The sequence below is a fragment of the Pyrus communis genome, chromosome 6, assembly GCF_963583255.1.
Source record: "Pyrus communis chromosome 6, drPyrComm1.1, whole genome shotgun sequence".
NCBI classification, from domain to species: Eukaryota; Viridiplantae; Streptophyta; class Magnoliopsida; order Rosales; family Rosaceae; genus Pyrus; species Pyrus communis.
This window is the reverse complement of record NC_084808.1, coordinates 20,010,490-20,082,578: the sequence shown is the minus strand read 5'-3', so window position 1 is coordinate 20,082,578 and position 72,089 is coordinate 20,010,490. Positions and strand designations below refer to the sequence as shown.

The window sequence follows — 72,089 nt, the reverse complement described above, 5'->3', positions numbered from 1 at the left end:
AACCCTGTTACCAGGATCAAACTTCAGAGCAGTCCTAAGATCTTCTGCCCCAAGTCTGTACTTTTCCATACTTTCGTACAAGAGCGCACGCTGTACCAGAACAGATACATTTGCTTCATCTTTATCAAGAACCTGCACAGGATTGAACATATCTATGAACTCTTTTCTACACAGAAAAAAAGGAGATGGAACACTTCATTTCATTAGAATTTAAACCAATGAAGAGCCTTGACGGGCAGAAAGAGCAATTGTAAAAAATAAATTTGTAAGCCGTGTCGAGCAGAAACATACATCTATGTACAGTGATGCACTCAAAATAGCTAGAGAAGAGGAAAAATGCTATTTTGGTTTGAAAACCCTACATGCATCTACGAAACAGATGAACATGGGTGAGGGGTGGGGGTGCCATCCACAAGGCCAAAGCAGCAACATCGGACTTTTAGCTGGTCTCTAAGCAGGGATACAATGGAAACTTAATACGCTAATGATCCCTTTTCTTTTTATCTTACGAAAGGAATTCAAGTAATATCTACCCCCTAACCCCATCTCATGCCAAACTGGGATAAGGCTATCAGTATTGCACTAACATTCCTTTTACTATGACATTTCCATCTAATTCACATGGCTAACAAATCGTGCAGCTATACAATACAATGTCAGGCTAATAGGATTAAAAAAATGATCCAACAATTAAATCCCATGCATTCACAATTTGGAAGATACAAACTGAATTATTGAATGCCAATGAAAATTTTAAAATACCTAAATAGATTTAAGGAAAGCAATAAAGATACCTTTGTGCAGTCTGCCACAGCTTTCTTATACTCCCCTACTTCTTTGTAACATGAAGCCCTGCTTGACAAGACATCTGCAACGCCAGCATTATCAGCTGATTTCTCAAGAAGAATAACAGCCCAAGAAAGCCACTTAATAGCATCGGGATACTGCCCTTGCTTGTAATTATCCATTCCCTTATTCTTTGCTGTTGAGGCTGACACCCCAGCAGGAGGAGGTGGAAGACCCTCAAGCTCAGTTGTCGAACCACCGTCATCATGTCCTCCCCCAAACTCTGTCCCCCAACCATCAACTTCAGAGGATTGCTGCATTCCAACACCATTATTTGCTGTTGCAGCACCTCCAGCCGAACCTGAAGATGGGGTAAACAACACGCCGAAGGGATCATTGCTAGCAGACTGAGCAGGGGTTGGCTTCATCGAAACCCCAAAATCCCCAAAGCCAGAATCCGAATCTGATCCCATAAAACTGCTATCTGGGAAGGCACTCGAGGCGAATGTAGTATTGGTGGTGCTTGGTTTCGGAGCATTCTGAAAATCTCCAAAAGCATCACCAACACTACTTTGATCACTAGTTTTACTCGCTGTGTTAATAGTAGCAGATGGTTTTGATGCCAGATCCACCAAAGAACCAAAAGGGTCTTTCTTAGAGCTCAATCCACCGCCACCAACACTAGCACTGCCCATATTTTGCAGCGAAGGACCTCCAAGATTCGCACTCTTATTACTATTAGCGTTAACACCACTATTAACCTTATTAGCATTGCTATTAAACCCACCAGAGAAACTCCCAAAATTCCCAGAAGCACCATAATTTGCACCACCAATTTTCCCCGAACTATTACTAGCAGCAGTGGTGGTTTTGGGCAACGAATCGGCCACGTTCCCCATGGAAAACGAGCTCTTATTCGAAGCCGGGGTTGCATTCTTCAACGGAACATTGCTATTACTATTGATCTTACCACCCATGGCGGAACTGACCAAATCCCCAAACAAATTTGGGTTTTTATTGACGACGGCGATCGGGGTGGCGGAAACCGCCGGAGCCGCGGAAGTCCAGCTCTTTCCGAAGATATCCCCGACCATGGAAGTCGGGGCGTTGGTCAATCCGGGTCGGGCGCTCTGGGTCGGAGCCGGCTGGTGGGTCCAGGAGGTGGTTCTACTGGCGGTGGGTTGTTGCCAGGTGGGTCGGGATTGGGCGGCGGTGGCGGAGGAGGTGAAAGAAGAGGTCTTGTTCTTCTGGTCGTTGAGCGATTTGGGTCGGCTGGATCCGAGACCCAGATCGAAGTCGAAGTTGGAATTCATGGTAATGGAATTGAAATTGTTTACTATTCTGGATCAAAAGAAACGAGATCCGATTGCGCACCTGAAAGAAGAGAGTTTTCTGAGATCTGCAGATTCCGGAGAGAGCAGTAGCTAGATTGTCATCAAATAACGGAGTGGGGATGGGAACTGCAAATAATATGGTTTTAATATATTTTGGTGCCAATTATTCAGCTTTCTAATTTTGGTGAGTTTTTAACTGCTGAAGCATGAAATGAGGACGCATATTGTTTTGTTCTACCATGGTGGTCGGTTTGAATCCAGGCTATGCTTTTAGCTACTAACTATTTTATACAACAAATTTTGAGTATGTAAATAAATATTTTTAAAATAACTGAATGCGCTTAAAATAAAAGTGTTTTTGAAACTTGAAGCAATAATTAAAATATCGTTATTGGTAAATTATGAATATTCAAATTTATGAAAATATCGACGGATATGTGAATATCGATATTGGTTGCCTTTGATAGAAATAATAGGAATTTACTCAAAAATGTGAAAATTTAAAATGAAACTTTTCCATGAGGATATAGATACGGAGATTGACATGTAAGTTCCCGAAAAATTACATGGATAGGTTCAAATAGTTCCAAAACTATAGAACGCCCTCTTAACTTGTTTGAGGCACTTACTTACAATCTGACGGAACTGGTATACCCGTCTAAGTGATTATTTGATAAGTCAGAGATGAATTATGCCCTCGCGTGTTAAACTATGAAGTCTTATTCTGAATTGCTAGAGTTACAATTTATGTCGTTGACACGAATCTCACTAAGACTCCGGAAGAGTTTGAGAAAATTGCCTTGCACCTGAAGATAGAATCTAAGATGAAAGATCTTAGAAAAACTCGTTTATGCCTTGATCCGAAATTCCATATCTAAAGTTCAACTTTGGGCTTTGTTGTACTTAGCTTATTTTATTAGATAGAACATCTCCTTCGTTGTTGATCTATTGGTAAAGATGCAGCATTGAGCCTACAATTAACCACTGAATTGGTATTAAAGAAGTACCCTGAAGGTACTACGAATTTGGGCAAATCAAATCCCAACGTATCTCGAGCAGATCCAACCCCCCGATCCTCGAAATGATGCTTTCTTTGTTTGTTATGATGACACTGGTTACTTATCAAACCCACACAAAGCAAAATCCCCAAATCGTTATATCTTTACCATTAAGGATATCGCAATATCTTGAAGGTCCACTATATGACCTTAGTTGCGAAATCTTCAAAACGTTCCAAGACTCACCTTACTTCACTATGCCATAAGTGAGACATGGTTAGGAGTTCTTGTTGAGCATATTCGAAGTACTTGATGTTTTCATCCATCGTTGAGTCCCAACGACAATCCATGAAGACTATGCCTTATGTATCCACCCTTCTAATACATGATACATCAACAAAGTCAACGTCAAGACATATTGCGTCTACATCTACATCAGCAAAGCATTAAGAGATTGAAGTCATGCAAGCCGATCCTAGACAATCTTGTCGATCTCTACAGGACGTTACTGCAAAAGTCAACCTTTTAGAAGCTTGTCCGAGGAATTGGTATGCCTAACTATTTATATGCAATGCTTGTAGTTCTCATTTGAAAGTTATGTCAAACTTAGGGGGAGTATCCAGAAGTATACTTACTTGATCTTAATGTACTCTTTTACCTTATGATTAGGAACAGTTTTCCCACTGGGTTTTTGCTACCAACTAGGTTTTAACGAGGCACCCATCCTAGGCTGATCATACCCTTGTGAGCTCTTCTACTTGCGTCCAAAAGACGTATAATTTTGACTTAATTCAACTTCTCACTTTTCTCCTTAAGTTTATGTGTTTTTCTCCCAACTTGGGTTTTACCATAGTGAGGTTTTGTGAGTTTTACCTTTTTATGCATTCTTCCGTTGATATGAGACTCACATTCGCTCATTGTGCCGACGACTTTATCAACTGTACTTGCTTCATCATTGAAGACCTGATACGCCATTTACTTGAGTATTTACATACTTATGGAGGAGTGTTGTAGTCTTATTAGATTAGGAATGTGATTGTGTAAATCCTAGTATATCCTTGAATATCTCTTATATTCCTATTAGGATTTGATTACCTATTAAGAGTTGTAATCCTAAAAGGGTAGGGAATTAATCTTCCCTACTACTATAAATAAAGGCACAATGGGGTGGAATAGAACACACCTCACAATTACACATCTCTATCTTCTCTCTCTCTATGCTGCACCTGCCCTTTCTCTATGGTTTTCATAATTGTTCAGTAAATTATGCCTACAACATATCCTAAATTTTGACGCAGACTTATCCGCCACAGTATTTTTGTTATTATCAAAATAACTTAGTTTTATTAGATGAATCAAATATACTATAAATCATACCAAACTACATCAAGTAAAAGCCACACAAACGAGAGATTTTTCAGTGTGATCGGAACACGAGATGATATACCATATGTCACTATATATATGGTGAGATATGTGAGTTAAAAAGTTAATAACTTAAATATTAAAATTTTCCATCACTTGTATAAAAACACATGGTATACCACTCATATTCCGATTACAATAAAAATTTCTCCACACAAACAACAAAAAAAGGGCCTCATGTCACCCAATTTAAAAAAACTATGTAACAACCTAAAAAGCCCAAATCATGATAACCACTACAAGTGGCAACCATATTAAACTTACCGTGATAACCAAGAAAAGAAATGAGTGGGGATTTAATTAAAAGGAAACTAACGAAAAGTTCTAAATTTTTTTAGTTTTAATGAAAAATGACAAATAAATGTGTAAGTGAATAGCACCAGGAAAGGTAAAAATGTGGTTTTTTCGTTAAAAGTGAACAATACTGGGAGTGTTTTGTTAAAACTCCCTTTAATTAAACGAAAACATACGCAGGGTCTGTAATGATCTAGCTACATAGATCTTGAGTCTTTACATTTATCATTTGTAAATTTATACGTATTTAGATTAATCTTGACCCTTCGATTAATCTGATGTAATTTAATCCTTCCACGTTAGATGTAAATTGAAATCCTCTTCGCACCATAAAGGTCACTCCACATAGGTGCAAAACGTGTAAGCACGGAGACTAAATGCAAGGTCTCGAGATCCCGACTGCACATAATACATTAGGATTTAGTGAGCCTCTTTTAGTTAAAAACTCCTCAAAATATAAGAAAAACAATTTGGTTATTTGGACATATAAAATTGGTTTGCTTGCTGACATATTCTCTAGTTGAGTTAGGCCATAACATGGCAATTAAAACCCACTTATAAAGTATGTCAATAGTTGTATCAATTTTATTCTCTAAATAGCATTACTCTAAATCAAAGGGGCCCTTTTTAATTTTGGTTTTAGGTCTCATTCTGCATTGGACCGATGCTAGTTTGGAATTACACAATTTCACAAGTCAATTACAAAAAGGGAGCAAGAGAGAAACGTAGAGTAAATAACACAACTATTTTATATGCAAGTAATATTACAAGCTGATCAGCAGGATGATCAGATTCTAAGGGACAAATCGGTGGTACATTAATCACCGGCGGCTTTCGCAGGGTCAATCCTTGTTTGATATCCCCACAAGTCCTGCCCATTGGAAATTAAAATAGACAAAAACAGAAAAGACATACGTTATACATATGTGCCGTGCACGATTCACACATATATATAAGATTACTAGGAGAACTTGGTAGGTGCCTTGCCTTGTGTACCAAGATAAGTGAAACTAATTAGGCCTACCATGTTCCTTGGTACGAAATTCAGTGATCACTACTCCGCCGTAGAGGTTGGCCGCCTCGGTGCTAGTGAGAACAGCAGTGCCCTTTTTCATATGAACAGTATTAACAGGCCTTTGCATCATAATCTGGCTCTGGTGATCATGATGACGAGCTTCGTTGTAATTGGCCGTCCTGTGGATGTTGGTTTGTGGATAAAAATGTTGTCCTTGATGAGGAGGAGGTCTTGTACTACACGCATTCACCTTCTGCGGCAAGCTACCATAGTACGGGTCAGCTGCTACGTTCGTGCTATTATGGTAAAGAACGCCGTGGCAGTCCTCGATGATGGCATGGCGTTTGGATGCAATTGGGGTAGCTACCTTACGGTGAAAAAACACTCTCTCGTCTCTCACAGCAAAGCGTTCAGAAACAGCCATTGCTAAGTTATAATAAATGAATCAAGGGGAGCTAGCTAAGCTTGCCTTACCTTGTGGTTTTCTTACTGAAATATGTTAAGAGCCTAGCCACATTATATAGGAATTCGGCAGAGGTTCACAACTCACAAGTAGGCTTTCTGATCACGCTCTTTTGATTCTCTATAATGGTTCCTTTTTCTAGTATTATTGAGACGAATCTATTACAAAAAGTTTTCTAATATGACCCAGCAATTATAATAGAGGCATTTTGATTTTCACATACTTCTTTTAACATTTCATACATTTTTCTTATTTTTCAACCGTTTAATTGAATAAATCAACAAAAACAACTGCTATAATCAAATAGCACTACAAAAAACAAAGGGGCTAAGAACACAAAAGATATGTGCCCTTTTCATTTTCATTGTACACAAATACATATTTGTGCTTTTTAAACTTCGTTGGGCACCAAAATATCTCAAATGTGCCCCTTGAATACAGGGCACATTCGTTGGTGTCCAAAAAGAGCTTCATTTGTGCCTATTAAAATTTGTGTCAATATTAAATAAATACAAGTAATTATACTTTTTTTTATTAATTTACATAGGCACAAGTTGCCTTGTTGTGCCCTTTGATTTAAATTATATAGTTTTATGGACACAATTGTCGTGTCTTACTTCAACAGTCTGGAGAAAAAAATTTATTTTAATATTATTTTTAGGGATTAAGATATTTTCTCATTATTTTAATATTCTTTTTCTATTGAACCTTGGTCCGTGGGACCCACCCACGTGACCCACTCTCTCGGTTCCTCTTCCCGTGTAGTCATCAGACTCAAACACTCCAAAATTTCCCCATCTCTCTCCGCCTTCCCTCATCTCTGTCACACTCAGGCCGTGTTTACATATCTGTAATCGGAATAAAAATGTAGAATTAAATTATGATTACAGAGTACTTTGATGTTTATTAAATATGGAGGAATAAAAAAAGCAGTGGGGCCCACACAAATTTTGGAATTCAATTCCTTGTATTGATGGAATTGGATTTTCTAGATATAGGTGGTAATCCAATTTCTGCTTGTTTGGGCAATCTGAATGACACTTTTATTCCCTTTATGCCCTCACTTACTTTTTTTTATTTCCAAGACTATTCTTTATAAACCCATTAAAGTATATAAAATATTTGATATGGGACAAGGGTATTTTAGTAATCATATTAGTTTATATTCTGATTCTGCTGAATTAGTAAACCGTTTTTATGGAATTCTATTCCGATTCCAGAACATTTAAGTAAACAGCTTCAACACGAATCCGATTCTAACTCCTTCTTAATTCAATTCCTCCTCAATTTAATTTCTTATATTTTCATTACCGTTACGTAAACGCGCCATCAGTCTTTCTCTCAACTCCATCTCTCTCTTTTCGTTCCCTTTCTCTCTTTTGTCAAGTTTTTCTATCAATCATTTTAATATTTTATTTAATTTTCTACTCTTAAATCGTGTGCCTTGATAATGGTTTTGTCATCCCTTTTATATTTTTATTTACTTTTCTTTCTTTCTCCGTACCATCTTTTCCTCTCCCCATTAAAACTCTCACTTTGATCACTCTCACTCTTACCATTTCACTTCTTTTCTCAGAAAACCATTTCATCTTCAACCACTTTAATCACGCCGCCACCACCACCAACTGCTTAACCTCGTCCCTACATGTCTTCCAGACCCTGAGACGAGGACAGAAAGCGCGGTTTGGAACTTAACCCGAGGGCTCATAACCTCTGTTCGAACTCAGAGGTTTTCCGGCGAAATGCCGCCATACACAGCCAAGGTAAGTGTCGGGATCATCTTGTTTCTCTTCCTTTTGATGTCCTGCTGCAATTCCTGAGTCTGCATGCATGATTGGTAGAGTTTTGGTGCAGATCCAACTCGGGAAGCATTTCCCTAGTTTGGCCACGGCTGGGAACCAAAATGGTATATTTCTAATCCTTGTCTTCCCAGCTCCATTTCGACCGCTAGAATGTTGTGTTTGGTTGAGAATTGACCCAAAACGAACACTATTAGAATCTGGGCATTTCCTTTTTTTTTTTTTTTTTTTTTTTTTTTAATTTTGTCTAATTTATGAACAAATTTTTTTGTATTTGCTCCCGCAGGAAACTCAACGTCCTCAATTAAGAGGTTTTTTTTTTTTTTTTTTTGAATTGTTTTTTGTATTTTATGCACGTAAATTCATAAGTTTGAGCTATACTTTGGGAGTACAAGCTTGATGGAACTCTGCTTGTGGGAATGATGAATTAGTTGTGGAGCAACGAAGATGGGATGAACAAAGCTTTCTGAGGAAGATGCAGTTGTGCAGTAATGATTGTTTTGAAGTGTTTTTAAATTTAGGGATAAAACATGTAAACTGTTTGTTTCTAGCTTGTAGGGTGTTTCGCTTTTATTATTGTTATTTTTTAATATTTAATTGATAGGACACAATTACAAAATTTGTGGTAAGATGGGCGGGAAAACCGTCTGATTACCTCGTCAGAACAGAGGCACAAAAAAAACCATTGTTTGTGCTGAACTCTTTGAGTACTAAAAGTCATATTGTGCTCTTTGGTCAAAGGTAACGCCCTTACAGATAGAAGTAAGGTGGCTGCACTATAGTTATTGGTCTATGGACACAGATGTTGGTGCTCTCTGGCCTAAAAGGGCACATATAATTTATTGTGCGCAATGCTCATATTTTTTTTTTGTAGAGAAGTGAGTGAGATACTTAGATCATCCGTTAATATATAGCTAGATATTTCATTAGCGTTTAACATAAGTGCTTTTAGCTAAAGCACTGCTAAGCAAAAACAAAAGTTCTGTCTTACTCTTAAGTTCCAGAAATTTTAGCTGCTAGGTCTTATTGTATGTTATTTGTACCATTATAAATTGACCATCTTACGATCTTCATCCTCACTTATGTATGTGAAACCAATTATCATACTAGAGGTTGGGGACAACAATGTAATTAGCAATGATGGTCTGGTTGGAGAAATACATATATCACACCCTTTACGAATAACATATTTTTACTATATAAATTCAATATAATTGGAACTGTTCAAATTTTTAATCTTCATATGAAGATTATGTTTATGACAAATCATTCGAATTAGATATCGTTTATGCATTCCTTTATTCTATGCATTTGGATGACTAAGCGATCTCCAATTTAATTTTTGTTGAAAAAATCTTCAAATAAAGATTAAGAAATTGAACTATTTGAATTATGAAGTTTATATGAGGAACATATATTATTAAAAAAAAAAAAATGAGATACGTACATTCTCAAAGAATGCAAGTATTATTCCCAATTTTTTATTTCTCTGCTTCCTACTTGAACTTAATACATGCTGTTATCACGAGTTTTTATTTATTTATTTATATTTTTCTGTATATTTCCTCGATTAATTTGAATCAATAAAGATGCATTTGGGATAGAGTTTTGGTGGTATGCAGCAGATTCTACTGCAGAAAGTTATTCGATTCAAGCACATGCGTGAGCATCTCTTAGTACCCGGCACCGACTGTATGGACCGTAATCAATTAGTTTGTGAAGACACCTGCCACCATCAACGAAAAGACAATGATATATTTGCAATGGGTCAATTGGAGAAGGAGCTTTAATGGGTCAATTGCTGATCATGCTCCCTATTTATAAACTACCTGCCAGCTTCGAGGGTGAATAAAGTTTGCAATTAGAAATTGAATCACTCTATATAAATTTAATTTTATCAAGTTTATAATGTCTGACTTTTTACTTTGTCACCTGCTAGTTAGCAGGTATGAGGGTTTATCACAATAAGTATCAATGCAATTAAAAATATGCATGTCTTCAATGATTCAATTGCACATTATAGCCTAATATGACTAATTTGTGAATCAGTGGTCTTCTTTAGTGAACAAAAAAGAAATCCTCAAAATATAGCTGATGTTGTGGTTTATTTTACTGAAGGGAGAGAAGGGGTAAGGCAAAGAGAGAGAAGCAAGTTGAAGAATTGCTTTGATGTGTATTTCCAATACTTGTGCCTTTATTTATAGTAATTTGGATATGATTCCTTACCTTCCAAGTAATGCACTTTTAAAGGGATAAGGTCTTCTAATATTCTAAATACAATGTACTAATGATTTACACAACTACACTACTAGAATTTATGTCAAAACACTCTCCCTTTAGTGTGTAAATACTTAAGTAGATGTCACATCAAATCTTCATGGAAGAATGCATAAGAAGTAAAGCTCACAAAATCTGGCTATGGTAAAACCCAAGGTAGGATCAAACCCATAGTCTAAAGAGAAAGGTGTGAAGTTTCATTAAGTCAGCACATGCTACTCTAGCTAGTTGTCCACCCTTTCCAAGTGTGATTTCTATATTATCTATGGTCGTGCCCAAACTAAATGTCTACAGGGTGCAAGTAGAACACACACAAGGGTATGACTAGCCCATGATAGGTGTCTCGTTAAAATCTCATCTATCAAAAGTCTAATGGGAAAAATGAGGAAAATAGTACATTAAAGTCAAGTGAGTATACTTCTGGATATTCCCCTTGAGTTTGACAAAACTTCCAAATGAGAATTACAAGTATTGCAAATCAGACAATTTACGCATACCAATTCCTTGAACGAGCTTTTAGAGAGTACACTTTGACAGTGAATTCATGAAGCCTAATATGACTACTTTGTGAATCGGTGGGCTTCTTTAGTGAACAAATAAGAAATCCTCAAAATATAGCTGATGTTGTGGTTTATTTTACTGAAGGGAGAGAAAGGGTGATGCAAAGAGAAGGAAGAGAGTTGAGGATTTTGTCAATGCTTGTGCCTTTATTTATAGTAATTTGGATATGATTCCTTACCTTCCAAGTAATGCATTCTTAAAGGGATAAGGTCTTCTAGTATTCTAAATACAATTTACTAATGATTTACACAACCACACTACTAGAATTTATGTCACAACACTCCCATTTCAGTGTGTAAATACGTAAGTAGATGTCGCATCAAATCTTCACGGAAGAATGCATAAGAAGTAAAACTCATAAAATCTAGCTATGGTAAAACCCAAGGTAGGATCAAACCCATAATCTAAAGAGAAAGGTGAGAAATTTCATTAAGTCAGCACTTGCTGCTCTAGCTAATTGTCCACCATTTCCAAGTGTGATTTCTATGTTATGTATGGCCGTGCCCAAACTAAACGTCTTCATGGCACAAGTAGAACACACACAAGGGTATGACTAGCCCATGATAGGTGTTTTGTTAAAATCTCATTAGGTATCAAAAGTCTAATGGGAAAAATGCTCATAATCATAGGAAAAAAAAGTACATTAAAGTCAAGTAAGTATACTTTTGGATACTCTCCCTGAGTTTGAAAAAACTTCCAAATGAGAAATACAAGTATTGCAAATCAGACAATTTACGCATACCAATTCCTTGAACAAGATTTTAGAGAGTAGACTTTGATAGTGAATTCGTGAAAAGGTCAGCAATGTTGTCTTGGAATCGAGTTTGCTTGACTTCAATCTTCTGACAATATTTCTATTGATGTGAGATGAAGAATTTCAGTGCAATGTGGTTTGTGTTGTCTCTTTTGATGTATCCTTTCTTGATTTGGTCGATACATGGGGCGTTGTCATCATAGATCGTTATAGGAACATCAACGACAAAAGAAAGTTTGCAAATACTTCAAATATGTTCAACAACAACTTTGAGCCATATTTATTCACAAGGAGCTTCATGTAGGGTGAGAATTTCAGCATGGTTTGGAGAAGTTGCAACTAAGGTTTGTTTAGTTGCCCTCCAAGATATTGTGGTGTCTCCAACAGTAAAGACATAACCCATTTAAGTGTATGTCTTGTGCGGGTCAGATAAATAACCTACGTCAGCATAACCAATAAGGCAAACATCATTTTGAAGACCAAAGGGGTATAATTTATTCTGAGATGTATAGGGATAGAATAAACCCCAATACGTAGTACCTTTAAGGTAACAAAGAATGTCTTTAACACCATTTCAATGTCTGCACGTAGGTGCATTGATATATTTTACCAAAAGATTGATAGTAAAGGAAATGTCCAGTCTAGTGCACTGAGCCTCAATACAATAAAGCGCCAATTGCACTCAAATATAGAACTCGAAACTCCAAAACCTCTTCCTTATTATCCTTAAGACGAAAAATGTCTCGTTTTGTGTCTAGCCTTCGGACGACTATAGGAGTACTCAAAGGTTTTTACTTTACCCTTATTAAAGCGTCTCAACACCTTCTGGTGTAGTTCGATTGGTGTACTAGAATACCATCAAAACAATTTCTGATCTCCAAGCCAAGACAATATTGAGTTTTTTTTTCTAGATCTTTCATCTCAAATTCCAACTTCCAGTGCGAGGCAATTTTCTTAAGTTTTTCAGAAGTCCAATAAGATTCATGTCATCAACATAAACTACAATTGTTGCAAATCCGATTTAGAACTATTTGATCTAGTCAATGCAATCTGTAGAGTGAACGCCTCAATCTAATCAAGAGGGTGTCACGTGGTCTAGAACTATTTAATCCAGTCAATGTAAGTCATATGGGAAATTTCATATAGATTTATGTATCAAGATCCCCATATAGATATACGGTTACCAAGTCCATAAGCTGCATATTTAATATTTCAGAAATTACCGGATTGATAAGGTAGCAAAACTTTATGACTTCCATTATGGGGGAATGGTACCCAGATAATCAATCACAGGGTGTTGATAGAAGCCTTGCACCACGAGATGTGCCTTACATCAAACTATCTCATTCTTCTCATTATGTTTCCTTACAAAAATTCACTTGTGGCCAACAGGCTTCACATATGAAGGTATAGGAACTATAGGCCTAAACACTTTATGTTTCCTAAGTGAATCAAGTTTAACTTGGATTGCTTGTTTCTAGTTTAAACAATCAGTTCTACGTTGACATTTGTCAATGGAATGTTGTTCAATGTCATCGTTTAGTATGATATTCGTAGTTACTGTGTATGAAAATGCATCGTCGACTATCATTCTGATCGCAAACCTCATCCAAGCTAGCATAATGGAACAAAATCTCACGATTCTTGGGAGGCGAATTCCCCTTTTCAAGGAAGCTTCCATAATCTAGAATAACCTCATGAGTAGGAATGGTTGAGTAGGCGATGAGATTTAAACTAGTTTCACTAAGTTGTATTGTGGGCTTCCTCTTATAGGGTTGTGAATCCTTTGAACCAATAAGTCTGCAATGCTTCAACATAGGAACAGATGATTGGGTAACCACCAGTGTACCAGGCCACGTAACAATTGTGGCCAACCGTCCTTACAAGACGATTTTTCGATGCATGCGTGGCACATCTATTGTTGCAAGTGTGTTTGCAGCTGGTAAATAGGATCTCATCACTTTCACTAGATCAGTAAAAGTATATGGCATGCTTTGAACAAGGCTTTGTAGATCTAAAATATGTTGCACTTTAGTTTCAAACTGTGTAGTGTAGGGATCTAAATGAGACATAGTGGGGTTAATCTACAACAATTCGCAACATTTTTCATGAACATTAACATTCTTCTCTCCCCCTAACGAAAGGAATACTGTCTTATTGAAGTGACTTCGCAAAACGTGCGGTAAAGAGATATGTCAAGGGCTCTAAGTAGCGAATAATAGATGGTGAATCATAATTGACTTAGTTTCCTATTCTTTTCTAGGACCCATTTTGGTATGTAGTGGCAGCGTTATTGGCACATAATTTGTGCACCTAAACATGCATAAGTGCCAGACATCAGGCTCGTACTCAATAACCAACTGTGACGGTGAAAAGATTGGTTGGTAATGGGTCTTAGGCAAACCAATATAGTTACATGCAGAAATTTTGTATAGCCCCAAGTAGATTCCAGAAGCTTGGTGCGCATGACCAAGGTCCAAACGATCAATTGAAGCACTATAAACACTTATGCTAAGCTATATTGGGTGTGAAAATACGCACAAGTTATTCAACTTCAATCACAAAAGACTTGGAAAAATTGTTGAAAGTCTTTGACATAAACTCTTAAACATTATCCAGTCAAATCAACTTAATCGGATAATCAAGGTGGTGAGTCCTACTCTTAATAATTTGTGTCAGGAGTTTAAAAAATGCAACATTGAGTGTGGATAGTAGGCAAACTTGTGACTAACGTGTCGATGCATCAACCAACACCATAAAGTAATGAAATAGTCTTCAAGGTGGTTGCATAGTTTACAAATGTTCCCTTGAATCCGTTGAAGAAAGGTTGAAGAGTCTTTTCAAACTTTGTTTGAAGATGGGCGAGTAATAAACTTACCCAAAGAACAAACTTTGCAAGAAGCGCAACCAGGGATGATATGCTTACTGCGGGTAAACGGATGCCCATGAGTAGTTTTAAGGATATGGTGCATCATCATGATTCCTGGATGTCCTAAGTGATCATGCCAAAATATGTTTTCCAATGCAAACTAAGTAATAGGCTGGGCACGTGATAGGCTTCAAAAGCGCGAATGATTGTGAGACATAATCTATTCGGAAGACGCTCCATCTTCTCATGAATACGTTTCTGGCCATATTTATATGCAAAGGAATTTAGCTTCATTTTCTCCAGTGGTTTCACCATGATAATCACTATCTCAAATATCTTTAAAGCTAAACAACGTTCTTCCTAAAGGGGATTAGTAAAGTGCCTCATTAATGGTTAATTAAGTAAAATTAGACAACATTATATGGGCAGTACCATACCCCCTCAATCAGGTTGGATGGGCCCATAGGTGAATTTTTATGTATGAAGTTAGTTAAATCATGGTGTTCACGCAAGATGGTATGTGTAGTTGCACTATCCACCAAACAACCAACTTTTCAACAAAACATACCTAGAAATAAATTAATTGAATCAGTGACATGTATAAGAAAAAATATGAATTTCATTCATTCAATTAATCATTTAAGAAATAATATCCATAAAAAAATTATCTCAAAATTTTAAATAAACACCAAACAAAAATCCAAAACAAAGGAAATTGTTCAAATACTTAAACAAAAATTAAGGCGGTTTTTCGGCCATTAAGGGATTTGGCCACTAGGGAAACCCAGCCATAAGGTGGCCTATGACTAAAAATTGCTAATCTTCCATCGGTGCAGATGCCCTTTGAAAATCAAAATTTTCCATAGTGGTATCTTCGGGATTATTCACTTGATCAAAGTTAGTCTCTATGCCTTTATGACATAAATGGAACTCAGCAATGGTGGGGGGGTGCCTTGCTTGGTAGCTAGGAAATCATGCTTCGATGTTGGCCTTGGGATCATGGGTTAGGGTTCGGACCCCTTCCACGACCTTGGTGTTTTTTGCGTCCATTTGGGCCTCGAGATGCTTTCGCATATGCTTCAGGCGCAACGCTTACGCTAGTAGGTCTAGCTTGATGATTCTTCATCAAAAGTTTGTTTGCTTTTTAGTAAGTAGTAAGACAAAGATCAATTTTGAGAACTTAGTAAATTTTGGTGCCCTATATTGTTGTTGCAGGACAATATTCATGGCATGAAAATTTGACTAGGTCTTTTCTAGGTGATCATGTTCAGTCAAATTTTCTTTAAAGAACTTGAGGAGTGATCGAATTCGACAAACTTCATAATTGTATTCATTCACAGACTTGAAATCTTGGAAGTGTAAGTGCTGCCAATCGTGTCTTGCTTTAAGTAAGAAAATATCTTTTGATAATCGAAATGCTCTTTCAGAGCGAGCCATAAAGCTTTTGGATCTTCTTCAGCAAGATATTCAGTCTACAGTACATCATGTATAGGTCTTCGAATAAAGATCATTGTGATTGCTTTATCATCTTCACCAACCCGGTTATTCGTTTCAGCTTTAATGGTGGCCCTGAGACTCTTTGCAATGAGGTGGAGCTTCACGTCTTGAACCCACTTCAGGTAGTTACTTCCAAATACTTCCAGAGAGGTAAAGTCAAGTTTGTTAAGGTTCAACATGTTGCTACAATGGAGAGATCAAGATCGTAGTCAGTATTATGGAATAAATGTCCATAGTCAAAAGTAGAACATTTAGATTCTATAGACATGTTTTGGCTTAAATTAAGCTTGAAAAACTTTGAGTTTCATGAAAAACTTCAAGTCTAAAAATAAATTATTGTTTTAATCGCTGAGTTACGAGACAGGCAATGAAAATAGGTAAGTGGACAGAACTTAATTCCCAAATATTGGGCTAAGAAAGGAAAAGTGAAAACCAAATCTCGATAATCAGGGTTCAAGGTTTCATACGGGCCAAACTAAACAGGCACAGAAGAAAGAAAAATGTTTTTTATTTTCACATGCTGGAAACCTAAAGTTTTCTGATGTGTGCGTTTCGACTACAAGTCAAGTTTCGAATCTCGAACCCTCGCAAGATTCTTCTGGAATCTTATGTTTTCATGATGAAAACGTTTCCTCAAAGATTCAATTCACCATAATTACAACAGTGGTATTATAATATAATTGAGAACAATAATTTAAGTAGAATATACAATTAAGTAATCGAGAATTATGGTTCATGCTCAAAGGTGAATGTTTCATGCAATCAGGCTGAAAAAATATCGACAATTCAGAACGTGTTTTCGTAGAACCTGGACTGCGATGAGAAATCTTGTGAACAAGTTTGTATCAGAATATGTTTTAGTTCCTTAGTGCAACTTCATGAGCGTGTGTGACAAACATAGAAGAGAGTCTGCGTTGGACCGACACTCGTTTAGAATTACACATTTTCATTCACAAGTCAAACTACAAATGGGAGAGAGAAATGTAGAGTAAACTACACAACTATTTTATATCCAACTAATAATATTATTACAGGCTGATAAGCACGATGGTCAGATTCTGAGGGACAACTCGGTGGTATACATTAATCACCGGCGACTTTCGCAGGGTCAACCCTTATTGGATGGCCCCGGAAGTCCAGCCTCTTGGAAATAAAATAAAGTAAAACGAAAAATGCATATACATATATAGCGGCTATACATATATATAAGATCACTAGCTAGGAGCTTGATAGATTCACGATTTCCTTGCCTTCTGCACGAAGATGTACAACTGATGAAGCTAATTAGGTCGACCATGCTTCCTCATACCAAATTCAGTAATCACCACTCCGCCGTAGAGCTTGGCCGCCTCGGTGCTAGTGAGAATAGCAGTGCGCTTTTTTCTATGAACATTATTAACAGGCCTTTGCATCGGAGTTTGACTCTGCTGATCGTGATGAGCTTCGTTGTAATTGGCCATCCCGTGAATCTTGGTTTGTGGATAAAAATGTTGTCCTTGATGAAAAGGAGGAGGAAGAGGAGGCCTAGTAGTAGTGGTGATCATCTTCTGCGGCCAGCTACCGTAGTACTCGTCAGCTGCCACGTTCGTGCTATTGTTGTAAAGCACGCCGTGGCAGTCCTCTATGATGGTGTGGTGTTCGGATGCAATCGGGGCGGCTACCTTCCGGTGAACAGCAAAGCGTTCATAAACAGCCATTGCTAACTTACTAACAATGAGTTAATTAAGGGGAGCTATCTAGCTTGGTTTGCTTTGTGCTTGTCTTACCGAAAAAATTAAGAGCCAAGCCACATTATATAGGAGTCCTATAAAGCTTCACAAGTGGGCTTTCTGATCAGGTTCTTGCGATTCTCCATTATCCTTCCTTTTCTAGTAGGAGAATATTATTGAAACGAATCTAATCTAAAATCCTTTCTACTATGACCCAGAAATTATGTTAAAACGTTTACTTGTACTAGTTCTTGAGATTATTCATCAACATAGCTAGATACTACTTCGTTAGCGTTTCAAATATATAACTAAAGGTTGCGTTACTTTTCCTAGTGCATTATTTACAGAATTTAGGTACTAATTCTAACAAAAGTGGTTTTACCTATACCTCTTCTAAGCAAAAACAATAAATTAATCATGCTCCAAGGTATCTTGTACTGTAGAGTTTTTAGTTATTAGATCCTGGTTATTGTATGCTCTTTCTACCATCTAATAGAGGTTGATTTCACCTATTTATGTATGTACAACCGATTAGAGGGGTAATCAATGTAATTAGTAAAGATGGTACACCCAACAAGAAGTTTTATTCCAGTAAGTGGGGTTCGCTAAATGAATCCTAGATCAACGCCATTGCGCTGGGTTTTGCATTAGGTTTTCTATTAGCTCTAAGTACTCCATGCTTTTTTTTTTTTTTTTTTTAAGTTTTTCCAAGTCTTCCTAGGTCTTCCTCTACTCCTTTTACTCTGAGTCTCCGCCTCATAATCGCATTTTGAACCGGAATATTTGTAGGAGAGATGGTACAATCAACAACAATATTAGTTTTCATTCTCTATTTCCTACTCTGACTAATACACGTTGTCGATAATGAGGTTTTTCTTTGTATAGTTCCTAAATCAAATTAAATCGATTAAACATGAATTCGGGTCTTGATAAGCAGTATTCTGATAAGGTTTGGCCAAGAGTTACATTAGTATATATCTACCACAGAATACATAATGTTAGATAATAACATATACAGGTTAGAATTTTTTCCCCTCCATAATTTTGGATAGTTTTGGAACTATGCATTAGATTCTGGTGCAGAAATTTACTGGATTCGAGCGCATGAGCCTCTCATGATACTCGGAACCCTTCTGGGACACTATATCCTTGCACCGACTGTATGGATAATAACCAATTAGTTAATAGAGATAGCTGCCGTTTTGAAAGAAAGGACTGATATATATATTGGTATCGATCGGTATAACACAACAGGTTTTGGATCAATCTTATGAGATTATATTAAACTTTTATCGTTTCTGCAGGGATCTTAATTTCAAAATTATTGAATAATTTGGTTTTCTTTTTCTTGGATTTAAGTTTTTAACTCCTCAAAAAATCTACTCTAGACTGAAAAGCTACATAATGTTACTAGTATGTTATAATATGAGTTGATTGATAGTATCATGTGATCGTCACGCCACACTAAAAGGTTTACTTTGGACAGAAAAAGGTACCAAAATTAAGCAAGTTAACATGGACTATCTAGTACCGAAGAAAGAAATTTAAATTATCAGAAGAAACAAGTTTGGTATGTATGCATGCCTACGATGGCAAATCTTACGTAACCAAATTATTCTTGTCTATCTTCCGATGGACAAGGTCCGCGCTTAATATCTTCTTGGTAAGGTATTCTTGATCATATTTGCCTTACATTACTAGTAGTGGAGGAATCATTTGCCTCTAGCTTGCCATTTTGTAGATATAAAGTTTGTGAAAGCGTTCGATTCCATTTCCTTAAAAATATGGCATATCCTTTTGGCATCTCTTTCGTTTCGTATTTTGGTTTTATTTTTATTAATATGGCCTATAATTAACCTAATGGGAGATGGCGCTTCTTGTTAATGGGGTTCAAAGCCAGACAACACAAGCACCCCTGTTACAAAAAGGTAGAAGGACGTTCCTTAGGGAAAATGGGAAGGTATTAATTCCTTGCATAATGTGAATTGTTATTGGCACTCTAAAAATCTCATTCTACACTCCAAACTTTCTATATTTGGAAAGAAAAATACACTTGTGATGAGTGTAGAATGTGATTTTTGGAGTGCCAATAACACTTCTCTGCATAATTTGGTATATATATTTCACTACGACCACAATACATGATGATTTAGAAAGCTCCCATCTTGAATCTAACTTCGGGAAGGAAGATATAATTAGAGTTCAATAATTTAAGGTATACATTCCCTTTCACTTTTCACTATTTTGGGATTTCTAGTTGTCAAATTTTTTTCCAGATTTTTAACTATTTGAGCATTTTGGTGGCTATCTACAAGAATAAAGGTGATGTATAATATTGTATGAACTATAGGGATATTAAGTTAATGAGCCATACAATGAAGCTCTAGGAGAGGGTAATTGAGCATAAATTGAGACAAGACACACGGGTCAAATAGAATCAATTTGGGTTCATGCCAAGGTGCTCGGCAATGGAGGCAATCTATATCTTATAAAGATCGATGGAATGATATAGAGATATGAAAAAGAATTTGCACATGATTTTTATAGATTTGGAAAAAACGAATGATAGGGTCCCAAGAGAAATTATTTGGAGAATTCTAGAGAAGAAAGGAGTACGAGTAGCATATATCCAAGCAATATGGGATATGTATAGTGGAGCAATGAATGCAGTAAAAACTCATGGAGGACAAACTGAAAGTTTTCCCATAACCATAGGGCACACCAAGGCTCAGCTTTAAGTCCTTACCTTTTTGCACGAGTAACTAACGAGTTAACGAGACGTCTTCAAGATGATATCCCTTGGTGTATGCTTTTCGCAGATGATATAGTGATGACAGATGAAACGTAGAAGGAAGTAAGAAGTGTTGGAAGCTAAAGGTCTTTGCCTAAGTAAGTCAAAGAAAGAGTATATGGAGTGCAAGTTCAGTGGGAATTTGGGTCCAAACAGACAGGGATGAGAATTAAAGATGAGGAAGTATTAAAGAATAAACATTTTTCGTTATCTTGGATCTATCTTGCAAAATAATTGAGAACTAGATGAGCTTTTAACCATAAATCCAAGCTGGATGAATGAAGCGGAAGAGTGTACCGATGTATTGTGTGAGCGTCGTATGCCACTAAAGCTCAAGGAAATTTTTTATAGGATGGCAATAAGCCCAGCGATGCTTTATGGCATGGAATGTCGGGCGGTTAAAAATCAATGTGCAAAAAATGAATGTCACGGAGATGAGAATGCTTTGTTGGATGTGTGTGCACATGAGAAATGATAGGATTAAGAATGAGGATATCCAAGGTAAAGTAGGAGTGGCTGCAATCGAAGATAAGATGAGAGAAAATCGGTTAAGATGGTTTGAACACGTGAACCGAATACCCACAGATGATCCGGTTAGAAGATACGACTATGAGCCAGGTAAAAGGGGTCGATGAAGACTTAGGAAGACTTTAAATGAGACTATCAACAAAATATGGAGTACTTCGAGCTAACGGAAGACTTGGCTCAAAACCGAGCTCAATGGTGTTCTGGGATTCATTGGGTTGGTTGTTGTTGTTGTTGTTGTACTTCAAATCAGTATTTTTTGAGATGATAATCGTTATGTTTTCAGAAAAGACCTAAAATCAAATTTAAAGTTGCCTACCTCAAACCCTAGCGTCGCTAAGAAATCAAATTTGGAACAAAATATAAAGTAAAAAAAAAAAAGAAACTCCAAAAAGACCTCAAAACTTAAAATGTCGTTTTGATGTAACAAATGAGTCTTTCCGTTCTCTTTTGACATGGCGCATTGTGAGCTCAATCGGAGCTCAAAGCTCGTTGGCGATTTTGTTGTTTTTGAACTTACTCCTGTCTCAACCAATTTTCCTACATCACTAGATTACTTGCAGAAGTAGAATCTATTAACAATATGTGGATATTCTCACTTGTACGTAAGACATTGATTATATAATCATATGAGTCTCATTTTCGTAAGAGATGTGGTCAATCCAAAATGCACATACAATAGGCCAAGGTCCTCACCACATTCATAGAAATGAAGTGTTGTCAGGAATGCAACACCACATCATTGGAAAACAACATTGTGAAAAAAGAAAAGGAAAAAGGAATGTGAAACAAACAGTACATTTTGCCCATTGCCTCTGAAGTCTAGAAGATTTTGATTTTATATATAACAAGAGAGAGCACTACGCATAAGGGGCTACGTAGCTTTATATCTACATATTACAAGCGGAATATATAAATCGGTAAGGGCAGATAAATTAAGCTCTATAGCTTAATACATATAGAGCTTTATTGAATTAGCTAGCTACTACTAATTACTCATACCAAACTAATTAAGTACGTAATAATTGGGCTATTGACCGCGATTCCTCAGATATTCTCTTATCTCTATCCCCCCAAATAAGAAGGTTGCATCCTTGCTATTAAGAACGGGTTGATCTGTTATAAAAGGAGGTTGTTTCCCTCCACGAGCTTGCTGATGATGATCTCTAATAAACGGAGGCCTCGTATGACTCATCCCGGCCGCCCGGTTGGCCGGCCATAGTACTTGTCTATCATAGCAAAAGCCTCCACTCCAAGCCTTGCTAGCTCTTCCGGCGTTGCCATGATATAAAATTGCTAAGTTTACAAGAACAAAAGAAAAATACAGACGCACACGTAGGGTATTCAGGTAAATTGGTTTGCCTTTGTTTGCTGGTTAAAAAGTTTGCGGCCAAGCCCCATTGTATAGGGAGTTAAAAAGGTGATCCTTTCATGGAGTGCTTTAATATCTTACAATGGATAATATTTGGATAACGCAATACAAATATCTTTTCTTTGATCCTTTCCAAAAAGGCTTCCCACTTTTGGTGATTCATTTTGAATTAAAGACATTTGGAATTAATCTTTGATTTGGGGGCTTGCTTAGGTTGGAAATCCATGTAATTAATTAGCTAATGTTGCAAATTAGAAAAGTGCCTTATATAGTACAGAGGGCATTATTGATGCATGGTAGGTTCTTTGGTACTAATTAAGAGTTTCATGGCAGGTTGGTCCAAAACACATTAATTAATGAAAGATAGGAATAACGATCAAATGGTGGAACTTGGGACGTGAAGATTTTATCTTTATCTTCCTGAAGAGATTGAAAGGAATCTATATATGGTTTACCACTTATCTCGTTTTCCTTGGGTGGCTTGAGGATATTGGTACACATTTTGCAGAAGTTGTTCTGATTTATGGAAATATGAAGCATTGTTGAAACATATCTAGCTTTCCTTAATTTCTATCCATAATTAAATGATAAATATCACAGCTTTACCCAGTGGCGAAGCCAGGAATTATTGAGGGAAGGGGCGAAATTTCAAAGATTAATTAAATGGTCCCAATAAAACTTAACGAAGGAGAAATTGTTCTTTACAACAAGAGACACAAGAAATACACAACAAAACCAAAAGAAATCATTTTTCCATTTGACTGCCACAGAAAACCAAACATGCTATTCTCAGCAGGCTTCACTGACTAGAGAATATTATTGAGCAAATGAAGAAAGACATATGAGCTGAAAGATTGGTTTGCTACTAGACCAAGACTTGAATAACAAATACATGAATACATTTGAATAATAAACACATGAAACACGATGAACCATACATGCAGCATTCGAAGCTAACTTAATTTATTGACTTACACCAAAAGGGTATAGGTGTCTCCATCCCTTAAGATGTCAACTTCAAGACCCTCGAATGTTCGAGTTTTTTTTGAAATGTGAGCTGAAATTAGAAAATCATCTCCATATAACCTTTTCTAAAAATTGAAAAGATTTCATAAATTCTACGTTTCAGATAATCAATCATGAAAGATAACTCTACAAAATGCACTGCCTATCAACCAAGAGTTGAATGAGTTTCACAGATGGGGAGGTCTTGAGATAAATAAAGCCAAATGTTTAATACCAATCTCAACCACCAATTATAAGGTTAAATGAAAAAAAAATCTCTTTCATAAGTAGGGTGCTTATTTGAGTGTTTGAGTTCAAGACAGAAACCAGTGAAACGAAGACGAGACTAGAGAGAAGGTTAATGGTGGAGATCTAATATCAGGTCTCCAAACAAAACATGCGTTTCATTTATTTCTTTTCCCATCGGTCTAAAACGACCTCGTTTTGGGCTTGGGTGTTAAAAAAAAAAAAAAAAAAAACTAAGCAACTTCATCGTTGCAGGGCAGCGCCCAAACCAGACGAACCCAGATTCCAGCAGAGCAGAAGGGTGAAATTCTTACTCTCAGTGGTGATTTTTGATGAGTGGAGGGGCGGCCACCCCTCTTTGCGCCTCTGTAGCTTTGCCACTGGCCTTACCAAAGCAAATCTATTTGTACTATACTTTACCAATCTCGAAACTATCGAACAACGTTGAACTTTATACTTTTAGGGACCCACTAAAGGATTCGTGTTGAGGTACCCCTATCGAAGCACAAGAGTTTCTCTCCAACCAGGAGGCCAATCATAACACGACACATGTCAACATTAGAATAAAGCTCCTAGAGTTCACATCGACCACGGTCGGAAGCCGGAGACTTTCTTCAACTATAAAAAGAGACTATTCTCCTACCATTAATCCCTAATGCCATTATTACACTTAAACTCGTCATTAGGACCCACTAATAATGATTATGCTTGAACCTATGTATGTGTAAACTCTTCACTATTAATGAAAACTCCTCTACTCTCGTGGACGTAGCCCAACTTAGGATGAACTACGTACATCTTGTGTTTGCTTCCCTATCTCTATATCTTTACATATTATCCTCACTAGTTGACCCAATCAACCTCTGCGAAGGTCACAAACTTAACACTTTACGTTGTTCCAAAGTCTTAGTGATTTTGTGCATCAACAAAATCAATATATAACAAGGGTGCTCAAAGATTTTCAAAGGAAAGACCCTTCATTATGTTAGGGAATACTACCCCGAAAAATTAAACGAGTGAGCATCTCCAGGGATCCAATGGTAGTAATGGTTAGCAAAGTTAGATTTGTCATGCTATGTAGAACAACCTTATCTCCAACAAAAGTAGCAACTGAATTAGCAAATTGAAGATAAATTTTCATCAAAATTATTGTTTAGTAGAGAGTTGAAAAATAGGATAGTATTATTTTAAGGTGAAAAATAGATTTGAAGAGTTGTCGCAATTGAAGATAAGATGAGAGAAAATCGGTTAAATTGGTTTAGACATGTGAACCCAAGATCTACAGATGCTCCGGTTAGAAGATGCGACTTTGAGACTGAGGCTCAAGGAAAAAGGGGTAGAGGAAGACTTGAAAAAAGATTTTAAGAAAATATATGAAGTACTTGGAGCTATCGGAAAACATGGCGTAAAAACCGAACACAATAGCATTTTAGGATTCATACAGCTAAACTCACTTAGTGATAAGGCTTGGTTGTAGTTGTGGTTGAAGAGTGGGTTGAAGCGACAAACTTTTAAAGTAGCATAAAAGTGCCACATAAGTTAACAAAATGACACTCTTATTGGATATTGTCATAGATTGAAATAAATTTCTTTTAGACTTTCATTTCTCATTTTCATTCTCCAATGTTGCACTATGATTTGGACCATTTATTTTTTGGTTATCCTTTAAGGTCATCTTTGTAAAAATGAACTAAATCTTTAAAAAAAAAAATGTTATCTAATGGTTATAAAATCAATAAACGAACCACATTTTTTAGTTAAACATTGAAACTAGGAGTTAGAATTTAGGGATCAAATAGTTAACTGATTTCTAATTTGGTTGATTTCTTGTAAATTAGTTGATCTGAAGGGTGGCTGATAGGATTTTTACCACCTGCAAAAGTAAGGACAAAAATACTTAAAAATACTTGCAAGAGTACAAGCTTATCACAGTATAGCGACTCAAGCAAGGTCTTTTTCCACAAGGATTGGATGAATAATTTGTATTTAGACTAATCCTTAGCTAATTATTTGAAACAAAATTTTGGAAAACGTTGATTTTGGAATTTAAAATAATAAAAACGAATTTTTAAATAAAAACAATTAAAGAAAACGGTTTTGGAAAACAATTTAAACACTAGGGTTTCGCCATCACCACTAACAATCCTATGTAATTTTACAATTACTTATGAATTTCCACGTACATGCTTTGAAGGTTAGGTTTTCCTAATGCATATTTTCTTCGTGATGTTCAAGTGAAAACGTATATCTAATATGCAACCTGTCTGTGATGTTCAGATCAAATATAAACATGCAAGACTCATTAAGCTTTGTAAAAACCCTTTGAAAAACCATGCAACCCTTAAGAGTGTGATGTTTGCCTTAAGTGAACTTACAATTACTAATCACAAGAAACCCTCCTCAATTTTAGGGTGATGTTCCAATAGAAATTGCATCAAATTACTTGTCTAAATACCCTAATGGTTGCGAATCATTAGGACAATTAGATAGTTTAATCGCAGTGATTAATAATTCAAAGCCAACATGCATCCATTCATAAGCAAATTAATAAAATCACATATTCATGGTAAGGCTCGTGGCTTCGCCCTAGCAAAAAGACTAGTTACACATAATCATAATAAAAACTAAAGAAAATATCATTAACTAGAAAAAGGATTGAAAACACCTTATACGTAAAAAGTTTGAAATTCTCCCAAGTAGTCTGTTTGATTACTTTATGCTCATGAGGAAGTTGAATGCCCTACATTGTAAATATAGTTCAAAGTATCAAAATCTTGCCAAAATAATTAATAAATTAATACTAAGATTAGGATAAAATATATAGTAAAATATTGGCTTATCAGTGGCCCAGAAATAGATAGTTATGTTTATCAGAGAACACTTCATTCGTAAAAAGAAATTAAAAGTAGAAAACGAAGTTCAAAATGAGAAAGTTTCTAGCCTCCCCTATAAAATTAAACCACCCACCACCACCAAATTAAAAGGAAAAATATTGGCTTTAATTAATACATAAGAATAATGCTTGTGTTTCCCATGGGGAACCTATTTGTCCATCCACTTATAATTAACGTATATTTACTGTACAAATATCATAATCAAAACCATTCATAAAGATATCATATGTGCAAAAAAAATCATTCAATTTGGACACTGCTTAGCCCTTCATTTTCATCAAACGAATGGACTGTTCATCATAAGGATGCTACTTATTACCGAAACTGTTGATTGGTTTGACACGTATGGATGACTAAACAATCTTCAAATTAAATGATTTTTCCTAGATATGATCTTTAGATGATGATAACAAGAAGGAATAGTTCTGATTATGAGGTTTGTACAGTGAAGATATGTTAATCATAAGTAAAGGGATAAGTATATTCCTCCATGGGAGGAACACAATTCATTTCAACTGAAGTTGTAGGTGGCATTCTTAATTTACTTAGGGGAAATTAATTCTATGTATATCTTTTTTTTTATGCACACCTTTGTTTATTTATGATCTTTGAATTAGATAAAACAAAAGAGAATTAAAGAACAAGAATAAAAAAAATATGATGGCCATTATCTATATGGTATGGTAAATGTTTAGTGTGTGTGTGTGTGTGTGTGTGTGATCCAGGTTTACTGAGAAATTATCCAATGTGGTACTGAAAACACCGCCCAATTGCAAATTAAAATTCCCATCTTCAATTCTTACGTTTGTTGGAAATTTGACAAAGAAGAGAAGAAGAGTTCTCAGTTATATTGATACAAGGGAGAGATTTTTTTTCTCTCTCTTTTTATACCAATTCGATAAGGTTAGCTTGCTTATTGTGCTCAAGTTTAGTTACAAGCCTATAACAGCTTCTATATTCTCCATGCCTCGGAGATCTCTCGAGTCTTGGCTGATCAATGAAAATAAAAAGAGAGAGACATGCATGAGTGTTCGTTATATAAAACTTCAAGATACAAACGATATATATAGAGCTTCTGTATTACAAATAGAGCATTAGAAAACGATATAGACAATATAAAATTTTAAGATACACACGATGTGGAAGTACATATCGAAACGATGAACTAGGGCATAATTTGTACTAGCTAGCTCGCTCTTCCCTTGGCAAACAGCTTTGTAAAGCTAGCAGTGGAAGAGCTAGCCAGATTAATACTTTAACAACAAAGGGACAACTAGCTAGGGCATTTGTTTCCCATACATATATGTGTTCAAGCATGACATTTGACGGGCTAACCAGTCCCATAATAACGCTTGTTATTGATCGGTTTACCGGTAGAAGTACAAGTACCATATACTTCTGTGACGGTTATCCCACCAAAGATTCTCGCTGCCTCATCAGAATTGATGAGCTTGTTATAATTATTAGGCCTCTGAAGGTTCTGTCGAGGTCCATGATTCTCCATGTTGGCTGCAGTCGCCAGTCGTGGGTATCCTTGGTTATCATGGTCACCGGTTGAAAGAGGTGTATTAGGATGACGGGAAGAGACTTGACTCGCCTGTCGTGGGTATCCTTGGTAATCATGATCAGCGGTTGGAAAAGTTGTATCAGGATGATGAGAAGAAATTTGACTCCCCATGTTAGCGAGAAATTCCAAATAATGAACTAGTACAAGTTTTGCTTAATTTGGATTCTGCATAAATGGTTGGGGCCAAGCCCCATTTATATAGGAGAACTCACATATACTAAGCTTATCTAAACTATCTATTAATAAAATCTTTTGCCATTTAAAAAGGATAAAAAGACCATAACTAATTAACAAAAATGAAAATAATAAGAATCAAAATAAAAGTTATGGCAATATAGTAAACTAAACACAAAATAATTTTAGTGTTTTTTCTCTTCCTCACATACATAAAATGGGTGTAGCGGAGATGAGAATGCTTCGTTGGATGTGTGGGTACACTAGAAAAGATAAGATTAGGAATGAGCATATCCGAGGTAAAGTAGGAGTAGCCGAAATTGAAGGAAAGATGAGAGAAAATCAGTTACAATGGTTTGGACATGTGAAACTAAGGCCTATTGACGCTCTGGTTAGAAGATGCGATTATGGGACAGAGATTTCAGGGCCGAAGGGGTAGAGGAAGACCCAGAAGAACTTTGGAAGAGACTCTAAGAAAATAACGGAAGACATGACACATAACCGAGCGCAATGACGTTCTATGATTCATATAGCTGACCCCACTTAGTGGGAAAAGGCTTTGTTGTTGTTGTTTATCTTCCTCATAGTCAGGTAACTATATCACTTGCCCCCATTTTTCCTCCCACCGCCCTCTGTCTTCCATGTTTTAAACTTATAGTGATGAAATAGCTACTAAAAAACAATCATTAAGATATGAACAATTTCTTTAGCGACAAAAAATAGTTTAAATGTCGTCACCAAAAAGCTTTAACGACCAACTACTCAAAAACAATCATTTAAGATATGAACAATTTCTTCAGCGACAAAAAATAGTTTAAATGTTGTCACCAAAAAGCTTTAACGACCATTTTATATTTTCTCTCCTTTTGTAGATTTTATTTTCAAAAGTTTCAATAAACACATGCATAGCATTTGTACAATTGCTAGTATGTTATTAATTAAACAGTAGAAATACTTCTTTACATGAAGATTACAAAATTAAACGAATATGATTTTGGAATTTATACATAAGATCTTCTATACTCCACCGTTAGAGGTCCCCAAAATGATATATATATATATATATATATATATATATATATATATATATATATATATATATATATATATATATCTCTATATAGGGATAGGTCAAGGGATACAGATTTTGACAAACATTTTTACACTCCTTTACAGTCTTTAGATCTCATAACATTCAACAGTCTTGATTAAGAGTTATGTAGAGGATTTTAAACTTTCAATGAGGTATAATTTATAATTAAGAAATTAATAAAAGTTAAAACTAAGAAAAGAATGTAATAATCTTTGTCAAAATCTTTGTCCCTTGATCCTATCCCATATATATATATATATATATATATATATATATATATATATTTATAGGACATGCATGCACATTCATCTTTAAGATAATTCAGTTTAAAAGAACAAAACTGTTATTTTTACCATTATTTGTACCATCTTTTTAATAGACTTACATGTGTTGGTGAGCTCTACTTTTATTAAAGAGGTGGGAAGTGTAGTGTTACTCTTAGAAGAATACTTGATATTTTATATGTAAGGGTTAATACATGAATTTTTCAAAGTGTATTTTTCATGAGTAATTTTTAACATACATTATATGCTAGGTGCCAAACAATGTTTATCAATTCCACAAACCAAGTTGTAGCCAGACATTGTTTATCATTCTCTTCGCAAACAAAATTTTAACGATGTTCAAATTAAGGGAGCTTCTGGACCTATTCAGTGTAGGGGTACTACACTCTGCATATGCTTCGTTCTTCTGCATCTAGCTGCCATTGATTAGGGAGGGGGGTAAGTTAGGAATAAAATGATTTTGATGCCTCAGTGTAACAAATATAAGATCATCAGGACAAGAAGTATGGCGAAAGGTTGAGAATTGGAATTTAGAACCTTTTTCTTCTTTTTTTGGGTCCAGAAGAATAACCAAATATATTAATTAAGGTCCTTATAATTGGTGCCACGCATCTTCTTTGGTCTTTTTTTTTTCGTAAATATTATCAAGGAAAGATACTTAATTACTTCGTCTGATAGTTCATGTGTGATTAATAAGCCAACAATTTAATAATTGAGTTGGTCTCTACCCAATCTAATGCACAAATATGCAGGTTGTTCCAAGTTTCTGTTGGGCCATAAAGAAGGGAATAAAGCTAAAATATGAAGAAAAATCTGTGCAGTTTCCACTTCTTTTGAATATATCAGCATCATCGATCCATCCTAAAATTTTAATTAATATCTCAAAATTCCCCTCAAATATCTGGACTAATTAAATCAGTTAATATAAAACATAATTTCTTAAAACTTAAGCAAAGGGTGGCAATCAGTCAGTTAACGGACCCATGTGAATCAGATTCTCACTGATTAGCAGGGTTCATGAATTGATTTTCATAATCGATTACACCCAACTCCATATACATTGTATCGAACTGTGAACATAAAATCTGATTTTCGTTATCGATCATTCCCTATCAACTGTAGCTATTAGCATTTATTCTTATCCTTGACAAAGAAATATAAAGGGAATTGAATATTTTAAGTAGTTCACTCAATCTTCGTTCAACCGAATGCCAGGCACACGTACAAATTCTTCTCAAACACCAATCAACAATGCGTTTTTATCAACTCAGTATCCCTTCAATGTGGGAATATTTTTGTTCACTGCCCTCAAGTAATGGTAATGCTCGTCACTTTATTATCAATGTTTGACGAGTTTAAATTTTGAGATTTGTGTAGTGGATAGACCAAAATCTCAAAACTTAAACTTATCTAATAATAATAAGTATGTGTGATGAGCATCATTACCAATCTAAGGGGGGTAAGCAAAACAGTACTCCTTCAACGTATGTGAACTAAATCAAATAATGCATGATTTCATTCATTTATGAGTATTCCCAAGGGTCAAACTCCAACTAGTTAGGCTTCAAACTAGGAGCATAAAGGGAGACACTTTAAGAAGTGCAAGAACTGAGAGAGATCATTTGATAAGTGTAGCCACATGGCAGCACATGGCAGCATTACATGTGTATATGCTATGTCAGCTAAAACACATAGATTTGGCTTTAAAGATTAGTTATTTGGATAAGATTTGGAAAGGTTTAGTTAGATTGGATGAGGGGTTTCTTGGTCATCAAGAAAGTTGCCGTATTCCTTTATTTTGGATATTCTTGTAATAGCTCATTTTGAAACGAAAAGCTTGTCTGAGGCTCTTCTTTTTCTCTAAGTTTCTTGCTTCATTTTCTTCATTTTCTCAGATTCTTGATCAATGCTTAGCTTGATTTTCATATTTAATAATTAGACGTAGAGTTGAGAGCAAACTGAAATTTCTTGTAAACCAATACGGTTTCCATGACAAATAGTGAAATATCCAATAAATTATTACCTGAGTGACGTAGGCAAGTAAATTATTGCCTGAGTGACATAGGCAAGTTTGGCCAAACTGCTATTATTCTTTGTGTTTCTGTGTATGTATTTTTTTTTTCTTAATGTTTTTTGTATTTCTTATGGTTTGGTTATTGGAGTCCATTGAAAACAAGATCCATAGGAGGCGTTTGTACGACAATGCACGCATTTACCCCTTCCACCTTGCTAGGATTGGAAATGTTGTTTTCTTCATTGTGCATCTTCTACCTTCAAACTTGAACAAATGTTTTTTTTCTTCTTTTTTTTGAACGAACAATGTTATTTACACTAAGGGGGTGGAGAGTGGGCTAAGTCTCACAATGGGTTAACAATAATGTGGTTTAAATTTTCCTTTGGTGAGAATCGAACCTAAGACGTTTTACTTACAAGTGACAAAAAAATATCACTAAACCGTAGTACTAAGTGGTTAGCCAAAAGTTTAAAGTTTACATTCATTTTTGGCTTAATTGGATTAATAGTCTCCGTGGTGATAAGGTAGTTGGAAGATAGCCCTTGTGGTAAAAAAAAAAAAAAAAAAAAACTAGGATTTAAGCCCATGTAGTAAAGTCTGTTAGGATTTATGCCTAAACTTGAAAATTCCGTCAACTTTCTGTTAATTATTAGCACGTGAGCCAACCCCACGTGTTAACGATTAACGGAGAGGTCCGTTTTAGCCTAATATGTGTATGGAGAGTTCCGTTTTAGCCTAATATGTACGGCTCACGTGCTAATAACTAACAAAAAATTGACGGAATTTTCAATTTTGGGCGTAAATTCTAACAAATTTTATCACAGGGGCTTAAATCCTAGTTTTTTCACCACTTGGCTATCTACCAACTACCCTATCACCACGATGACTATTAATCCATTTAGGCCTTCATTTTTTGCTTCAATAATATGCCTTAAGGCCTCGTTTGGCAGGTCGGACTATATTGACTATTTCAGTCGGATATGATAAATAATCATCGGATAGTACTGACTAAATTAGTCGGACGTTTGGTGCAGTATCGGACTAATTGACGTATTATTTATACTATGTTTGGTATTATATCGGATATGAATTCAAATGTAATTATCAAAAAACCAAAAAAACAAAGAGAGAAATAGAACAGCACCGCCACCATTGGGCTTCTCACCATCGACTACACACCATCATCTCCATGGCTTCTAATCCTTTGAAACCAAAAAATCAAATGAAATCTCTACTAATTTTGAGTTTAATTACCTCACAGCAAAAAAGGGAAACAAAATCACTCAATTTTGTTGGTTACCAATCTTCATATGGAAAAGAAGCATATGCGGAATAACTTGATTATTAAATTATAGCTGTTGAGGATTTCCAAATTTATTGAAAGTTCTAGATTGAGAGGGGAGTGGGGGGAGAGACAGATTATGGTTCGAGAGGATTCCTAAAGAATGGGCATTAAATTTGTTGAAATTTCCAGATCAAGAGGGGAGAGAGAGATTATATATGGTTCAGAGCTTTGAGATTTGAGAACCTAGAAAAAGGTTGTTGGGTTGGAGAAGAAGATGAGGAACCAGACGAAGAATGAAGGTGCCAAGGAGAACAGAGCCGGCGAGAGAAAGAGACGAGGAGAACGACGATGGCAGGGGGCGGCGAGGAAGGCAAAAGAGAACCTAGCTAGTTTGCACAAGATAGAGACGAAAGATAACCGACTTATAATACGCCCATTTTGGACGGTTTTATTAGGCATGTATATGCCATATAAAATAAGTGAATCAAACTAAATTGATCCGATCCAATTTAATATGAGAGGCCCCAAATAAGTGGGTCCGTATTATTAGTTTTATCTAATTTCTTATACAACCTGCCAAACAGTGCCTAAATGTAATGAGTTATCCCACTCAATTTTATTTTTTTCACGAAATGAATCTTGCGATCTGCCCTGGGCTATTTCCTCCAATTGGCGATTGATATGCAATGTGCTATACTGTTTTTCTTTCTTTATCTGTGTGTCCCCTTTTATGTTTCGGATTGGTGCTTGAAATGAAGATGTCGTGTTTTTGCCGGCATTTTGGTGTTACTATCTCTTTAAACATTTATATAAAAAGTAGGTTTTTTAATCATCAGGCTTGATTAATATTTGGGCCTGTGAGTGATAAATGGGTGATGACTTCTCACCGTTTTTTTACAGTAAAAATGATCTTATCTTCTTTTTGGATAATGCTAAGGAGACAAAATTTAAAAAATAAATGATGCGTCACCAATAGTAATGAGCACGTTATTAATGATTAAGTAATAATCCTAATTTAGTCTTCCTAGCATTATCTTTTTATTTTTATTATCGTAATTATGCATGCCTAGTCAACCAAATATTAGCAATTCAGTTAGTCTATGCAACGACTATGCCGCTACTTAGTACTACGGTATAATGGTATTTCTCTTTACTTGTAAGTGAAAGGTCTTAAGTTCGATTCTCACCGAAGGCAAATTTGAACCACATTATTGCTACCACATTATTGCTAGCTTATTGTGATGCTAAGCTCACTTCTCTCCCTTAGTGTAAATAATATTTTTTGTTCCAAAAAAAAAAAAAAAAATACACAACTATGCCAGGTCCATATTCTTTCCAACACACCAATCATCATCTTTTTTTTTTTTTTTTTTTTGGTCCAAAGATAGAAATTTATTGAATTTAAATACGAACGGTTACATGTGCATCTTCTGCTAAAATATTAAAAAGAAACTCCAAACATAACTCATCCCAACCAAATCTCCCGCTAGGACGTGAAGAAAATTAAAAATGTTTACTATAAAATAAATTTACAATATTGAGTAACTCAACTCCTTATAAAAACTCTTACCTTTAGAAGAAAGAAAAAAAAAAAACTGCTTATAAAAACTTACAAGGTTCCTCAATTCTTCTATTTGAGATTAATACTCTCAACATGTCATGAATATGGTCAAGATTTGTTAGTTAGTCCCTCAAACTATTAGCATGATCAAACTAAACTACTACACTTAAATTTCGAGTTTCGTTGGATTTTTTTTCGTTGAGTGATCGCTATATTAAAGCCTATTGCCTTTTGGATGGCAAGGCTATAGTTGGAGAAATTATTAGGTGATACTACGTCTGCTCATGGTACTTCCATTGAAAATCTGTCATCTGTTCATTGTATATTTCCTTATTTGTACAGCTGGACTTGAACCAATTTATACCTTAAAAACAAAAAAAAAAAATGAAAAAAAAAAAAAAAAACAAAGCAAAAGAACCCCCGCCCACCCTGTGGCAGTCCGACAATCTCCCACCATAGTCGACCCCAGCCTTCGACCCAACGGGCTTCCATTACTGCAGTCGCTCCCTTTCTGTTTCTTCTCCTTTCTGCAACTCTGTGTGATAATAGTTTTGTGGTATGCAACTCTCCTTTACATCATACATGCCAGTCTTTGAATTTTTATAAGATTTTATTTGCAAATGATCGATATGCCTCCTATTCTTCAATCTTTAAAATTTTCAAGGACATCAAAATGTATTCCGAATTGAATTTAAAATTTACACAAAAAGAAAAGAAACAATGAGAGAGGGAGGGAGGAGGAGACCAGAAAGGAAGGGAAAGAGAGGGAGGGTGCGGCGGTAGGAGTCAACGCGGGGTAGGGATCTGCTCTACTGAGTCGGGTTGTCGGGGCAGCTGTGGGAGGTCGTTCTTTTATTTCTCCGTTTCCAGACTTTTTTATGTTTAATTTTGTATTCCTAGAAAACATTAAACTGGGTTTTAAATCCAATTGTAAAAATATAGAACAGATGACAGATTTCAATGGCAGTAGCACGAGTGACGTGGTGCTGAAAAATCTAACTGGACTTGTTGACTGCTAAATTAAAGATGTGGTAAACCTTGTTTTGGTTTGTGGTTACATGGATGTTAAAACTTGGTTTCCATTTTTCACTTCTTAAGAGTTCAATATATTTACATTACTCACTAATCCAGAAACTGACTTCTTTATTAAACGAGGAAGAGACATATATTAAAATTAGAAAATACATACACAGTCTGCTAGGGTTTTTGTTCTAGTTTTATCCATAACCGTACATGTATATAAACTAGCTGCTACTTCCCCTGCGCCCAACTTTATTGGAAGAGCTTAATTACCAATGTTTTATACTAGCATCTCACTTTTTCCCTTTATTTTATACAAATGATGCTGCAAAAGGTAAAAATGGATTTGAAATAAGTCCCGTGCTTCTTAATTAGAAATGGTGGTATCCATGTATCTGAACGGCCTTGTACAATTTGAAGCATATGGTCGCATAAGCATATATTGGAAGTAGCTAGTTTAGGTATTCTAGTTATAGTTTGATCCAATAATCTTTCACATTATTTTGATTTATGTTTTCAAAAATCGAGAAGTACAATTGTGCTTCTCAATTTTTACTAACTACTCGAAGTATATGCTGATATGAATCAACATATTTTTATGAAATATTGTTATTAACATTTTAAAAATCTTATTCTATATTCCTTACAAGTATATTTTTCTTTCTAATTATAGAAAGTTTGGAGTGCAAAATAAGATTTATGAAGTGTCAATAGTAATTCCCTTTTTAAATTTTGAGACTATAAAATTTTTTAGGTTCTTCATTACCAAAAAAATATGATATCAATACACGTTGTTAATTGTTTCAAATGCCCCTCACCAAATATCGATAAGTTTTTTAATTTTAATTGTGGTAATTTTGCACAAGGCATATAACTGTTGTTTTTATTTTAAATAAAATTGAAGGGAGGCCAAACATATAAGTTCGGTTTAATTCCCGGTCAAATAATTCGGGTGGTTTTTTTGAACCCGATAAACCCAAAATTACCTTAGAGCCCGTAATTTCATAAGGCCCAAATGCAGCCCAGTTCACAGCCACCGGGATCTCCGCGTCGCCGCCAAAAGCTTTCGTTATGATTTCAAATCGCGAGGGAAGAAGCGTCAGGCTTCCTCCAGAGGCATGCATCCAGCCGCTGAAACACCGACAGGTGCCCCTTCACATTTATTTTCACTCCTCTCTCTCTCTGATCACAGCAAAACAATGGCCGTTTTTATTTCCTTCCTCCCCTCTCGTTTTCCTCTTCTCCTCCTCACCTTCGCTTTCACCTCTCTCCCTTTTCTGATTTGCTCCGCCGTCAACCACTTTTGTCTCGTCGGAGCCTCCAGTCTCAGCCATGCGCAACACCATTCAGGACACCCTCACTGCTCACCGCAATGAACTCGTTTTGCTTCTCTCCAGGTACATATTTCTCTCTCTCACGTTGCATTTCAAATGGAGGGTTCTTTGGGTTGGAATTGAGTGGGGTTTTGAGAAAGTTGAGGCTTTGTTGTGTTGGAAGGTATGTTGCTCGAGGAAATGGGATTCTGCAACCCCATCAAATGATAAACGAGCTCGAAAACGTGATCATGGAGGGTGAAGGCATGCAGAAGCTCAAAGATAGATCCTTCAGTAAAGTCTTACAGTCTGTTCAGGTCAATTTCCTACAATTATTGCTACTGTTTTTTTTTTCTTCTTTTAGGATGTTGCTCTAGTATCTGTTTGTTTGCTGAGAAATTGACAAGTAAATGTTGCAATTTGAAGTAATTTTTTATTTGGGACCAAGAAAGCAGAAATCTTCATTCTGCATGGCTAATGAAAGTTGCATTTGTTGTTCTGGTTTTCTGAGTTTGGTCTTTGCTTGTTATCTAGGAAGCAATTGTTCTGGCTCCTTTCGTGGCTTTTGCACTTCGTCCAAGGCCTGGTGTTTGGGAGTATGTTCGAGTTAATGTGTATGAACTCAGTGTGGATCATTTAAGTGTTGCTGAATATCTTTGGTTCACAAGGAAGAGCTTATAGACGGAGAGCAAGGGCTCTCCTGTCTTAATCCTTGTTACTGAATTTTGTAATTTATGCCGAGTCTTTCAATTTACTTATCTGGAGTAGCATTACATAGGCGGACTAGACAGTTTTTATTTGTTCTTTCAGTTCAATTATACATGAATGCAGTCTTAAAATGAAATCATTGTCCTAGGTGCAACGATAAGTATGTGCTTGAACTTGATCTGGAGCCATTTAATGCATACTTCCCTCGACCAACCCGCTCATCATCAATTGAAATGGGGTTCAATTCCTTAACCGTCACTTATCTTCAGTTATGTTCCGTAGCAAAGAAAGTTTGGAGTCTCTTCTCAATTTTCTTCGTACACACAAACATGATGGACATGTAAGTTTGAGTTTGCTATGGGCCTTGCATGAATGAACATTCCACTTTTTCAGTTATCATGCTAATTCTTTTGGCCCTTTGGTTTATTTTTCTGGTCGTCTTTTCTTTGCATTCAGATTTAGTGTAAGACCTAAAGCCATATTTGAAGTAATATGACAATAAGGTTGTGAAATACTCGTACCTTTGGACTGAATGATATTAGTTCTAAAATTTTGTGCAGGCAATGATGCTAAACGATCGGATTCAGAGCATACCCAGACTTCAGTCTGCTTTAGCAAAGGCAGAGGAATATCTTTCTAAGTTCCCGCCAACTACACCATATTCTGAATTTGAATTTGAGTGGGTGAATCATCTAATTTCAACACTTTAATCTCCCCTTATTTCTTTTTCTGTCCCCTTTACTGCCTGAGTACTTCACTTTTATGATGCACACTGTTGGGTTCTTAATAACTACTTACGGGTTATACAACATACTCTTTTTCTCTTATCGTGTTATTTCTAGGATGCCTCGAATGAAATTGCCGCTGAGTTGCAGGGAGTTCCAGATCTAATCATTGGAAACTATAGTGATGGAAATCTTGTTGCAATTCTGTTATCTTATAAACTGGGAATCACACAGGCGAATTTTAGTTTTTAATTCATTATTTCAGATGCAACACAGAGATTGGTGGAATAACAGTGGGCATATATTGGAGTTAACTTGTCAAAACTGAAGAAGCATGAGGATAAGTACCTTTTTTCAAGTCAATCCACAGCCGATCTCATTGCAATGAGCAATGCAGATTTCATAATTACATACCAAGAGATTGCCGGAAGGTTTGATTGTTCGTCTAGTTCTTTTGGAACATGAATTGACTATATTGTTCGTCCAGTTCTTTACCTCCAATTTTTAATCTACGGCCTGATTTTTCACTTGAAATGTAGTCATATGATATAAGTTACGTTGGTTAACAAGTTCAAAGACTTGTCTGTCACAATGAAGTGGATTGCATCATTTGCAGCATGTGGCCCATTGTTCTTCTCCCTGGATTCTAGTCAGTTTTGTTTGTTGCATTAAAGATTAATTTTCTTGTTCTTTATCTCAGCAAGAATAACGTTGGACAGTATGAGAGCTACACTGCCCCCACTCTTCCTGGGCCGTATCGAGTTGTTCACGGGATTGATGTTTTTGATCCCAAGTTTAATATCGTCTCCCCAGGAGCAGATATGTGTATATACTTTCCATATTCTGACAAGGAAAAAAGGCTTACTGCTCTACATGGGTCAATTGAAGACTTCTTATATGGTGCTGAGCAGAACGACGAGCATATGTGAGTACCTTCTAATGTTAAGTGAAGAACTTCTGAAAAACAATTTAAGCCTCTTTTGAGTGGCATTGAGATTTTATAGATATCAGGGTTGCAACATACATGTACTTCATTTTCATCACTCAATCGTCTGATACTCGTTTGACAGTGATGCAGTGGGCTAGCAGTTGATTGATAGATCAAAGCCTATTGTCTTTTCCATGGCAAGACTTGATAGAGGGAAAAATTTAACTGAACTTGTTGACTGCCATGCTAAGAGCGCCAAGCTAAGAGAAATGGTAAACCTTGTTGTGGTTGGTGGTTACATGGATGTCAAGAACTCTAGGGATAGAGAAGAAATTGCAGAGATTGACAAGATGCATGACCTCATTAAGAAATACAGCTTGAGTGGTCAGTTCCGATGGATAGCAGCCCAGATGAACCGTGCTCGTAACAGTGAGCTCTTCATCGAGATACTCAGTCTGCAGTACGTCATGTATATGTATTCGGATGAAGATCATTGCGATTGTTTTATCATCTTTACCACCCCGGTTACCCGTTTCAGCTTTAATGGTGGCCCTGAGACTCTTTGCAATGAGGTGGAGCTTCACGTCTTGAACCCACTTCAGGTAGTTGCTTCCAAATACTTCCAGAGCGGTAAAGTCAAGTATGTTAAGGTTCAACATGTTGCTGCAATGGAGAGATCAAGATTGTAGTCAGTATTATGGGATAAACGTCCACAGTCAAAAGTAGAACATTTAGATTCTATAGACATGTTTTGGCTTAAATTAAGCATGAAAAACTTTGAGTTTCATGAAAAACATCAAGTCTAAAAATAAATTATTGTTTTAATTGGCTGGGTTACAAGATAGGCAGTGAAAATAGGTAATTGGATAGAACTCAATTCCCAAATATTGGCCTTAGGAAGGAAAGGTGAAAACCAAATCTAGATAGAACCAACTACCCATTGTCTCCGTTGTTAACAATGTCTCCGCTGTTAACCACAACCCTCAAAACACCACATTCCATCCCTTCTCCACTGTCGTAAACATCAAACTAGATAGAACCAACTACCCATTGTGGTTGGCTCATATTATTCCTATTCTAAAAAGTCGGGACCTAATGGGGTATGTTGATGGCACGCTGATGTGTCCTCCAAAACATGTTGCTGGTTCAACCACTGTGAATCCTGCGTACACAACTTGGGTGCAATAGGATTAAATGATCCTCAGCTGGATTAATGGATCTCTTACAGCTTCTGTCTTACCTGTGGTGGCAAGCAAAATAAATGTTCAAGCTACCTGGGAAGCTCTTGAGCAAAGGTATGCATCCACATCTCAAAATCAAATTTTGTTTATGAGAAATGAGCTGTTGCAAACCAAAAAGGGTGATCTATCTGTGGTGGATTACTTGGATCGCATGAATGCGATAGCTGACAACCTTGCCCTTGCTAGGCAACCTGTGAGTGATAGAGAATTGGTTCAGATTGTGTTAAATAATCTTGGACCATCGTTCGAGATGACTGTGAGTGCTGCACAAGCTCGTGACACTCCTATCACATATCCAACTCTTGAATCAATGATGCTGACTACATAAAAAAGACTGACGGAACACAATGTTCTTTTGGTTGAAGGAGCTACTGTCAATGCCTTTGTAGCTTCAAGAGGCCATGGTGGTGGTCGCTCTTGTGGTGGTGGACGAGGCAACTCCTCAAACCGTGGCACAACTCAAAGAGGGCATAACCTTCACAACAACAATAATCTGTAGAGCAACCAAGGTAATGGAGAAAAGTTTGTTTCCTGTGGTGATAGAATTGTTTGTCAAATCTGTGGCAAACCAGGTCATCCTGCACTTGACTGTTATCAATGCATGAACACTGCATTTGAAGGCAGAATCCTGACCAAATGTCTTTCAGCAATGATGTCTTCACCTATCACTCTTAACAAATAGCATAATGGATCTTGGCTCCTGGACACAGGTGCCAACTTGCACATTACTCTAGATATTCAGAATTTGGCCAATCCCAAGGAGTATGATGGTAATAAAGGTGTGGGAGGAGTAGGTAATAATTCTGGTATCTCGATTGCACACTGCGGTTCAAATCAACTTAATACCAATGATTGCTCCTTTGTTTTACGTGATATCCTTCATTGCCCTACTGCATTAATGGATATGGGCTCCTGGACATAGGTGCCAACGCACACATTACTCCAGATATTCAGAATTTGCCCAATCCCAAGGAGTATAATGGTAATAAAGGTGTGGGAGGTGTAGGTAATAATTATAGTATCTTGATTGCACACTACAGTTCAAATCAACTTAATACTAATGCTTGCTTCTTTGTTTTAAGTGATATCCTTCATTGCCCTACTGCATCCACTAATATCCTTTATGCCCATAGGTTTACCCTAGATAATGATTGTTACTTACTAATTTTTCCACATTTTTTCCTTGTTAAGGACCTCAAGACACGGAAGACGCTTTTCTGAGGGAGATGTGAGAATGGGTTGTACCCATTTCCAAATGGCAGTGGACATCTCAAGCATTCTATTTTTGCATTTGTGGGAGTAAGGGTCTCGGCTCAAAAATGGCATGCTCGTGTTGGCCACCCTTCCAAACCAATAATAAAATTTTTAGTTTCAAATAAATTGGTACCGATTCATGGTACCTCTGATGTAACCTTTTGTGAGTCATGTCCTTTAGGTAAGAGTACTAGGTTACCTTTCAATGTTTCCAAGTCTATGTCTCAATTTACTTTGCAACTTTTATACTCTGATGTGTGGTGTTCTCCAGTTATTTCTAATGAAGGTTTTCGTTATTATGTTTTGTTTGTCGACGATTATTCGCAATATTCTTGGATTTTTCCCATGAAACACAAATATGAAGTGTTTGAAATATTAGTGAAGCTTAAAGCCAAAGTCGAAAAAATGTTTAACTGCACAATCAAACCTTTTGAATGTGATGAAGGTGGTGAATATAAAAGTCATGTTTTCCAACAATTCCTTGTTATACACAGTATTTCACAACGCTTTTCGTGCCCTAAACACCTTGAACAAAATGGTTTGGCTGAATGAAAACATCGACACATTGTTGAAACTGCAATTGTTATGCTTTCTTAGTCTTATATGTCAAATAAATTAATTCTGGTTTGATGCATGTTTAACTGCTACATACTTAATCAACCACTTGCCAACACGTGTTTTTTGAAATGCATCACCTTTTAGGAAATTATTTCAAAGGAAACCAAATTATGACATGTTGAAAATCTTTGGTTGTCATTGTTTTCCCTGGTTAACACCATACACTCAAAATAAATTGCAACAAAAATCAAAGTCATGTGTTTTTCTAGGGTATTCACTAAACCATCAAGGATACAAATGCTTGGATATGTCCACAAGACGAGTTTATTTGTCTCACCATGTCCTATTCGATAAGGATTCCTTCCCTTTTAAAGGACTCACATCTTCTTCTGAAAGTGTTGATTCACAAGGTAACAATCACTTACCCCAATTATTATTTACTTTTCCGTTAACATGCACTTCTTCGATGCCTGCATTACCTAGTCCTAGTCAAACTAATCTTCTTGCAACCCCACAAATTTCTCTTACCTCTAATCTCGCAAGTCTTATAGAATCCCATTCTGATGCAACCACTTTGCCAAATATCAACCCTTCAACTGATATCCCACATCGATCCTTCTCATCTATAGAACCTAGCCTGCCTTTGACACCCTCACTACAATCAAACGAGCAAGTATTGGTAGATTCACAACCTATGCATGTTGATGTGACTAGTGATACAAGACATCATATGACTACACGTTCTAAGTCAGGGGTCCTAAAACCGAATCCAAAGTATGCTATGCATGTTACAATTGATATATTTCATATTGAACCTACCTGTTTCAGTCAGGTAGTCAAGCATCAAGAGTGGATGGATGTTATGGTGCAGAAGTTAATGCTTTACAACAGTGTGGAACCTGGAGTTTAGTTCCATATCATCCTTACATGAACATGCTACCAAATAAATGGGTGTTCAAGATTAAACGAATAACATATGGCACTTTTGAACATCATAAAGCTCGTTTAGTGGCTAATAGATTTCACCAGAAGGCTGGCATGGATTATACCGAGACTTTCAGTCCTGTGGTTAAGCATAACAATATTAGACTTGTTTTGAGTCTTGCGGTGTCCAAGAAGTGGCCTATGCGACAACTAGATGTTCAGAATGCGTTTCTGCATGGTTATTTAAATGAACAAGTTTTCATGCGTCAGCCATTAGGGTTCATTGATAAACAGTATCCAAATCATGTCTGTAAGTTGTAACGTTCCATTTATGGTTTAAAACAAGCGTCTAGGGCTTGGTTCCAACATTTCTCAGACTTCTTGCTTCAACTGGGATTTGAAAAGTCTACAAGTGATTATAGTTTGTTTGTCTTCAATAAAATGGGTGTCTATCTTATTTTGTTAATCTATGTAGATGACATTTTAATTACAGGGAACAATTCTCATCAAATGGCTCATTTGATAAAGAAACTTGGCAGCTTGTTTTCAATGAAGGACTTAGGACCACTAAATTATTTCTTGGGTATTGAGGTCAAGTATAATGGTGATTCCATGCATCTTAGTCAGTCCAAATATGCCCTGGACTTACTCACAGGCACTAAGTTCACAGAGGCAAAACCAATTTCCACTCCGGTGTCGTCTGGTTAGAAATTGAGTGTCTATGTTGGTGATCGTCATGACAATCCAAAGATGTATCGTAGTATCATTGGTGCCCTACAATATCTCACGATAACTTGGCCTGATTTATCATACACTATAAATCAGATGTCCAGTTTATGCACTCACCGAAGAACACTCACTGGATGGCAGTCAAAAGAATACTTCGTTACATGAAAGTTACGTGTAATCATGGGTTACTGTATAAACTAGGAAATCCCAAGTTAATAGCCTATTCTGATGTAGATTATGCTGGCAACCCAGATACTTATCATTCCACAGGTGGTTTTTGTATTTATTTGCGTTCGAATCTTGTCTGTTGGAGCTCGAAGAAGCAGAAGACGGTCTCCAAATCGAGTGCCGAGGTGGAGTACCAGCAATTAGCTTATACTACAACCAAGTTATCATGGTTAAGGTCTCTTTATAAAGATCTCCACCTGCATCTGGTTCAACGAACTATTTGGTGTGACAATGTTTCTTCGATTGCCCTTGCATCCAATCCGGCTTTTCATTCAAGAACAAAGCATCTGGAGGTCGACTTTCATTATGTTTGTGAGAAAGTTGTTCATGGTTAGCTGTTGGTACATTATGTTTGTTCCCAGGACTAGCTTGCTGATATTTTTACTAAAAGGGTTGTCATCGTCAATATTTAAATTACTTGTTTCCAAGCTTCCAGTTGTTCCACAACCTGTTAGCTTGCGGGGGGCTTATGAAGTCAACCTGAGGTTAAACCCACCGTGCTTTGAGGAGTCTAACGTACTTCTAGGAGTTTAGTTTTGTTTAAAGTACTTCTCACTAATTAGGCTTCCTTGTTTATAGGATGTAATTTTCAAATATTTGTAATATGTTGTTTTCTGTTTTGTATCATTTGAATTTCAAAACTCTTTGTAAATAGGGTTTTCAAACCCTCAGATGTAATCGTGATGCAGTGATACATAGGGATGGGCAAAATACTCATGAGTTTGGATAATCGCGGTTACCTGCCCATTTAAAGTTCACGGTTATGGTTATGGGTAACTGTTTAGATGAACAAACAGTTATGGGTATAACCGTTTATTCGTGAAATTTAAATGGGCGATTATGGGTATTACCTGCGGTTATAACGGGTATCCATCGGTTATGGGTATTACACGTGGTTATAACTGGTATCCATCTACCCATTTAATTTAATACGGAAAATTATTTTGTCTATAACCTGATTTGCAACTTGAGATTTTTGTTGAATTTTTCTGCTATTGATTTTTTACCTCTACAAATTAATGCCTGCAATGGCATCTACTGTGAGTACTTCTCTCATAGTAGAAAAATATTGGTCGTAAACTAATATTTCAATTATTGAAATTGTATGAGGACTTAAATGATTAAAATAGAGAAATGCATGTTAAAATGTACCTATAACGGTGTTTATTTGTCAGAAAACGAAAATTATGATAAATTTTTCTTTTGTAATTTTCAAGTTGTTAAAAAAAAAAAAACATGTAGACCAGTGAAAAAACGAGTAAATGGGTAAAAAAAGGATAAACGGGTTCAAAAACGGGTAAACGGATAAATGGTTATGGTTAAATGGGTAAACGGTTATGGTTAAATGGGTACACGATTATGGGTATGGTTAACCGTTTATAAACGGTTATGGGTATGAGTATAGCTGTTTATGCAATTACCCAACGGGTAAACGGTTATGCGGGTATAAACATAAACGGTTATGGGTAAATAACCTCAGTTACCCGCCTACCATAACCGTTGCCCATCCCTGGTTATAAATACAAGCATCCCACAGTTGAATGGGTATGCAATCAAAATGGGTATGCAATCAAAGTGAAAAACCTGTGTTCTTAAGTTTTATAGTTCCAGATCCAATCATTGGAAAACTATAGTTATGGAAAGCTTGTTGCAACTCTGTTATCTTATAAACTGGGAATCACACAGGTGAATTTTAGTTTTTAATTCATTATTTCAGATGCAACACAGATATTGGTGGAATAACAATGGGCATATATTGGAGTTAACTTGTCAAAACTGAATTCTCCATGTGGTGCAATATTGCTCATGCATTGTAGAGAACAAAGTACCCTGATTCTGATATATTTTGGAAGAAGCATGAGGATAAGTACCATTTTTCAAGTCAATTCACAGCCGATCTCATTGCAATGAGCAATGCAGATTCATAATTACATACCAAGAGATTGCCGGAAGGTTTGATTGTTCGTCTAGTTCTTTTGGAACATGAATTGACTATATTGTTCGTCTAGTTCTTTACCTCTAATTTTTAATCTGCGGCCTGATTTTTCACTTGAAATGTAGTCATATGATATAAGTTACGTTTATGGTTAACAAGTTCAAAGACTTGTCTTTCACAATGAAGTAGATTGCATCATTTGCAGCATGTGGCCCATTGTTCTTCTCCCAGGATTCTAGTCACGTTTGTTTGTTGCATTAAAGATTAATATTCTTGTTCTTTATCTCAGCAAGAATAACGTTGGACGAGAGCCACACTGCCTTCACTCTTCCTGGCCTGTATCGTCTCCCCAGGAGCAGATATGTGTATATACTTTCCATATTCTGACAAGGAAAAAAGGCTTACTGCTCTACATGGGTCAAATTGAAGAACTCTTATATGGTGCTGAGCAGAACGACGAGCATATGTGAGTATCTTCTAATGTTAAGTAAAGAACTTCTGAAAAACAATTTAAGCCTCCTTTGAGTGGCATTGAGATTTTATAGATATCAGGGTTGCAACATACATGTACTTCACTCAATCGTCTGATACTCGTTTGATGGTGATGCAGTGGGCTGTTGAGTGATAGATCAAAGCCTATTGTTTTTTCCATGTCAAGACTTGATAGAGTGAAAAATTTAACTGGACTTGTTGAGTGCTATATATGCTAAGAGCGCAAAGTTAAGAGAAATGTTAAACCTTGTTGTGGTTGGTGGTTACATGGATGTCAAGAACTCTAGGGATAGAAATTGCAGAGATTGAAAAGATGCATGACCTCATTAAGAAATACAACTTGAGTGGTCAGTTCCGATGGATAGCAGCACAGATGAACCGTGCTCGTAATGGTGAGCTCTTCTCGAGATACTAAGTCTGTAGTACGTCCACTACAAGACATCAGCTCATCTACCACAATAATTTGATCACGGGCATTAAGAGTTCGTTGTAAAAAATATAAATTTATCACGGGCGTAGTGAGCATGCGGTTTATAACAATTTTTTTATCACATGCAAATTTTAGTCCATGGTAAAATAGTCGTTAATAACTATGTGCAAAGTTGCATGTTGTGAATATACTAAATCACCATGTGTGATGCTCGTAGTCAATATGACTAATATCCACAACGCCTTTTTATTATTATTATCTATCAAAGGTATAACGTGTGGTACAGTTATTCATAATTAAAAAAAAAAAAAATAGAGAAGGCGGGACATGAAATTTTGCAAAATTTTAAACATCTTTGAAATTTGACAAATCCACTTTGCGTGCTCTCTGCCTTCTCCATGCCCCCATCTCTTCCACTTTATCTTCCCTTCCGCTTTATTAGTTCGTTAATTTTTGTCCTCTCTTTTTCTCTCTCTCACAGTGGCTTCCATCTACCCCAATCCTATGTCCCCACAAACACCCATGTTCATACTTCCTCTCAAACCTTATTCACGTTTCCCGATTCGTTCCTCAGCTGATGCTAGAAGAACCCTTCTTCCACCTCGGAGCCAACTTAGTGGAGACGGGACTCTATGCACCAGAATCTCTTCAAAACTGCCATCAAAAGCTTTGTTTTTGTACCAATTTCCCCCAATTTCGTTGAAACCTTACAAATTCGGCCTTGGTTTCTCCCTCTTTCTCACCTCCGCCGCTCACTCCATTGATCCGTCTGTCCATTGCTCCGCTGTCACTCCATCGATCCGTCCGTTGCTCCGTCGAATCTCATTGCTTTGCCAGCCAATATGAAGAGTTTACATTTGGATGAATATTCCTTATCTTTTGGTTGGGTAAGTTTGATTTTCATTTGTATCTTTTTTTTTTTTTTGGATATTCCTTTATTAATGAGCCTTTGATAATAATTTGTCGCAGTAATGTTTTTCTTGTTCAAAAACTACCGCTATGCTTATTCTCTCTTATGAATGATGGTGGATGACGATTGGGTTGCAGGGCAGTTTGCATTTGCTAGCCTTTCTCACTTTATGGCTTAGAAATTGGTATGCAAATATTGTTGAATTGTAATCTTGTCTTGGCCCAAAGATAATTGATCCGGCCCATACACAAAGAAAGATCCATGCACATGCTAGAGAATTCTAGCAAAGTTCAAGTTGGTGGAAGAGTCTAGAAGAATGGTGAGGATTCCACCAACATACAAGATTAGTGTAGATAATTCTAGCTTAGGAAGGTAGTGGAATTATCTAGATATCTCTAGCATGATGTTTTCATGCTTCTCCAAGGTTCCATCCATGCCTATAAAAGGAGAAGGCATCCACACCATTTGGAACAACCAAGAGAGCAAGTAGCAAGAAGTGAGAGTGTCAAGTAAGAAGTAAGAAGAAGCAACAAAGCTTCTAAGAGTGTTTGAGTGTTTCCTTTTGTACTAAGTTTGTGAGTGAATAAAAACCTTGTGTAATACTTTGAGAATTCTTTCTTTCCCTTGCCTATCAATTCCGCTGCGTTACATTTTTCTTTGTGAGATAAACATCTCTAGAATAGTGAAGCATTTTTAAACCCCAACAAATATTTGGACGGATTTTAGGGTTAGGGTTTTGAATTTGATTCTCTATATTCTCACTCAAATTTTGGAACTTTGCTCTTGTATTTTAATTTTGTATTGTATTTGTTCTAATACTGTTGTAGCTGTTTTGTTGGTTTGATTGCAGCTTCCATTATCTCTACTTAACTAGTTCAGGGGACATCATATGGTTAGCAAATTGAAGATGTTTCCCTCAATCTCATTAAATAAGTTAAGCTTTGAATAAATCTTGGTAACCCATATATTTGAAATATGTCCATTGTGATAAAAAAAATAAAAAATCAGTGGGATGAGCCACTTTGCTTCTTAGGCATGTGCATGAGTATGTCTTGTTCTGATTGAGATGTTAAGGGAAAAGCTCCAGTGTAATAAAGAACAGTTTGTACGAAGGTCTCTCTATCTCTTGCCCGCTCTATATATAATTGCATTGAATTACTTTGATGTAAATAAATGGCAATCATAATCTCAAGTTGTTTTTTTTTTTTTTTAATACGTTTTGGTTGTGGGTGTTTAATGAATGGAGACGCAGATGGGGGCTACGCATGGTGCGACTCGTGTTCATGGCTTCTCAGAAAATGTATTTGCCTTATCCATATTCTTTGCCTATTCATTATATATATTTTTTGTTTTCTTCCTTTATGTGTATTTTGATGTGCAGTAATGGCAATTTCCCTTGTTCAAGCTTCTACCTCAAATTGTAATTCTACCTCAAGGTCAAGGACTCCAAGATCCTTCTCTTCGGTGGCTCACTAAAGAACTTCAAGAAACTTGGTTGAAACGGTAATTCCCAACTTCAAGTAATTGTTTATTTAGTACAATTATTGCATATAATTTCAATACTACTGAATGTTTGTGATTTACGTTGTTTATAATTTCAGTTGTTCATAGGTTAACGACAGATTCATTTTATTAATTTTTAAAGACGTTTGGAGGTGTTCAAGGAAAAGTGAAATCTTTCAATTGATAATTTCCTTGTTATTTGAGGCCTGGTTGATGCTTTGTGTATAGTTTGATATTTCCTAGTATAAATCAATGGTGGTGTTGTTAGCTTTGTACAGTTTGTAATTCTTTTTTAATATGTGATTATTTAAAAAAATTGTATTTATAGTAAATTTCCAATTTTGTGGGTTTATATATATATATATATGTGTGTGTGTGTGTGTGTGTGTGTGTGTATTTATATTTTAGAAATTTTAGAAATTTTTTTTATAACAGGCATTGCTCTTGGTAAATTAGTAATCCACAATGGCCATAGTATCCGTGGTGTTAAATTTCAATCTACAACAGGCATTGTTCATGGTTACATTACATTTGACAACAAACATAGATCGTGATAGAAATTGAAACTTTTTATTACATCCAAATTACTAACAGGCATAATGTCACATCCTAACCCGGGCTCCACCACATCCCGGACCCGACTCCGTTGTAGCACGATATTGTCCGTTTTGGGCACCGACCACGCCCTCATGATTTTGCTTCTAGAAACTCACGAGCAACTTCTCAGGGGGTCACCCATCTTGGGAGTGCTCTAGTCCAAACTCACTTAACTTCGGAGTTCCTACGGAACCTGAAGTTAGTGAGCTCCCAAAATGCCTTGTGCTATATGGAGGTGGGCATTTACATATAAGGCTTAGAGGATCCACTCCCCTCGGCGATGTGGGATCTAACAATCCACCCCCTTTAGGGCCCGACGTCCTAGTCGGCACACTTTCGGCTAGGGATTGGCTCTGATATCAAATTGTCACATCCCAACCCGGGCTCCACCACATCCAAGGCCCGACTCCGCCGTAGCATGATATTGTCCGCTTTAAGCCCCGACCACGCCTTCACGTTTTTGTTTCTGGAAACGCACAAGCAACTTCCTAGGGGGACCCATCTTGGGATTGCTCTAGCCCAAACTCGCTTAACTTCGGAGTTCCTATAGAACCTAAAGCCAGTGAGCTTCCAAAAGGCTTTGTGCAATATGGAGATGGGCACGTACATATAAGGCTTAAAGGATCTACTCCCTTAGGCCATGTGGGATCTAACACATAATGTCCATGGTGGATTGCAATCTATCATGGGCATTCATCGTGGTAGATGAGCATTTTTAATATGTATTTGGATGAAGTTCATTGCAATTGTTTTATCATCTTCACCAACCCGGTTATCCATTTCAGCTTTAATGGTGGCCCTGAGACTTTTGCAGTAAGGTGAAGCTTCACGTCTTGAACTCACTTTAGGTAGTTGCTTCCAGATACTTCCAGAGCAGTAAAGTCAAGTTTGTTAAGGTTCAACATGTTGTTACAATCGAGAGATCAAGATCGTATTCAGTATTATGGGATAAACGTCCATAGTCAAAAGTAGAACATTTAGATTCTATAGACATGTTTTGGCTTAATTAAGCATGAAAAACTTTGAGTTTCATGAAAAACTTCAAGTCTAAAAATAAATTATTGTTTTAAACGGATGGGTTACAAGACAGGCAGTGGAAGTAGGTAAGTGGATAGAACTCAGTTCCCAAATATTGGGTTAAGAAAGGAAAAATGAAAACCAAATCTCGATAATTAGGGTTTAGGGTTTCATATGGGCCAAGCTAAAAGGCATAGAAGAAAGAAAAATGTTTTATTTTATTTTATTCACATGTTGTAAACCCAAAGTTTTCCGATGTGCGTTTCGATTGCAGGTCAAGTTTCGAAGCTCGAACCCTTGCAAGATTCTTCTAGAATCTTATGTTTTCATGATGAAAACGTTTCCGCAAAGATTCAATTCAGCACAATTACAACAATAGTATTATAATATAATTATGAACAGTAATTTAAGTAGAATATACAATTCGGTGATCGAAAATTAGGGTTCATACTCAGTGATGAATGTTTCATGCAATTAGGTTGAAAAAATATCGACAATTTGGAATATGTTTTCGTAGAACCTGGATTGCGCTGAGAAATCTTGTGAACAAGTTTGTAGCAGAATATGTTTTAGTTCCTTAGCGCAGTTTCATGAGCGCATGCGAAATAGAGAATAAAGAGTTGAGGAATTTCTGTGCTGTATCTTTCTCATCACTTGTGCCTTTATTTATAGTAAACTGGATATGATTTCTTGCCTTACAAGTAATACACTCATAAAGGGATAAGATTTTCTAGTGTCCTAAATACAATCTGCTAATGATTTACACAATCACACATGTGCTGGAATTTATGTCACAATAGCTAAACAATTATATTTGGACACAAAATTAATGCACTTGTTGACACACTCTCTAGTCGAGGCAGACTAAACGTTTGTATGTAAAACCCACTAATATTAAAAAGTATATCAAATGTATCAATTTTATGGGTCTATTTGAAAAAAAAAAAAAAAAAAAAAAAAGAATAGCGTTACTCTAAATAAAAAAAGACCCCTTGTAATTTTGACGTTAGGTCTCATTCTGATTTGGACCGACACTCGTTTGGAATTACACATTTTCATTCACAAGTCAAAGTACAAAAGGGAGAGAGAAATGTAGAGTAAATTACACAACTATTTTATATCCAACTAATAATATTATTACAAGCTGATAAGCACGATGATCAGATTCTGAGGGACAACTCGGTGGTATACATTAATCACCGGCGACTTTCGCAGGGCCAATCCTTATTGGATGGCCCCGGAAGTCCTGCGTATTGGAAATAAAATAAAGTAAAACGAAAAGAAGATGCATATACATATATGCAAGCGGCGATACATATATATAAGATCACTAGCTAGGAGCTTGATAGATTCACGATTTCCTTGCCTTCTTCACGAAGATATACAACTGATGAAGCTAATTAGGTCGACCATGCTTCCTGGTACCAAATTCAGTAATCACCACTCCGCCGTAGAGCTCGGCTGCTTCGGTGCTAGTGAGAATAGCAGTGGCCTTTTTTCTATGAACATTATTAACAGGCCTCTGCATCAGAGTCCGACTCTGCTGATCGTGATGAGCTTCGTTGTAATTGGCCATCCTGTGGCTCTTGGTTTGTGGATAAAAATGTTGTCCTTGATGAAAAGGAGGAGGAACAGGAAGCCTAGGAGTAGTGGTGATCATCTTCTGCGGCCAGCTACCATAGTCGTCAGCTGCTACGTTCGTGCTATTGTTGTAAAGCACGCCGTGGCAGTCCTCTATGATGGTGTGGTGTTCGGATGCAATCGGGGCGGCTACCTTCCGGTGAACAGCAAAGCGTTCATAAACAGCCATTGCTAACTTAATTACAATGAGTTAATTAAGGGGAGCTATCTAGTTTGATTTGCTTTGTGCTTGTCTTACCGAAAAAATAAGAGCCAAGTCACATTATATAGGAGTCCTATAAAGCTTCACAAGTGGGCTTTCTGATCAGGTTCTTGCGATTCTCCATTATCCTTCCTTTTCTAGTAGGAGAATATTATTGAAACGAATCTTGCCTAAAATCCTTTCTACTATGACCCAGAAATTATGTTAAAACGTTTACTTGTACTAGTTCTTGAGATTATCCATCAATATATAGCTAGATACTACTTCGTTAGCGTTTCATAGATATAACTAAAGGTTGCGTAGCTTACTTTTCCTAGTGTATTATTTACAGAATTTAGGTACTTCTAACAAAAGTGGTTTTACCTATACCTCTTCTAAGCAAAAACAATAATTTAATCATGCTCCAAGGTATCTTGTACTGTAGAGTTTTTAGTCATTAGATCCTGGTTATTGTATGCTATTTCTACCATCTAATAGAGGTTGATTTCACCTATATATGTATGTAGAACCGATTAGAGGGGTAATCAATGTAATTAGCAAAGATGGTACAAACAAGAACAAAGTTTTATTCCAGTAAGTGGGGTTGGCTATATGAATCCTAGATCAACACCACTGTGCTGGGTTTTGCTTCGTGTTTTATGTTAGCTCTAAGTACTCCATGCTTTATTTTTTTAAGTTTTTCCAAGTCTTTCCAGCTGGAACATTTGTAGGAAAGATGGTACAAACAACAACACTATTAGTTTTCATTTTCTATTTCCTACTCTGACTAATACACGTTGTCGATAATGAGGTTTTTCTTTGTATAGTTCTGAAATCAAATTAAATCGATTAAAGATGAATTCAGGGCTTGGTAAGCAATATTCTGATTGTTTGGCCAAGAGTTACATTATTTTATACCTACACAGAATACATAATGTTATATAATAACATACACAGGTTAGAATTTTTTTCCCCTCCATAATTTTGGATAGTTTTGGAACTATATATGCATTAGATTGTTTACTGGATTCAAGCGCATGAGCCTCTCATGATACTCGGAACCCTTCTGGGACACTACATCCTTGCACCGACTGTATGGATAATAACCAATAAATTAATAGAGATAGCTGTCGCTTTGAAAGAAAACACTGATATATATTGGTATCGATCGGTATAACACAACAGGTTTTGGATCAATCTTATGAGATTATATTAAACTTTTATCGTTTCTGCAGGGATCTTTATTTTGAAAATAATTGAATAATTTGGTTCTCTTTTTCTTGGATTTAAGTTTTTAACTTCCAAAAAAATCTAGTCTAGACTGAAAAGCTACATAATGTACTAGCATGTTATAATATGAGTTGATTGATGGTATCACGAGATCATCATGTCACACTAAAAGGTTTACTTTGGACTGAAGAAGGTAGCCAAATTAAGCAAGTTAACATGGACTATCTAGTGGACAAAAAAAAAAAGGACTATCTAGTACCGAAGAAAGAAATTTAATGTATCAGAAGAAATAAGTTTGGTATTTATGCATGCTTACGATGGCAAATCTTACGTAACCAAATTATTCTTGTTTATCTTCCGAAAGACAAGGTCTGAGCTTGATATCTCCTTGGTAAGATATTCTTGATCATATTTGCCTTACATTACGAGTAGTGGAGGAATCATATTTGCCATTTTTGTAGATATAAAGTTTGTAAAAGCGATCGATCGAATCCCTTTCCTTAAAAAAATGGCATATCCTTTTGGCATCTCTTTCGTTTCATATTTTGCTTTTATTTTCATTAATATGGCCTATAATTAACCTAATGGGAGATGGGGCTTCTTGTTAATGGGGTTCAAAGCCAGACAACACAAGCACCCCTGTTAGAAAAAGGTAGAAGGACGTTCCTTAGGGAAAATGGGAAGGTATTAATTCCTTGGGTAAATTACGTTTTATCCTTTCAAGTTTGGGCAAAATTACAACTTCATACAACATCATTAAAATATTTCAATTCCATACATTTACTATCGTTTTATTTCAATATTATACATTCCGTTAGAAAATCTGTTAACTTAACCGTTATGTGATGATATGGCATATATGGATTCACATTTGTGCTTATGTGGCTAAAAAACAAATTAAAAAAAACAATTAATTAATAATATAAAAACACAGTGGTCCCCACCATCTAAATTAAAAAACAAATTATAAATATAAAAAACACAATACTCCCTCTTTCTCGTTAGCCAACCACGGCCACTCACGCCAACTTCTGCCATATCCCACCTCTGATGCCAACACCGACGTCGTTGACGTCCCAACTATCCCAGCAATTCCAGCTCTTGCTCTGCAAGTCCAATGACTCTTGTCCATTATCCGAACTAGACCACCCTTTAAACCCGTTAGCGCTCGAGTTCGACCCTACCCACGAACCCTATTGTGACGAGGCTCCAATCCACTCCCAGACCTCTCACTTCCTTGAGCATTGCGGAGCACTCGAGCCCGATGACCGAGCTCCCTTAGTTGCTCCGTACGAGAACGGAGGAGGGTTTACTGCAATTTGGGTTTTTACAAGCTTGGATTGCAGAAAGAAAAGATTAGGGTTTTTACGAACTTGAATCGCAAAGAGAGAGGAAAGCTTTGAGTTGGAGAAGTTGAAATTAGGGTTTTTACGAGTTTGAATCGCAGAGAGAGAAGATTGAATTGCAGAGAATCGAGTGTGATTTCGAGTGTTTTGGATGAGAGGGCGAGGGTGCGGATGTGGTTTTGGTTGTGAAGGCAAGGGGGACAGATGAAGGGTAAAGGAATTAGGGTGCAGATGTGGTTTTGGTGGTGAAGGGAGGGGGGACGGACGGAGGGGGAAGATAAGGTTTTGGTGGTGGAGGGAGGGGATGGCTGGAGGGGAAGGTTTCAAGTTGCAAATGGGTGAGTGGTGGGGCCCACATTTTTTAATTAGTTAATTAATTATTTTTATTTTTTTAGCCACATAAGCACAAATGTGGATCCATATATGTGCCACGTCATCACTTAATGGTTAAGTTAACAAATTTTTTAACGAAATGTATGATATTGAAATGAAATTATAGTAAATGTATGAAATTGAAATGTTTTAAAAATGTTGTATGAGGTTGTAATTTCTCCCAAACTTCAAGGGGTAAAATGTAATTTCCTTGCATTATTTGGTGTGTATGTACAAGTTCACTTCGACCACAATCATGATTATTTAGAAAACTCCCATCTTGAATCTAAATTTGGGAAGGAAGATATAAAGTAGAGTTCAATAATTTTTAAGGTATACATTCCCTTTCACTTTTCACTATTTTGGGATTTCTAGTTATTAATTTTTTTTTTTTTTCCATATTTATAACTATTTGAGCACTTTAATCTACAAGAATAAGGGTGATGTATAATATTTTATGAACTATAGGGATATTAAGTTAATGAGCCATACATTGAAGCTCTAGGAGAGGGTCATTGAGCATAGATTGAGACAAGAGACACAGGTCTCAGAGAATGAATTCGGGTTCATGTCAAGGCGCTCGACAATGGAGACAATCTATCTCTTATGAAGATCAATGGAACATTATAGAGATATGAAAAAGGAATTGCACATGATTTTTATAGATTTGGAAAAAATGAATGATAGGGTCCCAAGAGAAATTATTTGGAGAATTCTAGAGAAGAAAAGAGTACAAGTAGCATATATCCAAGCAATGGGGGATATGTATAATGGAGTAAGGACTGCAGTAAGAACTCATGAAAGACAAACTGAAAACTTTCTTATAACCATAGGGCACACTAAGGCTTACCTTGAAGTCCTTACCTTTTTGCAGTAGTATCTGACAAGTTAACGGGACATATTCAAGATAATATTGTAACATCCCAGTCTCGACTCTGCCGTAGCACGATATTGTCCGCTTTGGGCCCTGGCCACGCCATCATGGTTTTTGTTTCTGGGAACTTAATAGCAGTTTCCTAGTGGGTCACCCATCCTAGGATTACTCTCGCCCGAACTCACTTAACTTTGGAGTTCCGATAGAACCCAAAGCCAGTGAGTTCCCAAAAGGCCTCGTGTTATATGAAGGTGGGCAAGTACATATAAGGCACATCATCCCATCTCCGTTGGTCGATGTGGGATAGTACAATCCACCCCTCTTAGGGGCCCGAAGTCCTCGTCATCACACTCGCACCACATGGTAGAGTGGCTCTAATACCATTCTATCACATCCCAGTCTTGATTCCGTTGTAGCACGATATTGTCCATTTTGGGCTCTGACCACGCCCTTACGGTTTTGTTTCTGGGAACTCACGAGCAACTTCTTAGTGGATCATCCATCCTAGGATTGCTCTTACCCAAACTCGCTTAACTTCGGAGTTCCGTTGGAACCCGATGCCCATGAGTTTCGTTGGAACCTGAAGCCTGTGAGTTCCCAAAAAGCCTTGTGCTATATGGAGGTGGGCATGTACATATAAGGCACATCACCCCCTCTCCCTTGGTCAATGTGGGATGCTACAGATATGTAACGACCCGTCCCTAAAAATTACAGTTTTTATAAATTTAAAACCTAAATTTACGAAAATGCCCTTCAAGGCAAATACATTGACTTTTGTTGACCGTTTTATCGTGTCACGTAAGATCTGTTCCCTTAGCATATTCGTGTAGTACTCGTCGTTATGAACGCGTAGGCGTAAACGAAACATAATTTGGAGTTATAACAAAGGAAATATTAACGTTTAAAGTCAAGGGCTTTTTAGTAAATTTAACCTTCACTCTAGAAGCCTCCAGATTTTCTGGAGCAATCTGATTGAGCCACGTGGATGGTTCTGATGATGAGTAGAGGAGAGAAATGAGAGAGATGGACGGAAGAGAATGGGATAAAAGGAGGAAAAATGAAGGAGGTTGGGCCAATAGGGAGAGAAAGAGAAATGGAATGGACCAATGAGAAAATAGGAAATAAGGGGAAAGGAAAGAGGAAGAAAACGAGAGAAATAGCCTGACCCGCATTCCCCTATCGAACCCGAGCCATACCGCCATATTTCTAATGCTTATCCGTCGGTTTTCCAACGATCCAAACCTTGCCACCACTTGCTAACTAACCATCATCTTCCCTTATTCCATTTCCAACCAAATTTTATTGAGTTTAGCTTTGAATTCGTGAAGAATGGAACTCATCAGTCCCAAGGGTGCCACGGTGAAAATATGACGATCGTGAAGCTAATTCAGCCAATTACCACCATTGATAGACTCTCCTCAACCCTAGGAACAAAGCCTATGCATTGGTTGAGGTGTCCGAGTGAGTATGGAGGTCGAATCAAAACATACCCAAATCTAAGGTTTCGGCGACTCGTGGGCAAATTTAGGTGTTTCCCGGCCAAATTGGACTTCGACACATGTATGAAAGTTGTTCCTCTCATTGAGATCTTTATTCCTGTAAAATTTGAGAATTTTTGGAGTTATTCGATTTTCCAGCGAGTCGGGATGGCCGGCCACCACGTACGGCGGCGCGTGGGAAAACCTGAGGTCCCTCCTTAGGTTTCTCGACGTGCTGAATCCGAATCAACCATCTATTTTTCCAAATTCTAACGTTTTAGTAGAGTTTTACTAAAGGGTCCCTAATTGTGTTTAGGCGTGTTAGCGGAAGGCGACGTCATCCTCGTTATAGTTCGGGCGATTCTTGGGCAATAAAATTAGAGTTAGGATCGAGGCACATGATTCCGATGTTAGGGTACTTCGTCTTAGTTATCCTTGAGTCTCCTCGGTGTAGGTATTCCTGGTTCGTATCTTTTTATAGTCATTATTTCATATTATTCTTAGTTAGTTGTATGCTCTGAGCACGTTCCTGCTTTGGTATAATCGTTCTAATTACATATAGTTTATATACGTGTTTAAAATGACTTCGTCACCCTCAGGTGTCAGCCAGTACGTGCCTACCCTAGTATATGGGGATATTAGGGGTGGGGCATGTCATGATATCCCATGGTGTATGCTTTTCACAAATGATATAGTGATGATAGATGAAATGTAGAAGGAAGTAAATGTGAAGCTTAACCTTTGGCAGGAAGTGTTGAAAGCTAAAGGTCTTCGCCTAAGTAGGTCAAAGAAAGAGTATATGGAGTGCAAGTTCATGAGAATTGGGGTCCAAACATAAAGGGATGAGAATTGAAGATTAGAAAGTATTAAAGAGTGAACATTTTTGTTATCTTGGATCAATCTTGCAAAATAACTGAGAATTAGATGAGATCTTAACCATAAATCCAAGTTGGATGGATGAAGCGGAAAAGTGTAACGATATGTTGTGCGAGCGTTGAATGCCACTAAAGCTCAAGAAATTTTTTTATAGGACGACAACAAGCCCAATGATACTTTATGGCATGGAATGTCAGGCGGTTAAAAATCGCGCAAAAAATGAGTGTCATGGAGATGAGAATGCTTCATTGGATGTGTGGGCACATGAGAAATGATAGGATTAAGAATGAGGATATCCGAGGTAAAGCAGGAGTGATTGCAATTGAAGATAAGATGAGAAAAAATCGGTTAAAATGGTTTAAACACATGAACCGAAGACTTATAGATGATCCGGTTAGAAGATCCGACTATGAGCCGGGTAAAAAAGGTCGAGGAAGACCTAGGAAGAATTCAAATAAGACTATAAAAAAAATATGGAGTACTTAGAGCTAATAGAAGACTTGGCACAAAACCGAACACAATGGTATTCTGGGATTCATAGGGTTGATTGTTGTTGTTGTTGTACTTCAAATCAAATCAGTATCTTTTGAGACGATGATTGTTATGTTTTCAGAAGAAAAAAAACCTAAAATCAAATTTAAAGTTGCCTACCTCAAAGACTAGCGTCGCTAAGAAATCAAATTTGGAACAAAATATAAAAACAACGAAATTCCAAAAAGACCCTCAAAACTTAAAATGTCATTTTGATGTAACAAATGACTCTTTCCGTTCTCTTTTGACATGGTGTATTGTGAGGTCAATCGGAGCTCAAAGCTCATGGTGGATTTTGTTGTTTCTAAACTTACTCATGTCTCAACCAATTTTCCTACATCACTAGATTACTTGTAGAAGTAGAATCTATTAACAATATGTGGTTATTCTCACTTGTACGTAAGACATTGATCGTAGAATCATATGAATCTCATTTTCGTAAGAAATGTGGTCAATCGAAAATGCACATACAAGAGGCCAAGGTCCTCACCACATTCATAGAAATGAAGTGTTGTCAAGAATGCAGCACATCACCATTGGAAAACACCATTGTGAAAAAAAGAAAAGGAAAAGGGAATGTGAAACAAACAGTACATTTTGCCCGCTGCCTCTGAAGTGTAGATGATTTTGATTTTATATATAATAAGCGAAAGTACTACGCATAAGGGGGTACGTAGCTTGATATCTACATATTACAAGTGGAATATATACATCGTTAAGCACAGATAAATTAAGCTCTATAGCTTAATACACATAGAGCTTTATTTAATTAGCTAGCTACTACTAATTACTTATACCAAACTAATTAAGTATGCATTAGCTGGGCTATTAGCTACAATTCTTGGGATATTCTCTTATCTCTAACCCCCCAAATAAGAGGGCTACATCCTTGCTATTAAGAACGGGCTGATCTGTTATAAAATGAGGTTGTTTCCCTCAACGAGCTTGCTGATGATGATACTGATGAGCTGGTTGATGATGATCTTGAATGGAGGCCTCGTATGACTCCTCCCGGCCGGGCAGCCATAGTACTTGTCTATCATAGCAAAAGCCTCCACTCCAAGCCATGCTAGATCTTCCTGCATTGCCATGATAAAATTGCTAAGTTTACAAGAACAAAAGAAAAATACAGACGCACAAATAGGGTATTCAGGTAAATTGGTTTGCCTTTGTTTGCTTGTTAAAAGGTTAGTGGCGAAGCCCCATTATATAGGAGTTAAAAAGGTTAGTGGCGAAGCCCCATTAGAATGGATAATATTTGGATAACGCGATTCAAAAATCGTTTCTTTGATTCATTCCAAAAAGGCTTCCCACTTTTGGTGATTCATTTGAATTAAAGACATCTGGAATAAATCTTTGATTTGGGGGCTTGCTTAAGTTGGAAATCCATGTAATTAATTAACTAATGTTGCAAATTAGAAAAGTGCCTTATAAAGTACAGAGGGCATTATTGATGCATGGTAGGTTCTTTGGTGCTAATTAAGAGTTTCATGGCAGGTTGGTCCAAAACACATTAATTAATGAAAGATAGGAATAATGATCAAATGGTGGAACTTGGGAGGTGAAGATATTATCTTTATCTTCCTGAAGAGATTGAAAGGAATCTATATATGGTTTACCACTTTATCTTGTTTTCCTAGGGTGGCTTGAGGATATTGGTACACATTTTGCGGAAGTAGTTCCAATTTACGGAAATATGAAGCATTGTTTAAACATATCTAGCGTTCCTTAATTTCGATCCATAATTAAACGATAAATATCACAGCTTTACCAAAGCAAATCTATTTGTACTATACTTTATCAATCTCGAAACTATCGAAAAAGGGTGAACTTTATACCTTTAGGGACCTAATAAAGGATTCGTGGTGAGGCACCCTTGCCGAAACACAACAGTTTCTCTTCAACCAGAAGGCCAATCAAAATATGACACATGTCAACATTAGAATAAAGCTCCTAGAGTCCACATCGACCACGGACGGAAGCCGGAGACTCTCCTCAATTATAAAAAAAGTCTATTCTTCTACCATTAATCCCTAATGCCATTATTATACATAAACTTGTCATTAGGACTCACTAATGATGATTATGCTTGAACCTATGTATTGTGTAAACTCATCACTATTAATGAGAACTCTTTTACTCTCATGGACGTAACCCAACTTAGGGTGAACTACGTACATCTTGTGTTTGCTTCCCTACCTCTCTCTATCTCTATCTCTTTACATATTATCCTCACTAGGTGACCCAAGCAATCTTTGCGAAGGTCACAAACTTAACACTTTACGTTGTTCCAAAGTCTCATTGATTTTGTGCATCAACAAAATCCATATATAACAAGGCTGCTCAAAGATTTTCAAAGGAAAGGCCCTTCATTATGTTAGGGAATTCTATGCCAACAAATTAAATGAGTGAGCATCTCCAGGAATCCAAGGGTAGTAATGGTTAGCAAAGTTAGATTTGTTATGCTATGTAGAACAACTTTATCTCCAACTGAATTAGCAAATTGAAGATAAATTTTCATCAAAAGTATTGTTTAGTAGAGAGTTGAAAAATAAAAGTTTGGGCTCTACAAGATATGATAAACTTTGGATAGTATTATTTTAAGGTGAAAAAATAAATTTGAAGAGTTGTCGTAATTGAAGATAAGATGAGAGAAAATCAGTTAAATTGGTTTGGACACGTGAACCTAAGACCTACAGATGCTTTGGTTAGAAAATGCGACTATGAGACCGAGGCTTAAGGCAAAAGGGGTAGAGGAAGACTTGGAAAAAGATTTTAAGAAAAGATATGGAGTACTTGGAGCTAACGGAAGATGTGGTACAAAACCGAACACAATAGCATTCTAGGATTCATACAACCAACCTCACTTAGTGATAAGGCTTGGTTGTTGTTGTGGTTGAAGAGTGGGTTGGAGCGACAAACTTTAAAGTACGTAGAATAAAAGTGCCACATAAGTTAGTAAAATGACACTCTTATTGGATATTGTCATGGATTGAAATAAAATTCTTATAGACTTTCATTTTGCATTTTCATACTCCAATGTTGCACTATGATCCGAACCATTTATTTTTCGGTCATCCTTTAAGGTCATCTCTATAAAAATGAACTAAATCTAAAAAAAAAATAAAAAATGAGAGTGAGTTATCTAATGGTTATAAAATCAATGAACGAACCATGGTTTTTAGTTAAACATTGAAACTAGGAGTTAGAGTTTAGGGATCAAACAGTTAAAGGATTTCTAAATTGGTTGATTTTTGTAAATTAGTTCATCTTAAGGGGTGGCCTAGTAATAGATAGTTATGTTTATCAAAGAACATTGCGTTCGTAAAAAGAAATTAAAAGTAGAAAAAGAAGTTCAAAAGCATCCCTTATAAAATCAAACCACCCACCACTTCCAAATTGAAATGAAAAATATTGGCTTTAATTAACACATAAAAATAATGCTTGTGTTCCCCATGGGGAACCTATTTGTCCATCCACTTATGATTAACGTATATTTATCGTACAAATATCATAATCAAAGCCCTTCATAAAATATCATATATGAAAAGAAAAAAAATTTTCAATTTGGACACTGCTTAGCCATTCACTAATACAAAAACATATTTGTGCGACGGAGCAAATTCCGTCGCTCAAAGTAAGTTTGTGCAACGATGACAACAAAACGTCAAGCAAAGGCATTTCGCGCAACGGAACTTTGCATGACGAAGAGTGCCATCATGCAAAATAGCAGTAAAAGTTTTGTTTTGGCGCCAAAATCTTGCACGACGCACAGGCCGTGTCACACAAACGTCCTTTGTGCGATGAAGGTGTGCATTTGTTGCGCAAAATAGCTTTGCGTGATGAAGGTGCACCTATGTCGCACAAAGCTATATTGCGCAATGAATACACACCTTCATCGTGCAAAGTCAATGACTTTGTGGTATAACATAGGATTTTGTGGTATCCACTTGTGTAAATATTTTAAATTGACGATCGAATTAGTTCATTGTATTCATATAGGATCAAGGAGTGTAGCTGTAAAAAATCATCAAAATTAGAGTTAAAATAACCGTTAAATCATGATTTTTTGTTTATAACCAACGAAAAGTTTTGTCCTGTTACTTGATCTCTGAATGTTTGTTTTTTACGATTTTTGGCGTATACGATCTTGAAGCATATGCAAACAAGTTTGACAGTTGGAATGTTGAAGTTAATTTTGTAGAGTATGTATCCCATCAAAACGATTGATTCACTAACACTTCTCGACGAGAAAATAGAATGGTAAATTTCTAGATGGCTAACTCGCTGTGATTTGGCTGGAAAACGGCTCGAAAATGGCTGTATTAGTCTCGAGTTAGCAATTTTTGAGCCGTTTTCCTGCCAAACCACGGCGAATTGGCCATTAAGAAAGGTACTATTCTCTTCATCTCGTTGAGAAGTATGATTTTTGCTTTTGAATCACCCAATTTCGTTGAGTATTGAAGAAGTTATGAACGTTTAAAGTTTTCAGAGAGTTTTCCACGGACCAGTCACCTTTCAGGCTATTTTCCGGCCATCTTCGGCAACTATTGGGCTTCTAAATAGGTATAATCTTGTTCTACATTTTCCTATCATCATTTTGATATATTGTGGGTCGAGTTTGGTTAAAAAACAATTGAGTTACGAAGCTTTGAAAATTATCCAAACTTTTGGCTAAGAGCTTCGGAACACTTAATGGAGTTTTTAATGGAATGACCAAAATAATGGATAGTGGACAATCTCAGAGACTATTTCTATTGATTTTCAATCTCATGGACCAAAGTAACGTGTTATGCAAATCTCAGGACCATTTTGGCTATAAAGCCATATATATATACACACACACATACATTTATGTATCTTTTTTGGGGCTGAGTAGAGAGGGTTTTTTGGTGGGGCGGTGGGTTTGGATTTTGCATTAATTATTAATGTTGTCCTTCGTGGGTAGTCTGTCTCTCCAGGATGTAAGAGTCTAATAATCCACCTTGGTTGGTATCTTCTCTTCCCCGCAATGAGAGTTTCTCTCTCTGTGATCGTTCTAGATTGTTATTTTCTTAAGGTGTAGAATTCTTCCTCTTTCCTTGCACTAATTTCTTTTTCCAAGAAGCAGCATTGTAGCTTCCCCTGGAGACCCCGATCAAGGATGTCAATGTACCTAAGAATGCAAGTCTTCAAATCCTGACTGATATTCTGGATCAAAAGCTTGGTCGTCGTCATGGCAAGGTTGTTTAGGGTATGGGGAAGGCACGGGTTCGTGAGACGGGTGCCTCATCTTCCAGACCAACCATAGGACAGGTCATCGTCTTGATGGAGGAAATGGAAACCTTAAAAGGTAAGATTGCAACCCGAGAAGCCTAGATTGCAGCCCAATTTTTAGCCCAGGAAGAGAAGATGAGTATGATCTTACGGGCCTTATAGATGTCCGGCCTCCAAATACCGATGCCAGCATCTGATCTTGCTCCACCTTCGACCTCTCAGCCACTTCGTCCAGCCAATACCCAGTAGCCTGATGCATTAAACCTAGATAACTACTTGTTGTAGTTTTTTCTGTTGCAATCATATTTAAAATATGAATGTGATTGTGTAAATCCTAGTAGATATGAGAATGTATCTTATACTCCTATTAGGAGTAGATTACCTATTAAATGTTGTAATCATAAAGGGAAAGGTTTTTACCTATCCTACTACTATAAATAAAGGCACAATGGGGCGAATTAAACACACCTCACAATTAAATCACTCTTTCTTCTCTCTAACTATAGTCGACCCCCTCTCTCTCTAAACCCTAGATCGTTCAATCAAATAGGCCTACAACACGTTATCAGCACACTCTTGCCAGAAGCTGAGGAATTTGACGAATCGTAGGAGGAGGATATCTTCCGCAAAATTCAAAGGCCTATTCGTTTTCTGCTAATCAGGTATGCTTAAAATAAAAGAAAATATTTGAAACGTCCACGAAGCATAAAAACATTCCTCATGATGCATGAACCCCTCTATGTTTATATTTTCCTTCCTATATATATATATATATATATATATATATATATATATATATTGTATATGTTCATATATTTGTCAATATATATATATATATATATATATATATATATATATATATATATATATTTGTTTCATGCATCACACAATTAAATTGTTATGTGGAATATGTGAGTCAATGTATAAAATTAAATTAGAAGCAAACATGGGTTTCCTAAACCTTAGGTTCGAAAAATTGGGTATTGTTTTGGTATTACCGTGGGATGGCATCACCCTAATGCTCTTGGACTACCTGCGCAGCCCCTGTTGGGGTTGCTGCTCCATAACCATAGGCCTGCAGCCCGCAAGCCTAGCTTACTTGGCCCCCGTGTCACGACTTGCAAAAAACCGAAGCAAACCTATGCGGCTGGGCTTCCCATGCCAAACCCAAATGCCAGCAACCTTACTGGGCCTTGCCTCATGCCATCTCCCTCGGTCCTAACTGAAACCTAACTGTGGTTGGGGTTTTTCTCCCATCCACCGTGGCCTGCAGCCTACTCCCGAGGCTCTTTTGGGCCTTGCCTTTTACTCAAGGCACCCAACCCGAGCCCAATTATTTATTGGGGCTATATTTTGACCCAATAATATTATTTAGCTTCTACAATCGACCCCGCATGGCCCGATTTATTGAATTAATTAAAAGACATGCAGTCTATTAATCTAATAATGAATCCAAAATTATTGACCTAAAGATTTCTTTTGGACATTAACGATTCAATAATTTATTTTTATACTTTGAACCGTCACATACTTTCGTAGTAACGAAACTCTCATACTTGAGTTCTCGAATAACCTTAAATCCACTATATTTAAGTTAGTATATTGCATTCTATGTTTCTCGCAGGAACCTCTCATTATGAACTAATTGTTTATAAAACTAAATTGAACCTGTAGTTACAAATTTAGTGCCTTTGAAACCCGAAGTTTTCATTCAAAACATACCACATGAAACATGTAGTTTCCATGCATAAATTAAACCAATACATGTCTATAGAACCTGTATATTTTATGATATGTCTATGGCTTACCATATGACTACTTACGTTTTTCCCTCTGTTTTAGGGACATGTTGAACGTAAGCAAGCTCGATTTCTCCGCTCTAGAAGTCTCTGGAAGAAACTACCTGAAGTGGGTTCAAGACATGAAGCTCTATTTAACTGCAAAAGGTATTAGAGTTACCATCGAGACACTTATTGCCGACAAACTTGTTGACGAAGCTCAGAAGGCTACTGCAATGATCTTCATTCGAAGACACATCTATGATGCACTGCAGATTGAGTATCTCGCTGAGGATGACCCATACACTCTCTGGCTTGCTCTGGCCGACTATTTCGATCACTAGAAAGACATATACTTGCCTGAAGCAAGACACGACTGGCAGCATCTTCGCTTCCAGGACTTTAAGTCTGTGAATGAATACAACTCTGAAGTTTGTAGAATCTGTTCATTATTGAAATTCTACAAAGTGGAACTAACCGAATTAGATCTATTAGAGAAGACCTATTCAACCTTCCATGCCATCAATATTGTCCTACAGCAACAATATAGGGCACAGAAATTCACCAAATTTTTGGATTTGATCTCTGTTTACTTCTTATTGAAAAGTAGAACCATCTTTTGATGAAGAATAATCAATCGCGGCCCACTGGCTCGAACGCTGTGCCTGAAGCGTATGTGATTAATTCTAGCAACCATAAACGATGAAAGCATCGTTGTAGCCGTGGCAATAGGCGGCAAGCCCCACCACGTGCCCAAGGTCAACAAAGTACCACACCTGAGGGAAGAAATGTGACCCCAACAACGTCCAGCACTCGCCCCTAAGGTCCCAAACTTTAACAACAAGGGCAAAGCTCCCGTTCAGTCTGTTTCTAATGAATTGGACATGTGCCATCGTTGTGGATCAAGAGATCATTGGTCACGCGTATGCCAAGCTTCCCCTAAAGCTATTGACAAGTATCATTCTCGTCGTGAGTCTAACTTTGCATATATGGATCATCCAGAAGATGCAACTACATCAATAGAGATATAAGATTTTCAAGAGGCGTCAGCGCCTATGGATGAATAAATTAGACATGTTTTTAGGGTGTTTACCCCTAGTGGCCGAACCCACTAGGAGTGGCCGGCCCTACCCCCCATTTTTTCTAGGTTTATGGTTCAATTTTGAACAATTTTTCTAAGTATTTGGAATAATTTGCTTAGTTTTTGGTTTGTTTTGAATTATGGATTGTTATTTAACCATAAAGGATGCACTCTATTCTCCACGTTCCGAAAGAACGTTGCTGAGTTTTAGAGATATTCGAGATAATCAATATCATATTGAAACCACTGAAGATAATGGTTCTGAATTTCTTTGCATCACTTCATATGAATATGGCCAGAAACGTAGTCACGAAAAGTTGGAACATCTGCCGAGTGGGTTGTACATCATAACCATTCGTAGCATAGAAGCCCACAGTGTGGTTGGCCCTATGCCTGAGTTCGAGGACACTTTATTGCTTTAGCATAACTGTTTGGGACATCTTGGACGTGACATGATGCGCTGTATCCTTAAATCTTCACATGGGCATAAGTTACATCCTTATGTAGGACTCCTGCCATGCAAAGCGTGTTCTTTAGGGAAGTTGAATACTCAACCTTCATATACAAAGATTATTCACGACCTTCCTAAGTTTCTTCAGAGGATTCAAATGGACATTTGTGGACCTATCCAACTAACCTGCAGACCATTTAGATACTTTATGGTGTTGGTTGATGCATCGATACGAGGTCACATGTTTGCTTGTTGTCCACATGCAACGCCACGTTTGCTAAACTCCTAGCTCAAATCATTAAGTTAAGGGCTTACCACCCTGATTATCCAATTAAGTCGATTCAACTCGATAACGCTGGAGAGTTTACATCACAGACTTTTGACGATTATTGCATGTCAGTAGGGATTGATGTGGAACATCCTGTACCCCATGTTTACACCCAAAACGACTTAGCAGAAGCTTTCATAAAGTGCCTTCAACTGATAGCTCGGACTTTGGTTATGGGAACCAAATTGCCAGTATCTGCCTGGGCTATGCAAAATTGCACGCAGTTATGTTGGTCCTCCTGAGGCCCATTGCTACCCAACCACATTCACCGTTACAGTTGGTCACTGGATATGAGCTTGATTTCTCTCATTTACGAGTGTTTGAGTGGGCCATTTATGTGCCAATAGCGCTGCCATTACGTACCAAAATGGGTCCTCAGAGAAAAATAGGAATCTATGTCGGTTATGATTCGCCATCAATTGTTCGCTACTTAAAACCCTTGTTAGGAGATCTCTTTACCACACGTTTTGTGGATTGTCACTTTGATGAGACAGTCTTCCCGTCGTTAGGGGGAGATAAGCATGCTAACGTTCCTGTAGAATGCCGCGAATTGTTGTGGTATGCTTCCACTATGTCTCATTTAGATCATCACACTGCCCAGTCTGAAACTGAGGTGCAACAAATTATAGATCTTCAAAGTATTACTCAAAGCATGCCGACTGTTTTTAATGATCTAGCTAAGTTGACAAGATCACATATACCCGTTGCAAACACACCTGCAAGGATAGATGTACCCTGTGTACGTCCACAACTCGCCTGGGAAGGCTGGACAATCCCCAAAGGTGGGGAGGCTGCACCTTCCACGCGACAAGGTACATTGGTGGCTAGCCAATCATCAGCTCCGACCCTGAAGCGTGGCAGACCCCTTGGTTCAAATGATTCACAACCCCGAAAGAGGAAAATGGCACCAACTAGTGACCCTAGTTTGAATCCGACCATGCACTCATCCGTTCCAATGCAAGAGGTTATTCTAGATTACGGTGATGCTTCAGACAAAACATGTCGGCCTCCCGAGAATCGCGAGATTTCGGTCCACTACGCAATATTGGATGAGGTTTGGAATAGGAATGAGATGATCGTCGACGATGCATTCGCGCACTTAGTAGCTACTGACATCATGCTTAGCGATGACATTAAACCACAATCCGTCAATGAATGCCGACGTAGAACCGATTGGTCAAACTGGAAACAAGCAATCTAGGTCAAACTCGATTTGCTCGCAAAACGTAAAGTGTTCAGACCTATAGTTCCTACACCACCACGCGTGAAGCCCGTTGGCTACAAGTGGGTTTTCGTGAAGAAGCATAATGAGAAGAATGAAATAGTGCGATACAAAGCACGCTTCATAGCACAAGGCTTCTTTCAGCGCCCCGGGATTGATTACGAGGAGACGTATTCCCCCGTAATGGACGTTATAACGTTCAACTACCTAATTAGTTTGGTAGTTTTTGAAAAACTGAATATGCAACTTATGGATGTGGTAACTGCATATCTCTATAGGGATCTAGATACTGAAATTATATGAAAGTTATAGAAGGACTTTCATTGATTGGTTCAAATAGTTTTAGACCACGGAACACTCTTTCAATTAGGTTGAGGAGGTCACTCTACAGATTGAACAATCTAGGAGGATATGGTATAACCGTCTGAGTGAATATTTGACAAGTCAGGGTTATGTGAATAACGAATTATGCCCATGCGTTTTCATAAAGAAGTCACATTCTGGATTTGCAATCATTGCAGTTTATGTCGATGACATGAACCTTATTGGGACTCTCGCAGAGCTTGAGGAAATTGCTGCACAATTGAAATTGAAATTTGAGATGAAGGATCTTGGGAAAACTCAATACTGTCTCGGCCTAGAGATCGAACATTGTTTGGATGGAATCCTAGTACATCAATCGAACTACACCCAAAAGGTGTTATGACGTTTTAATAAGGATAAAGCAAAGTCTTCGAGTACCCCCATGGTCGTTCGGACTCTAGATGCTAAACGAGGTCCCTTCCATCCAAAAGAGGATGAGGAAGAGATTTTGGAACCCGAAGTTCCTTACCTATATGCAATTGGAGCTTTATTGTACTTGGCTTAGTGCACTAGACCTGACATCTCCTTCGCTGTGAATCTTTTGGCAAGATACAGTAATGCGCCTACACGCAGGCACTGGAATGGTGTTAAAGGCATTTTCCGCTACCTTAAGGGTACTACAGATTTGGGCTTGTTCTATACCCACGAATCTCCAAGTGTTGCCGCCCCTTATGGTCCTCGGATTGATTCTCGCCTTGTTGGTTACGCAGATGCTGGATATCTGTCTAACTCACATAGGGCACGTTCTTAAACGGGCTATGTCTTTACCGTTGGAGACACCACTATATCTTGGAGGTTTACCAAGCAAACGCTAATTGCGACTTCGTCGAACCATGCTGAGATTCTCGCCCTGCATGAAGTATCATGTGAGTGCTTTTGGCTAAGAGAAGTTATGGGACAAATTCGAAGCACTAGTGGTTTTACATCAGTCATTGACCTTCCTACGATGATCTTTGAAGACAATGCGGCATGTATCGAGCAGTTGAAGAAGAGATACATCAAGGGCGACAACAGCAAGCACATAACGCCGAAGTTCTTTTACTCACACCAGCAGCAGAAGCATCAGAACATTGAAGTCAAGCAAATCTGTTCCCAGGACAACTTGGCCGATCTCTTCACCAAGTCATTGCCCAAGTCTACATTTCAAAAGCTCGTCCAAGGAATCGGTATGCATAAATTATCTGAGTTGAATCACTCATAGTTCTCTTATTTAGAAGTTATGTCTAACTTAAGGGGAGTATCTAGAAGCATACTCACATGATCTTAATGTACTCTTTTTCCTACGATTATGAGCATTTTTTCCACCGAGTTTTTGCTACCTAACGAGGTTTTAATGAGGCACCCATCCTGGGATGATCATACTCCGTTGAGTTCACTACCTTCATCTAGTTTGACGTTTGTTTTCGACATTATGCATAATTCTCACTTTTCTCCTTAGTCTATGGGTATTCCCCATGCCTTGGGTTTTACCATAGCAAGGTTTTGTGAGTTTTACTACAAATGCATACTTCAAATAAATTTGAGACTCGCGATCACCCGTTGTTCCGATGACTTCATCAACTATTCTACCTTATCTGCTGAAGATCTGATACGATGGTTTGTTGAGTATTTACACACTGAATGGGGAGTGTTGCAGTCATATTTAGAATAGGAATGTGATTGTGTAAATCCTAGTAGATATAGGAATGTATCTTATATTCCTATTAGGAGTAGATTACCTATTAAATGTTGTAATCCTAAAAGAAAAGGTTTTTACCTATCCTACTACTATAAATAAAGGCACAATGGGGTGAATCAAACACAACTCACAATTAAATCACTATCTCTTCTCTCTAAATATAGTCGGCCCCCTCTCTTTCTCTAAACCCTAGATTGTTCAATCAAATAGGCCTACAATATTTTCTTTTATGTTCGGACATCTTGTATGTACATTTTCATATATTTTATAATTAAATAATTTTTCTTGGTTTATTAAT

The 72,089-nt window shown here is 37.1% G+C and overlaps 1 protein-coding gene and 1 pseudogene across 1 annotated transcript in view; one reads left to right on the top strand and one right to left on the bottom strand.

Moving 5' to 3' along the window:
* Positions 1–2,224, bottom strand: part of LOC137737479 (nucleoporin nup189-like) — a 2,545-nt gene extending 321 nt beyond the window's left edge. Inside the window, exons 1-2 of the mRNA XM_068476971.1 lie at positions 795–2,224; positions 1–132 (exon numbers count right to left, since the gene is read on the bottom strand). The exon at positions 1–132 is cut by the window's left edge and continues 321 nt beyond it. Coding sequence (XP_068333072.1) covers positions 1–132; positions 795–2,099 — 1,437 coding nt within the window. The 5' untranslated portion in view covers positions 2,100–2,224. The remainder of the gene's footprint in view (positions 133–794) is intronic.
* A 34,720-nt stretch (positions 2,225–36,944) lies between these two features.
* Positions 36,945–39,975, top strand: LOC137736189 (sucrose synthase 2-like; annotated as a pseudogene).
* Positions 39,976–72,089: the final 32,114 nt, after the last annotated feature.